Here is a 71,934-nt window from a genome sequence, read left to right as displayed (position 1 = left end):
CTATTTTCGGTGAACACAGAGGGTTGCCGGAGATGGTTTTCTTGCCCGTGACATCACATTCGCAAACATGGCAAGGGCATCGAACCTACACGCTGTGGCCATCCGCGTGAACACGGACTCCTCCGCCTTCTACCGCTGCAGCATGGTAGGCCACCAGAACACCCTCTACGTCCACTCCTTCTGCCACTTCTACAAAGATTGCTACATCTCCTGAACCGTTGACTTCATCTTCGGCAATGCCGCCGTCGGCCTCCAGAAATGCGACATCATAGCCAGCCCCAACCCAAAACAACAAAACACGGTCACCGCTCAGGGCCTACATAAGGAGGTGAGATAGAGGAGAGAAGGTGAGAGGAAGAGAGACAGAGGAGAGAAGGTGAGAAAGAGAGAATGTGTATTAATAGAGGAGAGAAGGTGAGAGAGATAAATATACAAGACACTCCCATTAATCAACTGACACCCATTAAAAAACTGACACCCTGAAAAGTTAAATTTTTGAAATGACCGAATTGCCTAAGCTCCTCAAAAGGGCATTTTCGTAACAAAAAAAGGCCAAAACGACCAATTTCGAGATAAGGGCTTAGTCCAGGATTATCTAGGGATATTCTTAAAGTACAGAGACTATGAGCGAGATAAATCCATAGTCCATGGACTGTTTTTGAAATTCACTCTTATTTTCTAAAAATATCACTAAAATCCTTAGATTTAAAACTAAATTAAAGCGATATAAAGAATAATACACCAAAACTTAATTAAAGGACAAAAAATATTCAAAATTATTAAAATTTGAGCCTACAATTAATTCAGTTACGTGAGCCTATTAAATATTTGTATTTTAGCACAATATCATTTATTTTTATATATAATACTTCCTCCGTCCTACAATAATTGTCACTCTTATTGTGGGCACGAGTTTTAAGAAATGTAAAAAAAAATTAGTTGGAAAAGTTAATGGAACGTGAGACTCACTTTTTTATATTGGTTTTATAATAAAATGTGAGTGAAGTGATTAGTGGAATGTGGGACCTACTTATTATTTATGGTAAAAATGAAGTGTAACAATTATTGTGGGACAGACCGAAATGAAAAAAAGTGATAATTATTGTGGGACGGAGAGAGTAATACGGAGTATTACTTTTTTTGTCAGATATTCCAAGGCATTTTGTCTTTAATATCTTTAAAATGTTTTGGTTTATACCAGTTTAGTATAATAAGACACATAGAAAAACACATGTAATATTTCTTAACAAAATGATTTATAATAGAGAAAAAATGATATTGTATCCAATTAGAAAATGACATTGTGTTTATATTGTTAATGAAACCATATTTCTTTAACTAACTAATAACTCCTTCCTTCTATAAAAACAAGAACTTTCTTTTTTTTATTCATTCCATAAAAATATCCCATTTGAATTTATGGAATCTTCTCCCAAACTCATTACCCACCGGATGGAACGTAGCTTTGACTATTATTATACGTATGTTTTTTGGAATTCCATGTAGGCAAAATTATGTCGGAAAGTTTTGTGTGGGAAATCTGCACAATTAAAAAAGTTGATGATTTTTTAGACCACTTTTAAAGGTTGTGGGAAATACTATATTTTCAGGGAAATTGGTCAGAATAATCATAAACTTTCAATGATAAGGCGATATACAATGATGGCTTTTCAGTGTTCATGTTGACGTTCACTAAGATAGTGGCGTCCTGGAATCCAGATGACGTTACATTCAAAGTGGAGTGTGCATGTCTGATCACCATCTTGGTCGACGACTGCATCGCCGTTGCGATATGCATTTTCGTCCTCCCCGTTTCGGCAAGCGAAGATCCCATCTACACACTGCGACAACATTGACAATTGCATGTTATTTAGAAGGTAATAGATTTTTAATGAAATTTAATGTTTTCTTGTTGGAGATTGTGCTGATTTGATAAGATTGGTTGATATGATTATTTGTTTCTCTTTGTATTAGCTTTTGGTCGTGTATTTCCAAGAATCACACGACAATAATATATCTAGAGGCACTCGAAAATTTCAAAAGTGTACTCACATCCAAATGCACGGATGACTCGTTGGTGAGTAGTCTATTTAGAGATAGTGCTAAAACTTTGATGTGTCCCCATGTGCCCGCGTGACAATATCGTCTGTGTTATTGTTGACTTGATTTTGGCTAAATTAATTGCCTGTGTAAGTCAATTTTGCTCTGTGGGAGCGTAGGCACAAGAAGTTCCAGTACTGTCACCCATGGAACCAATACCTCGAGATCGGGTAGGCTACCCGAGAATGCGAGTACAAGATTGACGCGCTCAACGTCTACCTCGTCTTGGACGTGCATAAGCCGTTGGAGTTTTGGACGAAAATCCAAGCCTTATGCAGTGAGATAAACTCCGACTGTGGCTTTGCCCTAGCGGATGTTGCGATCGGGCTTTTGATGATGAAGTCCTCCTTGTTCAGCGAGATACACATTTTGGACGCCAAGGCCATGGGCGAGACGCCCAAGGCACTACTGAAGATCGGGCTTTGGCACGACCCCGAGGTCTTCGACGTAATCCTGATGGTGACAGAGGTGTCACTGTTGATCGATATTATGGCGTGCACGGCGAAGATCACAAACTCCGTGGAGGTGCTGACGACAAAGGCCAAGTTCAAGAAACCCGACCCTAGGTTGACTGCAGTGATTGCACATTGAAATTGCTTGCTTTTTTGATGTGCTTGTTGTAATTTGTTTGATCTTGAGATCTTTTGTACTTATGCCATTTTCGTCCTTAGAATGGTTAACAATATAAGGAAGATGATTTAGTTCCAGACTTCCAGCAGTAAACGTCAGCGACGTCGAAAACGGGCTGAAAAGGTCTTATGTCAGAATGACTTGAAATTTGCACGATGCTTGAAATTCTCATGGTGCTTGAAATTAGCCACTTGACACTTTTAGGGGCGAAAAAGATAATTTACAATTTTTTTTGTTTTATTTTTAATTTCCTAAGTTTCATTTTATTTCCTACTCCCTCCGTCCCAAAGAATATGCACTTTGGGGTCGGCACAAGTTTTAATGTAGAATGAGTACAGTAAGAGAGAGGTAGAGACAAAAAGTAATTAAAGTATTGTTAGTGGAGATTGAGTATCACCTCATTAGAGAAAATGGACTTTCCAAAATTAGAAAGTGCATATTCTTGTGAGAGAGACTAAAAATGAAAGAGTGCATATTCTTGTGGAACGGAGGGAATATTAAATTTCTAGGGTTTTCCAGAGCTTATAACTAGCTGCGTCTTATTGTTGTGTCTGCACCTTTTGATCTATAATATTATTTTTACTTTCAAGAAACTAGGATTTCTTTCAATTTTTCTCAATTTAGTTATTCACCATATTATTGCATCAGAAGATTTATATCATGTAAATGGGTTATCCATTTACCCTCATTTTCATAGGGACGTGATAAAATGCAAACTCATATATTGTACAAATTTCAAACTTTTCAACACAGTGTCAATACAACGTCAACACAATCAATGTTAACACAGTGTAAAATTTCAAAATTTTGATGTCAACACAATGCCAACACAATGTCAACATGGTGTCAACCGTTGACACTGTGTTGATATTTTTTGTTGCTATTATTCTGTAATCTGCTGATGTTTTTTAATGGTTCAAATCATAGTTTGAAGTTTGTACAATATTTAGAGTTTACATTACATTCCTATTTTTATAATTATATTTTTTTAGAGTTTGTATTTGGCTTTCATATCAAGCTTATAATTTTATTCCTAATTTTTATTATTAGTGCAACACTTTATAGTAATGTGTAGAATAATTTGATTAAATAATATTGACGTATGAGTATAATAATAATGAGTCCTCTTATATTGCGTATAACATCATAATTCAAAATTAAGACTAAATTTACACCCTCAAATTTTGAAATGAGTGGATGAGATTAAACCTCACTAATTTTAATAAATAGAAGACAAAATATCAACAAAGAGGTAAGATCGTCATTCTTATCATATCATAATTTGTAATTTTTTTTATATCAACATAGTGCATTACAAATATCAACATGATGACATGAGTATTTTAACACAAATATATGAAAATATCAACATAGTTTTATTGAAATTTTACATGTATTATATTGAAATTTTTTTAATGCATTTGTTGATAAAAATAAAAATATTATCAAATTTCATCATCTGAACGTCGTTGGAACATATGCAATTGAGATCTCGTTAGTATCTTTATAAAGTTACCTTTAATTTGATATATTTTTGCCAAAAAAATTTAAATCGAGAGAGCTAGATAAATTTAAACTTTTAAGATTATTTAGAAGAGAGAGAAATTAGTTAGTTTTAAATATTATATATTAGAATTGACATTAATATCCTTTAAATTTATTTATTAATTATTTAAATTTAAAATATAATTTACTTGATAATATTTTAACCACAAGATATTCTAATCTAATGGCTAAGAATTGGTCTTAATTTAGAATGACTAATTTATTAGCAATTGATCATAACTCAACTTTAAATATCAACTAGTGTCACCCCGTGCGATGCACGGATAGATTTAATTTCACTATAGTAAATTCATATTTTGAATTAATTAAAATCAGATATAACTATATTATCAAATGATTAAAAAATCACAAACATATAAAATAATTTAAATATACTATTTAATACACGTGGGATGCACACATGTTAAATTTACTTAATATTAATCAAAATTTATAAAAATAAAGTAATCACCTAAATCCTAAACCTCGAAACCTAAATCCTAAACCCTTAACTTCAGTAGAAATTATAAATTATCGAGCTTCATTTCATTACAATATAGTGATCATATACACTAAAAACCCAAACCTCGAAACCTAAATCCTAAACCCTTAACTTTAAAATATACTTGTCATGACCAACAAATGAGCCAAATATGAGTGCGTTTAAATGCTACTTTTTTTTTAAAAAATGCCAATATGATCATATTAAAATTTCAACACATATTTGTGTTGACATTTTAATAAACTATCTTAACATTTAAATATCAGACTTAAAATTAAAAAAAGCATTTTAATTCTGTGAATATGAATTAACCGTTGAGTTATAACTGCAGGAGTAAGTTTACGTTGCAATAATTTAAGATTGCACTGGTGAGACATATTGAAAAAAAGGTAAGAACACGTGGATTGTAAACTACCAGAAGTCATATATTTATAGTAAAATGTAAACTACCAGATGTCATATATATTATTTATTACTAATTAACTATGAGTGATGACCATTAACTCGATCCACCATGTAATGTAACGTTAAAAACGTAAAAAAAAATTAAATCGCCAATAATTTGATAATCAAAATAGAGTGGAAAATTAATTTGATGTCATATATTTACAACTCACTGCCTATCTCTCTCAATCTACCACTAATTCAACCTCAGCCTTGTTTAATTATTTTCCTCCTTCATCTCCAAATGGATAATTTGTGCATGTACGCAAAAACAATGTGATATTTTATGTTCTTTGTCTTCTTTGCTTCCTTTTGACATTTCCTTGACTTTGGGTGTTTTTTTTGCATGACCAATATGAAAATGCCGAAGTTCGAGACGAATGTAAAAAACATTAGCTATGATTTCTTTATTTATAAAAAAAGAACTATTATAGATAAGACGAAAATAAACTCAAAAATAACACAAACTAACATTAATAAAAAGTTAAAATATAAACTAATATCATGCACTTCGGCATAGAATAAGCCTAAAAATAGGATTTAAAAGGGATCTTTTTCTTTCATATTCTCCCACACGACTCTTTGTCCATAATATCCGACTTGGATCTTTGGCTCTTTGCTTTTCACTCTCTCTCATAGGACTATAGCTCTACCGTCTCCATACGCCGTTCAAGGAGAACTCTCGTCGTCGGTTGTTGGAGTTGAGTCAAGGAAGCAGTAATAAAAAAGCATGTATTTATAGACATAAACTAAAAGTTAACAACATTTACAAAACCTTTCAAGTTTTACCTTACAGCATAGACACAAAAATACAATTATCTAAATAATCAATAACATTAAAATGAATAATAAAACCTTCCAAATTTATTGTGTCTCTTGTAGTTTATTATTCGCTCTTCGTCATAAAAATGCTTAAGAAAAGCATCTGAAACCCCCTCCCCCAATCATAAGATTCATAACATCAGGTACAACACTAAACAAATCTTACTAATTCATGTGTACATATTAAAATTCCTCTAAAATCTCAACTCTCAACTATTCCCTAAAGCATGGAATACAGAGGAACAAAAACAATTACAAAATGCAGGAAAATAAGAGGATTCACCTGTTTTGACGTTTGTACGAACATCATCGTTGCAAGAGAATTGCAGCGTGGAGACGGTAACTATCCTACTTTTTGCAATGTTTGTTTCTAGCTCGGATTTCAGTATGGAAAACCAATATATAAACGCCGAAATCTCTCTTTTCATTGAAGGGGTTCATTGCAATTTATATTCCAAAACTTATCACATTAAATTTGTTGAGTAATTGTGAGTACGTTTTGTAACTGCAACCCGCATTTAAATATATATTTATACTATGCGATTACATTAAACGCTGAAATGCTTCTTTGTATTGAAAGGGTGCATTTCAATTTATATTCCGAAACTTATCATTAGTATAAATCACATTAAATTTGTTGAGTGCTCGTGGGTGATGTTTTGAAACTGCCACCTACATTCAAATAGTATATATTTACATCGGTTACATAATTTCTAGTCATGGATTTGATTAGATACCTTAAAAATTGTGCTTACCGCAATTTAAGGAGTTTAAGTGAAAGATGTAATAGTTTTTCTAAATTGCATTTACCTCCCTTGCATAAAATTTTTATTCAAAAAGTCCCAAAACTCAACTTTTATATATGTATAGATACGTCCAAAGCCTTTGTCCTAGCGGCAAGAAGCTTAGACATTATTGTATAAGGTGCCGAGTTCGAGCCCTCTTGATATCAGTTGTATTTCCTCCTTTCTATACGAGTTTATTTAAAAAAAACTTTAAATATCAATAATACTTCAGAGAAATGAGAGAGAAATTATTTTTTCTATTGGAGTTTATTTGTAATAATTATTTTTTCTATAGGAGTTTATTTGTAATCTCTCCTTAATATAGGAGTTTATTTAAAAAAAAACTTTAAATATCAATACTACTTCAGAAAAATGAGAGAGAAATTATTTTGAGGGAAAATATTTAATGTGCAAAATTGCGCGTGAAGAAAATGATTCTTTAGTTTTGAATTGAACCCACGAAATAACAAAGCCAATAAGAGCATCCGCTACGTTGTTCTCCCACTATTCCTTAACCGTTCCTTAAACTACTATTTACGGGCCCTACTGTACTTTTTAACTCCATTCCTTAACTAAGGAACGAAACCTGCAACCCTCCGTTACTTATCCGTTTCTTAACCGTTCCTTAAATTACTATTCATTCAATTTCATTTTTTATTTTTATTTCCAACTCAATTCAATTAAAACAAACACACTTCATTAAAAACACACACAACATAAAAAATTACAACTTAAAATTCTAAAAAATAAAAAACACACAATTAAAATCCTAAAAAATTAAACATTGCATAATTTAAAATACAAATTTAAAGAAATAAAAAAACTACTCCGCCGGCGAATCATCCCTCGAAGGCGGTTGGGGTGGAGGGGGTGTCGGAAGGCCAAGTTGTGCTGCCATATGCACAATTCCGTTCCACCAGGCCGCGTATTGGGAGGGCGAGAAGCGGGAAGTGTCCGCCATTGTGGCGGTCATGTACACCGCCATAAGGGTGTTCGAGCCTCCCTCGAGCCCGCCTGGCTTGATGAGATGTTAGATGAAAATTGGAGAGGAAATGAAGTTGATTTTATGAAGAATAGATGTGTAGTTGTGTGTGAAATGAGGATGAATTAGGAGTATTTATAGAGTAAAAAAAAAGAAAAAAACGGATATAAAACGGTAATATTACCGTTTACACATTTTTAAATTTTTTTTTATAAATTTGAATTAAAAAAAGATTTATTGAGTCATAAATGACGACGCTCACTCGCGGGCCGGCGAGTGGGCGTCACGCATGACGCAGGGGCGCGCCACGTCGCAGATGCGTGTGGCGACGCAGGCCGTGCCGCGTCTCGCGACGACGGCACACGGCACGGCATGGGCACGGCCTGGACACGGAACGCATCTCCGCAACGCGTCGCGCGCCCGTTTCGTTCCTCCGGCACAAAAGGCGGAACGCGGGCGGCGCGCGCTGTGGATGCTCCAATGGAGTTGACTGTTTAGGCATCGCCAGTACCTCCCGCTTCAGTAGCCGTACCTCTTCAATAACACTCAACACCACGCTTTTCTACTCAATTTTTCCGATCCATCAAAATTCCCAAATTTTATCCACTGCTAATTCTGAAATCCCTAATTTCCCGATTTCAAGAACTCCTGCGAAATCAGCTCGTGCCTATTGTTGGCTACAATGGCGGAGGAGAAGGACGCCACGTCGGTGCCGCTGAGTCAAAGCGTTGGCGAAGATGAAGAGGGGCCAGATCCCGAAGATCCGTTAAAATCTTCTAATTCTTCCACTCGTAGTGTTAGTGTGTGTGTTAAAGCTCGTTTTACTCGCTATTTATAGAAATGTGCGTTTATTTATTGAAATGCGAGCTGAGATTCTATTTGTGACTTGAGTGACTACTGCAGCAGTGTTTTAGCTGGGCCCAACTGTCACGTCCCACTTTTTGTCTATAGCCTTAATTTTATTGTCCACAGACCCAAAATTCTATTTCCGTCACTATAGAAGACACCTCTAATAGCCCCTAAATTTTATAATCAATTTTCATTTTAAAATATTTTTAGTTTCAATCAAATGTAATTTAAATAATCGCAGTGTAAATAACTAGAAAACGAGGTAATTAGGGCCGAATATTCGTTGTATTGCAAACCGGTAAAATTATACAACGAATAATTAAAATAAAATACAACTACAAAACTCCGCCACCGTCTACTCGGTGTCGGAGTCGGCTTCCTCGTCTTCCTCTTCTTCTTCTCCTCCTCTTCTCTCGCTGCTGCCGGCCGAGGTATCCCCAGGCGTATTATCAACCAACCCAGTTGACTCTCAATCCGAGTGATGAGCCTCTTGTAGACGTTCCTGACGTACGGGTCAGTTTCCCCTGCGTATGACCTGCATACGTCTTGCAGTTGTTGCATCAACTGCACGTCTATGGTATTGGCCAATACCTCGTGGGGTTGCACCGTGGGCTGTGGGATTGGGGCGGGCTGGTGGATGCGCGATCCGGACGCGCCGGCCGATAGGCGGGAGGCACTTCTACCCCCTCTGGCGCTGCGGATAGAGGCCTGTTGTCCCATGGGCCGTTGTCGCCTAGTGCGAGTATCGGCTGGCTCTTCGACTTGTTCGTCGGACTGCTCGAACTCTTGCGAGCCGCTTCCACTGCTGTAGTCGCCGGCAAGGTTGTGCCTTGTGCGTTTTGGCCCAGGAGCTGTTCCCACCTCGTGCACCACGATCGACCTGAATTTCGGACAATCTGCGAGGACAAGATACTCTTCCCACAAGGTGAACTTCGGCCAGCCTTCCGTGTGGTATTGGCCCTCAGACAGGTTCTTAACATCTGCTGCGCTGCGGCCACTCTCAGCGTGGCGAAGGTTGTTCTCATATATGGACGCGAACCGCTTGGTCGCATGGAGAATCCTACCCCACTTTTTCCGGAGCTGTTCTGGGTCGCGCCTCTCGGCGCCGTCGGGTTTGAACTCCTCGTATGCAAACATGACGCGCCTCCAAAAGCTCCCCTCGACCTGATCTGTGCCCACCACGGGGTCCGAAGTGATAGCATCCAAGCCTTCGCCATGGCAATGCTCTCGTCTTTGGTGTATGGCTTGCCCCGGTTGGACCCAGAACTAAAGCCACCTCTACCGTCAGTGCCACTGCCCTCGCCACTCGGAATGACGGCCCCGCTGCCCGTGCGCCCACCGACGTGGCCGGTGCCACGACTGTCGCCTCCGCCCCGACTGCCACTACCTCCTCGGGTCGGAACGGGCGTTTCCACCCGTGCTGCCGGCTTATCTGGGATGCCAGAACTGAGCAGACCCATCATAGTATCAAATGCGTCTTGATCTGCTTCGGTGAACGGAGATTGGCTGGCATGGAAAGGGGAACCCGGACGCGGCTGGTGAAGCGCGTCTAGGTTGGGTCTGTAATCTCCAAATGCGGAACGACTCAGATTCCGCTGTAAAGGTGGCGGAGTTGGAGAAGACCTCCACGACTGAGATGGAGGAAGGGGTGGACTCGATGCCCACGGTGGGGGAGATTGATTCCAACTCCAATGCTGGGACGGAGGCGCATATCCGCCAAAGCCCGACGGCTGAGAAGCATATCCGCCAAAACCCGATGGCTGCGAAGGATAGGCCGAGGGGTTTGATGGATTGCTGCCATATCCCGATTCCTGAGAGTCGGGTGATTCGTCGTCTCCTCGGTGCATTTTTTAGAGAGTGGTTGTGTAGGTAGTGAGTGGATGGATTTTGTGAAAATGGTGAAAAATAGGTGGTGGGGAGTGGTATTTATAGAAGAAAAAAAAAATTATAAAATCACGACCGCATGCGCCGCGACAGATGTCCGCACTATAGTCGCCGCGCCTATAGGCGCGGCTATGTCCCCCGCCGCGTCCTCGCCCCGCACCCGGCGATCGCCCGTCCGCCCACCCTCGCCACGTCCGCCGCGTCCGCCCCTGGGGTGGACAACCTCGCCACCATAGTCCGCCCGCCGACCGCCCACCCTCGCGGCTATAGCCGCGTCCACTCCATAGTGGACACTCTCACACATTTGGGCTGATTTGAATAAGAATTTGATAATGAGGATGCCGATATGTGAACTAGTGATAGTTGTTAAAGATTTCCAAATTGAAGCGTTGGTTTCACATATAGTAACAGAATTTGTGTGATAATCTATTAATTTGATCATTTATATGAAATTCCGATTGAATCAATGATAGTTGGAATTGATTCAAACGCCATAATTTGTTTTAGGTGTTGTACCTCAGCAATCACGATTTGGATATCTTTTTGCCTTCCTGATGATATCAAGAACAATTGCTACTTTTACAATCATTTGCAGACTTTTTATTGATATACTCTTGAAGTTCCAGCACCAACTTTAATCAACATCGCTGTTAGTAATAATACTAGTAATACTATTAAACAAAAAGAGAATAACATGTTTTACGCCTAGTTATAGTCTGCATATTTTCAGCAACTCCTGTAGTAGAATGGGATTTTGAATATTTTTTTGTTTTCTCTGTGGTGAAATGTAGACTTCCCCTACCCTGTGAATGGCTTTACATTTCCAGCTCAGTTGTATTCAATAGTTTGTTTTGAAAGGTTTTTCTAGTGTAAGAGTTGTACCAAAAATGTTTCAGACTCATTGAATTGGCCATACAGGAGCTTAGTGTTGGATATGGGGATTGTCAGGTCAAGCTTAACGTTGTGATGAACTGTATTTGCAGCATAGTTCTATTCCCAGCTGCTGTTACATTTTTTGTGACTTGGTGGTTCCTTCAATTTGTTGACGGTTTCTTCAGTCCTCTATATGAACAGCTGGCCATTGAGATATTTGGTATGTGTACTCTTTTGGCTTGGAGGATACGATGATTTAGATGTTTTGTATTGCATTATCAAGCCAACTGAAAAGGCTAACCGTTTGATGGTATTTTTAGATGATTTTAGAATGATGAAGTATAAAAAAAGGGTAAAAATGATAATATTTGAGGAAGTGATTTTTTTTACAACTTTCGTCCCCAAAAAATAGACTAGCTTTCCCCCAAAATTAGACAAAGTCAAAATAAGGAAGTTTTGAACTACTAAGAGCATTCACAATAGCGGTCGTCCGTTCGGGACGTCTGCTATTGCATCGTCGAAGGCGGACGCAGACGTCCCTTGCTGACGAGAGGTCGTCCGCGGGTGTGCGCGGACGTCCGCTATTGCGGCGACACTACAGACGTCCCGGCGGAAGTCCCAAATTTTTGATTTTTTTTAAAAAAAACTTTATATATACGGCTCTTTGAACTTCATTTCATTCGCACCACTTGTATTAACGTGTTTCTCTTCTTTCTCTCTATGTTTCTATCGGTAGTTCCAAAATAGCTAGTGGTGCGGGTGGTAGTGGTGGGGATGCTGCTGACACAAGACGGAAAATTAATGAACGGTTGTGGCCTTATACGTCCGTCAAGATAAATCGTTGGGTACAAGAGCAGCTGCAGCGGCAGCTGCAGCCGGTGGTACCTCTCCCCATCCATCGTCGAGCTGGGACCACATCGCTGCACATCGTCGGTTGTTTGAGGACTACTTCGCGGAGGAGCAGCGGTTTGGGGAGAACTTTTTTCCGACGGCGTTTTAGGATGCACCGACCGCTATATATGAGTATCGTGAACGCTTTAGAGCGTCGGTACATGTATTTCAGGTTCAGGGAAGATGCGAGTGGTAGACCCGGTCACACGCCTATATAGAAGTGCACTGCCGCAATCAGGCAGCTGGCATACGGAGGCGCGACTGACATGTTCGACGAGTACTTCCACATCGGTGAGTCGACTGCCCGCGAGTGTCTGAAGTACTTTTTTCAGGGCGTTATTGAGATATACGGGGAAAGGTATCTTCGGAAGCCTACCCCCGAAGACTACCAGGCTCTGATGGATATGCACGGGAATTAGCACGGGTTTCCAGTAATGTTGGGCATCATAGATTGTATGCATTGGGAGTGGAAGAACTGCCCGCCGCCTGGAAAGGGGTGTACACGGCCGGCTTCAAAGGCAAGAATCCAACGATGATTGAAGTTCCCTAAATTTGTGGGGCCTGCCTCTCGACTCTAATGTCGAATGACTAGACTCAGGAGTAAGCAAGTGTGCACATATGAGAATTAATGCAAGGCTCGGTCCAGACACAACGCTCCTTAAATCCACTGGATCACTGGGTCCAGGAACTCAAGAGAACTACAGTGTTTTTGTCGTTGGACACACTCGACTCCCCTTCAAAAATAAATCCCTCAACCCGAATACTATGAATTAGTATAGGGAAGTGGGGTCGATCCCACAGAGATGGATTCGCAGGGTAGTGCTAAGAGACTATGGAAACAAACGGCTGCTGCCACGCAAAGGGGTTGAGATTTTAACTACCACTAGATCTAGACAAGAAATGTAAACGCTAGACCTAGGACACAGAAAACTTACTAGAATCAGACATCAAATCTGAAAGACACAATCACTTCCTTGACTGAGTAAATAACTAACTGATTGAGACTAGGCAGAAAGAATAAAACAGCGGGGAACATTATTCCAAATATAGCAAGTACGGTAAAAAGCTGCAGATAACAGATCAGCTCCAGCTAGCTTCGCATGCAAAGTTCCTAACAGATTCAGAAACGCAAATGCAGAAAACAGAGCATACTCCCAGATTCGATCAGAATATAGAAATTGAGATGCCGGAAACTTGTTACGAATCGGAAATAAACCAGATCTACGTAAACTAGGCGGAATGAAATGAAAACACGTAAGCTATGCATGAAATTTAAACACTCCTGCTCAGAATCACGTCGGACGCTTAATCCACTCCGGATCCAAGCAATCCAAACTCAACAATCAACTAAATCAACTCCATAACTCCGATTCTAACAGATCTGCTCCGATCACCGCCAAATTCAATCAATCTAGAACAATCTGCAAACAAATCACAAACTCTAGCAAAACCCAACCTCCGATTCATCCAAAAAACAGAACCATTCTTCAGATCCAAACGAAAAATATCAGCAAATAATCAGAAACCAACTGCAAGAAAATAAACAACTCCGACAATCCAACTCGAAATCAAGCGCACTCAGCCAACAAACCAGAAATGAACACAATAGACATAAGCGAAAGTAAAATCTGGAATAAAACAGAAAATATTGGTTAACAAAAGAAAACCGAGCTTCGAACAGCGAAGCTCGGCGGAATCAGTGTAAATAGCAACGGAAATGTAAATTGTTTCTTCGCCCTTGAACTAGGACGGTGTTACAACTCTCGAACCACTCTCGGAAAGCTAAAACGTGAACCCCAGCCAAGTGCTAACTGGAATCTCTCGCGAATTTGGAGTCAAGTGTGTGGAAAGGTGAATCGAGCAAGGGGCTGTTAATGAGGCCTCCACCCGAGAAGGTCCCTCCAGCCTGCATGCTTCTCCCTTTTATAGATGCGGACATAGCCTTCTAGAGTTTTCGTAGAAATCCCTATTCTACCCTTCAACTCCGAGGCTTCCTCCGTCTAGCAATTTTCTTCCAATTGTTCACCCTTTCGCCAGTTTCCTAGGACCATGCAAGCATCCTCTTCTTTTCCTGGATCTGGCGAAAAACTTCACATACCTGACTTAATTCAATGCGTTAGACCCAGTAACTTCATGAAATGAACCCCTAGACCGATGCATGAAATTAGCCTTATCAATGATCCTCGAAGTCGTAGCTGACTACTGGCTATGGATTTGACATGCATATTTTGGAGTATTCGAGCGAACAACGACATCAACGTCCTAAATTCGTCGCCCCTTTTCAACGAGCAGTGCATGGGCGTTTCATCGCCAACGGCAACCTGCACGATATGAGCTACTATTTGGCAGATGAGATATACCCTAGTTGGACCATCTTTGTGAAGACGATCAAATGTCCAATCGATGAAAAGAATGTATACTTTGCGGGCCGACAGGAGGCGGCGTGCAAGGATGTGGAGTGAGCATTTGGTGTGCTACAGGCTCGATGGGCGGCAGTGAAGGGTCCAACACGGTTGTGGTATCCTGAGTGCATTGCTGATGTCATGTACGCATGTATTATCATGCACAACATGATTGTCGAAAATGAAGGTCCAACGCTGACTGATTGGACCAATGATGATGTTGATGCTACCGGTCCAAGCCACATCGTGGCCACTGCCAATGTACGAATGGGGATACCTCATAGGAACGCCGATTGGGTCCGTGCATTTGCCGACGTGCGCCGACAAGAAGCCCATATTCGACTCCAGAATGATATAATTGAAGGGTTGTGGACGCGGAGGGGTGCACGTTGAACAATGTATTTACTTATGTATTTTTTATATTTAATTATGTATATTTTTTTATAAATAAAATGGTTGCATTTTCTCCGTATTCGTGTCGAAATTTAATTCTGTAAAATCGCATATTTGTGAATTTGTGAATTTTTATTATTGCGGATGTCCACCGGGATGTCCACTAATGTGGAGTGGGATGTCCCTATGACGTGGCAGTGCTGTGGGATGTCCTTATGACGTGACATGAGGTGTTTTTGGGATGTCCGCCGGGACATCCGTTGTTTTTGGGATGTTCGCCGGGACATCCGTTCTATTGTGGATGCTCTAATAACGTGGACCCCACAACTCACTAGCACTACTTTCCTTACTTCCCCCTCCTCTCTCTCTTACGTTTTCATATCACCCCCTTACTTTACCAATTACACATTAAAACCCGTGTCATATACAACTTTGTCAATTTTCGAGGACAAAGGGAGTATTAATTTTTAATTTTTTTTTTATTTTTTACCAATTTTTTTTAAAAACAATTAATTAAATAATTATAATGGCTATAATATGATGCTCACTCGCAGGCCGGCGAGTAAGCATCAATGCCAAACAACAGCATGCCATGTGGCGTGCTGGCTCGACAAAGGCCTCTACCCCGTGATACTTGACGTGATGAGCCACTTGCCCATGACTCGTCTCGCCGAGATGAGACCAAGCCATGCGCGAGACGTGTTGTGGATACCCAAGCATGAAGATATGTTGTCAAAAAGCCATGTTTGGTTTCTACAATTATTATCGCAGATACCTTTGTGACTGCGCCTCACAGCATTATTACATATTTACATGGCAAATTTACTCCCTAATTACAATGATAACTAAATTTAGTTTTACATGGCAAATTTACTCCCTAAATTTTCTCCATTAAATGTTGAAATAAAAAATCTTAGCTACTATTAATGATAGTACTTCTTTTACTTAGAAAGTCATAATGTCAACCTACCTGTTATTTATTTTTTAAAAATGTTGATAAACAATACTCCATCTATCTGCTATTAGGAGTCTTATTTCATGGCGGCACACGTTTTAAGAAATGTTAAGAAAAATGGATAGAAAAAAGTTAGTAGAATAGAGGTCTCACTTATATATATTAGTTTTAAATGAAATGTGTGTTAGGGTTTTACATTTCGAGTGATTGGATACTGTAAAACTCTACTTGTTATTTTCCAATGAATAAAACAGATTATTTTTGTCATAATGTTGTTATGTTTTACATTTAATGGTTGTTTATTGCATATTTAAATGTATAAGAACGTAACAAAGTGTAAGTCTTTGTTCTAGTAGACCGGTTGTGGGCGTCGTCCACTTTAAGGTAACACGGTCAGTTCTGAACAAAGAAAAAGAATAATTTCACAACCCTGATAGGCCTAGACTACCTATCGTGAAAGGTTGCAATGTCAGTCTGATTATTTCTAAGCCTTATTGAAATAAGATGACGTTGGTGTGGTATAGCACTGAATGGATCTAACAGCAAGACGAGTCTTTATGCTATCTACTGAAAGACGAGGTCTTGATAATAATTTCTTAATCAATGTACGTTAGCATTGAGCATACGATATTGGGTATCTACTACTTTGACTTACCAAAGGTGCGGGTTTTTCGTAACCCAACGATCCAGGTATATTGGGTAGTGGTGATCATTATCTAGCGGTGCTAGGATTGCTATTACGTTGAATCGTGCGCGAGGAGAGTCTCGTTTGATAACATCCACAAGAGGAGCTCGAAACAAGGTTTTATTATTCGGAACCTAGCTAGTTGGCGTTTGATTACTCTATGAATAATAAATTAAGAGTTTCTTGCTAAGTCCATTCTTGGAGATTAAATATGTTGATTAATTAAGTCCATAGCAGACATTAATTAATTAATTAATGGATGTTTCTATTTTAAGCGCGAGAAATGAATTGAACGCAAATAAAGGAAACCCGGAATACTTGTAATTGCGGATTTGGAAAGGCAATGAAATATTACTTCTGTAGTGGCTGCTTGTAATATTCCAATATAAGCTTATATTAAATTGTGGGTTCAATTTAATTAGTAAAAAGCTAATTGGGTGAGGCCTGATCCAATTCTTCCTTAGATCCCTGACTGGGCCCAATTTGTGACTTAATATAAATAGGAGAATAAAGTAGACAGAAAACACTTTTTTTCTACATAAAAATTTCGTCCCCCTCTAGAGAGAGAGAGTTCAAAATTTGTGCCTCATCCGTGAGCAGTTTCTGTCTTCCATTATTCGAGTCCTAGTACGTTGGTGAGATTTGCCCACACAAATATCAGCGTATAGTCCGGGACACCAGTCAGAAGATCCGAGGTCTTGTATTGAAGATCTTCATGTGGAGACGGAGCAAGCCATCATCGATTCTTGATTGAATCAACGAGGTAAATTAGCTAATTCCGTAGTAAGCATGTTTTAGGGATTTTATATGCTAAAGCATGATTTAATTCAAGTTATGAGCATCATACATGTGATAATTGCGCGAATAGAATTTGTCTGAATAATCTGCTAAATAGATCAAATTCATGTGATCGGATTTTTACGCACGCTTCCGCTGCCAACCCCTTCAATTGGTATCAGAGCCAGTCTTTGGCTCTGATTATTTGGATTTAAATTTCGCGAAATTCATGTATGCATATCCAATTTGATTGCGAAGAATGTTCTTGTGTTTTTGTTTAAATTTTTATGCATGTTGAACTCGAGAACTGTCGAAGAATGTACGAGACGTGCGATCCGTTAGCGCTCGCACCGAGACGGATCGCACCACGCGCGATCGAGGTAGAGTTGTCGATTTAGTGGGAGCCGAGGGATCGCGGTCATAAGGCGACGCGCAGACGAGCGTGGGCTCGTGCACATCGCCGGCCGAGACCGTAAACCCAGGCGGAACCCGCGTCGAGATCGAAACGGCGGATGGAGTGGCACGGCAGTTCGACCGAGAACGTGCCGAGGTGCCGAGACGCCAGGTCGAACCCTAGGCGGAAGGTCCGGCGCCACCCGACGGAACACCTGGCCGAGAGAGTCACGCCTGTTGGCGTGTCGCTGGTTGGGGCAGTGGGAAGAGCTGGAGTGAGATGGACCGAGATGGGCGGTCCGAGCTGGCCGAGAGCAGCCGCGCCACCGTGCGCACTGCTGGCCGAGAGCTTGAGCCACCCGACGGAACACGGAGCCAAGACGGGCGCTCGCCGCTGGCCGAGAGGAGTCGCGCCTCCGAGCGCGCTCTTGGCCGAGACGGAGGCGACACCCGACGAGCCGCTGGCCGAGATGCTGGCGCGCCACCTGCGTGCCGGTGGCCAAGACGCTGCATGCGTCGTTGTCCGACGAAGAACTGGTCGGATTTTCGTCGTTCATCGTTCGTGCGAACCTCGTACGATGAGATAACGATGAAGGATTATTTTAATGATTATTTAGTTATTTTATTAAAAGATATCATTAAAATATTATTATTTAATGGAAATAAAATCTTCATGGAAGATTTGCCTAGATTTTAGGAATATTTTTATTATTATCTATATCTATGGAAATAAATAATATTATTTTGATCCTAGATGATATGGATGAGAATAATTTAATAGTTTCCTAATATTAATCTAGATTTAAGGAATATTTTTATTATTTTCTATATCTATGGAAATAAATAATATTATTTTGATTCCTAGATGATATGGATAAGAATAATTTAATAGTTTCCTAATATTTATATATCTAAGATCCTAATAAGGATAGATATGTATGAATATATTAAATAATAAAATATCTCTTCCTAATCTTGAACAAGGAAATAATTTGAATTTATTTTTCATGTCTTATTAAGGATTAAATAATTTATTTATTTTAGATATACCTTATAGTAAACATGAATAAGAATTAAATTCTAGAACAACAATTTCCTAAAGGAAGATAACAACATTAATCTAAAGATTTAATTATCCAGCAAATTAAATACCAACAGAATTTAATCAAGCCTTTCTCTGCCCTAAGGCTAAGGATAATTAAAGAAAAACCATAACCCAAATATCTAAGCTATAATTACGAACTCAACGTTTGTATATGGTCTCCATCAATTGGTCTGCAATTTATGAAGCCTTTTTCTAATATTATCGTCACCTGCTCTGTGGGGACAATAATCCGAAGAAAATAGCAAGTTCATGAGGGCAGACTTCTCAAATATAAATAGTATGAACTAGAATGTAGTTTCCAATATTATCGCCACCTGCTCTGTGGGGACAATAATCCTAAGAAACTACGAGATTCAGAAGTTCACACAGGATTTATGAGATAGCTTGATCTTGTTAGCAGCACATGAACATTGTTATGGGAGTGTGTTGTAGAAATGAGACTCTGTAACGCTAAAGAGATGGTCTTGCTTAGGCAACATTAGGCGGCCATGCCACTCTGTGGTCTCTGGACTATTCATCGGTATTGTGACCAGTAAAATTGTAAGATTTTAATGCGTATTGACTTCCTCTGGAGGGTACAAAATTTTAATTTTACGGTTGTAAGATTTTGAAAAGTTTTATGGTTAATCTAATTAAACTTCTTACATAAGTTTATGACAATAGTAGAATACTTTGTTTTGCAGTGCAAATCAAATCGTTAATATGTCGTTCAATCCTCTTTCTGCAATACTCAAAGAAAACAAACTCGAGGACCAAAATTACATAGAATGGAAACATTATTTGGACATCGTTCTTACGGCTGAAGAGTACAACTTTGTACTCACAACCCCGCGACCTCCAATGCCAGCGGCTACCGCTGCGGCAGAAGTCAGAGATGCACACAGACGGTGGCATAAGGCAAATGAGATGGCTAAGTGCTACATGTTGGCATCTATGTCATCAGTACTCAAGCATCAACATTATGCTATGGAAACTGCCACCGAGATTACGCATAATCTCAAGAATCTTTTTGGTACTCAGAAGAACGACTAAGTCTCAAGCCTTTCGGAGTATCATGTCGAAGGCAATGAAGGAAGGCTCGTCTGTGAGGGACCATGTCCTCGAGATGATGGGCCACCTCAACCAGATTGAGGTGTTGGGAGGGACGATCGATCCCGAATCCCAGGTAACAATCATCCTTCAAAGTCTTCCCCCTAGCTTCCAGCAGTTCAAGCTCAACTTCGAGATGAACAAAAGGAATTACACCTTGGCAGAACTGTTGACTGAACTTCAGTCAGCAGAGGACCTTATGGTTCAGGCTAAGGCTGCCATGATGACTTCGGCACCTCGTTCCTCTGGCTTCAAGCCTAGCAAAGGAAAAAGGGAGGCACCGAACTCAGAATCGGGCAAAGTAGCTAAGGGAAAGAAGAAGAAGAGGGCAAACAAGAAGCCCACGGGGAAGTGTTTCAAGTGCGGAGAAAAGGGGCATTGGAAGCCAGACTGTCCTAAAAGGGGCAAGGCTACAGGTATGCACCAAGCTTTAGTAGTTGAGTCATGTTTGACTTTGACATCTACTTGCACGTGGGTTATTGACACAGAAGCCACTGATCATATTTGTTTTGATCCTGACTTAATGCAGGTGACAAGACGGTTACATGATAGTGAGATCGAAGTCCAGCTGGACGACGCTACAAAAGTGGCGGCCGTTGCAGTGGGAGACATTTATTTGCGTTTTAGTAGTGATAGTTTTTTATTTTTAAGAATGTTTTGTTGATACCTTCTTTTAGAAGAAATTTAATTTCAGTTTCTAAATTGGTTTTTGATGGATATTCGATTTCTTTTAATGACAATTCTGTTATTAAGAAAGATGGTTCTTATATCTGTCGTGGTATCATGGAAAACAATCTATACACAATCACATCTACACAGTTTAATAATCGCAAATCAGAACTCAATACAACATCGAAAATTTCAAAGAAGCGAAAGGAACCTTCAAGTTCAAAGAACGAAACGTACTTATGGCACCTTAGACTTGGTCATGCCAATGAAAGGAGGATCGATTCTTTTATTCAACAAGATCTTATTAAAGGTCTAGAGGAGGAAACTTTTTATAAGTGTGAGTCATGCTTAGAAGGCAAGATGACCAAGAGGCCTTTTAAGGCTAAGGGCAATAGGGCAAAGGAAGTACTTGAGCTCGTTTATTCCGATGTATGTGGACCAATGTCTACAGAGGCAAGGGGTGGTTTTCGATACTTCATCACTTTTATTGATGACTTCTCAAAAATTAGTTATGTCTATTTGATGCGTCACAAGTCAGAGTCTTTTAACAAGTTTAAAGACTTTAAGACTCTTGTGGAGAAGTATCATGGAAAGAATATCAAATGCCTACGATCTGATCGTGGAGGCGACCTCAGTGCCAAATTTTTGGACTACTTATCGGAGTCGGGAATTGAATCCCAACTGACTGCGCCGGACACGCCCCAGCAGAACGGCGTGGCTGAAAGAAGGAACATGACCTTATTAAACATTGTTCGATCGATGATGAGTTATACACGTCTGCCTATTTCGTTTTGGGGACATGCCTTGCTTTCTGCAAGCCATATTTTAGACAATTTACCATCGAAATCCGTACCTATTACTCCTTATGAGTTGTGGACTGGGCGTAAGCCCAATCTAGCACATCTCAAGATTTGGGGTTGCCCGACTCATGTATTGGAAAAGGATCCAACTAAGCTAGGATCAAGGACGGAGGTATGTTTGTTTATAGAATACCCCAAAGGCACGAAAGGTTATGAATTCTTTAGTCTCCGAGACAAGAAAGTCATTGTGAGTAACATTCTTAGAGGAGGACTATGTAATGAATCATAAACCCAGCAGTGAAGTGGCTCTCGATGAACTGACTTCTGTCACAAGTTCCATTAACCAAGAACAAGTACCAAGTGTACAATCAATTCCCAAAACTTCAACTTCTACTCAAAATATTGTAGTGCCGCGCCGCAGTGGGAGGGTCTCACATGAGCCCGATAGATACATTGGTTTGGGGGAATCTATGGATCACTCCTCGGACAGCAATGTATTAGATCCCAGGAACTTTGCGGAGGCGCTGGCAGATGTCGATCATTGCGAATGAGTGAAAGCAATAGATTCGGAACTACAATCTATGATAGACAAAGACGTCTACGATTTGTCCGTCCTACCCAAAGGCTGTACTGCTATTGGGAGCAAGTGGATATATAAATGTAAACGTGGACCCGATGGACGAGTTAAAGTCTTTAAGGCAAGACTAGTGGCCAAGGGGTATACCCAAAAGGAAGGCGTCGATTATGACGAGACCTTCTCCCCAGTGGCCATGCTCAAATCGATCTGGATACTATTGTCTATTGCAGCTTATATGGATTGGGATGTATGGCAGATGGACGTTAAGACTGCGTTTCTAAACGGCGGTCTTGAGGAGACCATCTACATGGAATAACCCGAAGGATATGCCATAAAAGGCAAAGAACACATGGTTTGGAAGCATAAGAAGGCCATTTATGGCCTCAAGCAAGCATCTAGATCGTGGAACCAATGTTTCGATCAAACTGTTCGCAAGTTTGGATTCGAAAAGTGCCCAAGTGAAAGCTGTGTGTATAAGAAAGTTGATAGGGGGAATGTGGTGTTCTTAGTTTTATATGTAGATGACATTCTTCTAATTGGAAACAATTAAAAGATGTTGTCATCAGTACGAACTTGGTTGTCGAACCAGTTCGAGATGAAGAATATGGGAGACGCGGGACACATCCTCGGGATCAAGGTTCTTCGGAATCGAGAAAAGAAGATGTTGTGCTTATCTCAAAAACCTTACATCGACACAGTACTTAGTCGTTTTAGCATACAGGATGCCAAGAAAGGTTTCTTACCTTTTAGACATGGCATCCATTTATCTCAAGAGATGTGCCCTAAAACGCTATCTGAGATACAGTAAATGAGAAGGATTTCATATGCTTCGGCAGTTGGAAGTCTCATGTATGCTATGCTTTGTACTAGACCTGATATTTGCTTTGCTGTTGGCGTGGTGGCAAGATATCAGTCGAATCCGGGCCAAGGACATTGGACTGCCGTAAAGAACATACTCAAGTACCTTAAACGGACTAAGGACTATGCTCTAGTTTACAATGCAGTCGAGCTCTGACCTTTGGGATATACTGACTCAGACTTTCAAGCTGATCAGGACTCGAGAAAATCTACTTCAGGATATGTGTTCACCTTATGAGGTGGAGCCGTAATTTGGAAGAGTGTGACTTCGGAGGCTGCAAAAGAGGCAGTATGGTTCAAGAACTTCCTTATGGATTTAGGTGTGGTTTCGAATCTGCCCAAGAGCATCACCATTTATTGTGACAATTCTGGTGCTGTGGAAAGAACCAAGAGCTCACAAAGCGAGCAAACACATAGAGCGGAAGTATCATATCATTAGAGATATAGTGCAGAGAGGTGACATACAAGCGGTCAAGATTGCGTCAGAGAACAACCTGGCAGATCCTTTTACAAAGGCTTTGGCGGTGAAACCGTTCGAATGCCACGTTGAAGGGATGCGAGTTCGACTCATTCAAGACCTCAACTCGCTTTCAGTATAAGTGGGAGAAATTTAGACGTGTGCACTATTTTTTTGTATACTCGAAAGCTGTTTTGAGTATAAGTGGGAGATTGTTAGGGTTTTGTATATTAGAAATCATCTTTCAAGTGATTGGATACTGTAAAACTCTACTTGTTATTTTCCAATGAATAAAACATATTATTTTTGTCATAATGTTGTTATGTTTTACATTTAATGGTTGTTTATTGCATACTTAAATGTATAAGAACGTAACAAAATCTAAGTCTTTGTTCTAGTAGACCGGTTGTGGGCGTCGTCCACTTTAAGGTAACACGGTCAGTTCTGAACAAAGAAAAAGAAGAATTTCACAACCCAGATAGGCCTAGACTACCTATCGTGAAAGGTTGCAATGTCAGTCCGATTATTTCTAAGCCTTATTGAAATAAGATGACGTTGGTGTGGTATAGCACTGAATGGATCTAACAGCAAGACGAGTCTTTATGCTATCTACTGAAAGACGAGGTCTTGATAATAATTTCTTAATCAATGTACGTTAGCATTGAGCATGCGATATTGAGTATCTACTACTTTGACTTACCAAAGGTGCGGGTTTTTCGTAACCCAACGATCCAGGTATATTGGGTAGTGGTGATCATTATCTAGCGGTGCTAGGATTGCTATTACGTTGAATCGTGCGCGAGGAGAGTCTCGTTTGATAACATCCACAAGAGGAGCTCGAAACAAGGTTTTATTATCTGAACCTAGCTAGTTGGAGTTTGATTACTCTATGAATAAAAAATAAGAGTTTCTTGCTAAGTCCACTCTTGGAGATTAAATATGTTGATTAATTAAGTCCATAGCAGACATTAATTAATTAATGGATGTTTCTATCTTAAGCGCGGGAAATGAATTGAGCGCAAATAAAGGAAACCCGGAATACTTGTAATTTTGGATTTGGAAAGGCAGTGCAATATTACTTCTGTAGTGGCTGCTTGTAATATTCCAATATAAGCTTATATTAAATTGTGGGTTCAATTTAATTAGTAAAAAGCTAATTGGGTGAGGCCTGATCCAATTTTTCCTTAGATCCCTGACTGGGCCCAATTTGTGACTTAATATAAATAGGAGAATAAAGTAGACAGAAAACACTTTTTTCTACATAAAAATTTCGTCCCCCTCTAGAGAGAGAGAGTTCAAAATTTGTGCCTCATCCGTGAGCAGTTTCTGTCTTCCATTATTCGAGTCCTAGTACGTTGGTGAGATTTGCCCACACAAATATCAGCGTATAGTCCGGGACACCAGTCAGAAGATCCGAGGTCTTGTATTGAAGATCTTCATGTGGAGACGGAGCAAGCCATCATCGATTCTTGATTGAATCAACGAGGTAAATTAGCTAATTCCGTAGTAAGCATGTTTTAGGGATTTTATATGCTAAAGCATGATTTAATTCAAGTTATGAGCATCATACATGTGATAATTGCGCGAATAGAATTTGTCTGAATAATCTGCTAAATAGATCAAATTCATGTGATCGGATTTTTACGCACGCTTCCGCTGCCAACCCCTTCAATGTGAGTAGAATGAGTTATTGGAATGTGGATCCCTATTACCATTTATGGTAAAAGTGAACCGGGATTACTATTCGAGGACGGAGTAAAATGAAAAAATGAAATTCCTATTCGCGGACGGAAGGAGTATTTGGTGCTCTGTCTTTTTTTTTTCTTTTATTTGGTGCTCTGTCTTGAGCATAATTACTATGCTGGTTGAAAACTTGAAATATATGAGTAACAATTTTAGTTTATGTACTATATTTTAAATTCTATAAATATGAAGAGTTTTTATTTTTTTTCTTTTATCTTTTATTAGTTGTTTGGGAGAGAACTAGGGATTAGGTCCATATAAAATGTACTCCCTCCATTTATGAAAAATAATCTCATTTTGTCATTTTGGGATGTCCATAAAAATATTTTCATTTATATAAATGAAAATTTTCTCGTTCATAATTTTCCCATATTTTATTTACTTTTTCTCCATATCTTTCTTTACATATTTTTTCTCCTTTTATCTTATTTACTAATTTCTTACTAAAACCCGTGTCGTCCAAATATAACTTTTTTCTGTGGATGGAGGGAGTATGAGATTGACAGATTTAATAAATCAAGTTGGGTAATTGATACACTATTTTTTAGCACTATAACTACGTGCGAGTATACAAGGTAGAGACAATATAGCTAAGGGTAAGCACAAGATATCGAACACATGGAATACTATTACAGATTGTCTATCTAATACTACTAGGCTTCTTCTACTATATGGAGACCCAGTTTTGGGATTGGTTTAAACTAAGAAAACATTAAATAAAACAAGTAAAGAAAGCAAGTAAAACAATTGCAGATTAAACATGAGAGTAAAACATATGGAGATAAGGGAATAACATGGATGTGCTTTCACAGTTATGGTTTATACAAACTCCAACTACAACACCCTAGCACAATTCATGCTTAACTAGAACAAGTTACATAAGTATTGTCCATGCGGCACAAAGTAGATTACACACTAAGGTCGTCAATCTTAGATTAACAACTCTAAATGGTTCAATTAGACTCTCAATAGCTCCTCACCCTCAATTAAAAGTAGCTTTTTTTAGGGGGACTTAATTATAGTGTTAACTAAGTCGTTCTAAAATGCAAATCCTCTCTCGATTACCTAGCATGCCAAGAAATCATCATAGAATATGTCACTCAAGCATGTAGCATTATTGCACAACTTAGAATAAAGCAAGTAGACAAGAACTCTAAGTATTTTATCTCTGGTGTAGAATGTAGCAAAAGATTTATTTGATAAAGCTTTTGGGGGTATTTATAGCCTTCAAATCGTGTATCATGATATGGAAGAAATTAAGTAAAATATTACGTCTCCCAATTCCCGCGGACCGCTCGGAACCTTTTGACTCTTTCGGTTCAACTTTCGGCGGTCGTTGTGCATAGTCCAGCGGTCGCTGGACGTGTTCCTCTTTCCAGGCATGATTTTCGAGACGAACCGCCGCAGTTCCAATGGTCAATGGGCTCCAGTGGCGGGTGACTAAGGTTCAACTGATCACTAGCTGGCTCGAATGCTTCAGACTTCGACTTTTTTGCTATTTTTAGGCTTTATTTTGCACATTTATCATAAAACATGTTAAAATATCAAATTAGACAAAATGTATAAATAATGGAAATGTTATACAATTTTGACACTCAAAACGGATCAAATAAAATCCTTAAAAGCTTAAAATAATGCAAAATCCAAGCGTATCACCGAAAGAGTTTGAGATTCTATTTAGATCGGTATAGGCAGGCGACTTGACAAATATAAAAGTGATTTTAAATTTTGAATTATAATTCAATCTAAACTAAAATTATTTGTTGTAGAAAATGTATAGTGATCATATTGAACTATAGTTATTTTTTAAGTATATTAAATACTTGTTCCCTTCCTTGCTGATTAAGTTATTTTTTCAATTTTAGAGTGAACGACATAAACTTATAAACAATCCTTGATGATTCATTCATGAAAATGTATTATCTTTAGAGAATTTTTATAGTCTTTTTCGTACAGTACTATTTTTTATATTTTTCGACTCAAAATATCACATGGAGGGCATTTTTAGACTTTTCATCCAAGTACTACTAATACTATTTTTTAGATTTTCCATCCAAGTACTAAATATGATATTTTCTTCATGTTTATTTGGATACTTGAAATAATATTTCAAATTTATGTTGTAAATTTATCCAAAATAGTTACAATAATTTCCACCTCTTATTTATTCAAAAATAATTAAAATATTTTTCTGGCTCATTGTGCAAGTGTAAATAAAAAATAAAGTATCGTTTTGATTAAAATAGAGTATTCCCACTTAGTTAAATTTAATATGTAAGTGAATTATCTTAGACATTACTATTAGTTTTTCTTCTTATTTTAATTTTACGGGGTACCAAAAGAAGAAATAAGGAAGGAGGAAAAGGAAGAAATGAAAAAGATAAAGGAAAAAGAAGGAAAAAAAATAAGGATATCTTATTTAATTAAGAAAGACGCAGATAAATGATTTGACATAAATTTTATTAATGTATTTTGGATAAATTTACAACATAAATTTGAAATAAAATTTCAAGTATCTAAACATGAGAAAAATATTGTGTTTAGTATTTGGATAGAAATTCTAAGAAAATATCATATTTAGTAATTAGATGGGAAGTCTAAAATGTGATTATTGGGTCGAAAAATTGAGGGGTACATTGGGTCGAAAAATTGACTTAGATACCATAAATGTGATTATTCGGTACTAAAAATGCTATAAAAGTTCTCTGGTACTATCCATGTTCAAGAGTGAAACATCATAGACATGTAGTTCACTCTTCATTTTAAGAAGTTTCAAGATAATTGAATACTTTTTATTTCTGGTAAAAAGTAATATTCCATCCATCCCACATTGCATGTGATTGATTTCTTTTAAATACGAGATTTAGTAAATTGGTACTCCGTATTTATTAGTAGAAATAATAAAGTATGAGAGATGGTAAAGTAGAAGAGATAATGTGAGAGTAAAATAAGAGAGATAAGATGTTTTGTTTTTAGCTACAAATAAAAATCAATCGCTTGTAATGGAACAACCAAAAAAGGAAAATCAATCACTTGTTGTGGAACTGATGGAGTACATTTTCTATTTCCTAACTTTATTCTCCTTTCATTGAATATACTAAACATTTATTTCTTTTTCTTCTATATAAAATAAAGGCTCAAACCAGTCAGAAGGTAAAAGTACCAAGCGAACTAAGGAAGAAAAAAATAACAAAAGCACAAAAAATAAAGACACCCAAACCAACAAGAACTGAACTAAAAGAACTAACAAGCGCAATACCACCAATTGAGTAGCACTCAAGCAGCAAAACAAAAGGCAAGAGTACAAGGAAAAGTCACCTTAGAAACAACCATTAAGAAATGAACGTTTGTCGATTTTTTCCTGGTCATTTTTTTTAACTTTGGGCAGCTCCTCACCCACTTGACTATGTAGGAATGGAAAATCTAGACATCAAGCTCTAATCTATGATTCCAATATCTAAATGATAAGTTCTTCTCAACATTTCAATTTGGCTCCGGCTTTTGAAAAATTACCTTGTTTCCCAGCCACCAAATGGACCAAGAAACAACATAGAACATAGAACAACAAAGTCCAAATCTTCTTATCAAAGCCGAGGTTGAAAAGCCTGTCTTTGGTACCCCCTCCACCAGTGAATAGGAGTTCTATTTTTTCATTTTAGTCCGTCCGTTAATAGGAGTCCCGGTTCACTTTACCATAAATGATAATAGGGTCACATATTCCACTCACTCATTCCACTCACATTTCATTTAAAACTTATATTCCATTCGTCCCTCAAGAATATGCACTATTTTCTTTTTAGTCTGTCCCACAAGAATATGCACTTTCTAATTTTGGAAAGTTTTTTTTCTTTAATGAGGTGAGACTCATTCTTCACTAAGAGCATCCACAGTGGGACGGATGTCCCGACGAGCATCCAGACGGACTTCCCAAAAACACCTCCTGCCACGTCATAAGGACATCCCACTGCACAATGGCAGACATCCCCAAGGACATCCCGACGGACTTCCCACAATAATAAAAATTCACAAATTCACCAAATTAAACAATTTACGGAATTAAAATTTCGACACAAATACGGAGAAAATGCAACCACTTTATTTAAAACAAAAAAAAATACATAATTATTTTAAAAAAAATACATAGTTAAAAAAATGAAAAATCGGGATGTCCGCCGCGACGTCCGTCGTGTCACCGAATGCCGCGGAACTCCAGTGTCTGCATCGCACGTCCGCGTCCGCCTCCCTGCTGCCTAATGGCGGACGTCCCGCGCGGACGTCCAGCACGCTGGTCGGACGTCCACCGGGACGGCCGCCGTTGTGGATGCTCTAACAATACTTTATTTACTTTTTCTCTTTAACTCTCTCCTAATTCACCAATTTTACATTAAAACCTGTGCCGACCTCAAAATGCATGTTCTTTGGGGACGGAGGGAGTATGTACAAGTGAGACTCATATTGCACTAACTTTTTTCCACCCCGTTTTAAAATCCATGCCATCAAAAAATAAAACTCCTAATGATGGAATGAAGGAGTATTAAGTTTGCCATTTAAGATAAACCAAACTAAAAATTATGCATGTGACAGATGACATTTCTCCAAGCAAGTCTTTCATGTTGAACCTGATTGCTATATTTGTCTAGAGCCTTTGTCCTAGCGGTAAGGAGCTTAGACATTATTGTATGAGATGCCGAGTTCGAGCCCTCTTGATATCAGTTGTAATTTCCTCCTTTCTATAGTATATACGTTTATTTGTAATTTCCTCCTTCGTATATGAGTTAATTTTTGAAAAAAAAATTGATACTCAAAAATCTAAATTTTAATTTTAATTTTATAAAATTAAATTTGATATTGAAATTAAGAAATGAAGTGAAGGATGATAAAGGGAAGAAGAAGATAATTTTGAAATAATATCAGATTGAAAAAAGTGAAAATTGTGTAAAGACGAAATTACCCAGCTCCGAAAAGGGTATTTTCGGGTGAAAAAAATGCAAAAGGGTCGTTTTTAAAATAAATCCTATAGATATTTTTAAAGTTCAGAAACTATTGGCGAGATAAACCCATAGTTCAAGGACCATTTTTGCAATTCAATCTAATTTATAATATAGTTTGTAAATTTTGATGACCACAATCATAATTGACGATGTAGTACAATACAAAAAAACAAAGAAAAAAATTGCTACTTTTGTACTCATATATAGTTTGGGGTAAATCACTCTATATAATTATAAAGCATAGGATGCCTATTATCTCCCGTAACGAATTATTTTTAGTATTCTTTTATACAAAATAATAGTACTATAAAAAGAGAAAAAGGAATCACTCTATACAACATATTCAATGCCAAACATAATTTAAATTTGCTTGGAAGTTGGAAGCAAGTGAGGCCAAAACATTCCGTAACGGTCCATTTTCTTAGGCAATTCAGTCAATACTGCATCATGTGACAAATTGACTAATCAACTAGTACTAAAATTTACTGCACATATATAAATATAAATTATAGTAATATTATAGCAATAAAATGTCCACATATTCGTTCCTATTGCGTTTGGATCGATTAATTGATTCAATCAATAACTTCGTAATCGAGGCATATATAAGTTCGAATTTATATATGTCGAAACTACTATAACAACAAAACATTATTTCTAGTTTCTAGAGATGAAAGAGCAAACATATTTGGGGTTAGGAAATATATGTCATTTAATGTCAATTTTATCAATATAATAAAGATTGGAGCAGGTGGTACAATAGTTTATTACACAACGTTTGTTGATTTTTTTGAATTTACCTTTCATACAATCAGTCTATAAAATTATAAATTGAGCTTCATTGTTACTATTTTAATTTCAATTAGTTTGAAGGCTATATCAGAAAAGGAAATCTTTCCAACTTCTTAACGAAGCCCATACACTGAAAGATGAAGCTATTTCAATTACTCCATAAATATGTAAAAACATAAATATTATTTCTAGTCACACATCCATAATTTCAATCATTCACCTCTTAATCACACAAACTAATGAGTTAAATAGCAAGATCACATATTCAATATGCAAGAACAGGAGGAGCAACTCACACTTCTTACAACATCGTTGCTTCCACCTTCACCTTCATTTTCAGACATGTTTCCTTCTCGTTCGGGCAAGCAACGGAATCCAAATGCTGATATGCAGTGGAAACTATTCAGTTAGGATAGGCCATGAATCTTGTTCAAGACTAAGCAACTAAGAAAGTAGTAGGAAACATTGTCTGGTTAACTGCCAACCATGTTATCGGTTAGACGCTTCTCACTGCCTTGAGTAAGAAACAGACGTCAATACAATAAGCAATGCAGTAGAGATAGCAAACCCGAAAGTAACAGCAGACACAACTGCAGCATGTTCCTTGTTGCCACATGGTATTTCCCACATAAGTGGACTGCCTTTCTTGTCAGGGATGAGGCTCGTGGGGATGGGTTGACAGAGCCTTTTAGTCACGTCTTGTTCAGTGCTGCTGCAGCACACGAATATATCCGGTGCCCCAAACTCAACCCTTGAGAAACCATGTCCTAGAGGCTGAAAAATTAGAGAAAAATACATCTTACATTTTTCTTTTCTTTTTCATAAAAGGCTTGCTGCTAAAAAACAAAGAAATTCTTTCTCTAGATCGTCCCCTGCCTCTAAATTATACTGAGAGTGTTAAATAAAGCGAATAGAACTGTATGGGATATCCAAATAACCTTCATTTAGCTAGCAATCGAGGAATATTTACAGATATAGACATCTAAGGGTGATTTTATGACTAGTTTTGATTCTTATGAAGTCAACATATCTCGCATTATATATATTTTTCTAGAATGTTAAAACAGCATGCTAAATACTGTGGTTATTTGTTTGAGACATCCACAATTACAATGATGGATTTTTATATCGAAAACACAGGTCTAGAATAAAAAACTGAGATCTAAACAAGAAGAAGTGAGTTTGCATCATTGCATGTTTTATACAAAACTATGAATCTATAAAAGGCAAACATGAACTATGAAAAACGACAGTTTTTATGCACAAAATTTTCTCCAGTGCACTAACCTGATATCGTGCATGTAATGGAACCTTAAGGATGATTTCTGACTCATCCTCATCCCTCAAAGGCACTTTAGAATCAATGCTCATATGTATCTCAACAACGGTTTGGTTTGAGCGGAAAGAAGGTAACTCTAAATTCGTGTCACCAAAGACAGATGCATCTGTGAACACTGCAGCAAGAAGACATTAACCAAATAAAATAATCCAAACCACATTCAAAAACTCGTATAAATGACTTTAGAATCACGGTGATCACCTACCACCGCGTTGCACAAAGTGCTGCAGCTCGAAAGGATCAGCGAAGACCCCAGAGGGCAGCCTTTCAATGACAACGACTTCACAAGAACGTGCAGTGAGCTCGTGTTTCAATTCACGTGGAAACTTAAGCCTCATAGAAGAAGAAAGCCAGCGATGAGAGCCTTCGCCAATCACATTTCGACTTAGACTCTTCACCATAAGTAGGTTTTCATCTTTGAGTAATTTGCACGAGCCTAGTGGGATTTTATTTGCTATGAAATTGTCAAATTCTCGTTCTATAAAGCTATGGTATTTCTTGAAATAGCTTTCTGCGATGTATTCATCGACAGAACATGTCTGCCCCGAGGTAAAATGCAAGATAAAACCACAGCTCAATCAACAATGTAGACATTCATAAACAGAAATCCCAAAACATAGCATAAAAATTTGAACAAATTAACAAGTTTCAGTATTAAATACTAAGTATATCACTTACATAAATCGAACCCAGTACGAACGATTTGATGCTTATGAGAAATATCACAGAAACACATTGCATGGAACGAGTTTTCATCCCCAAATCTGAGCTGAAGAACCCTAAAAAATTATGAGGTGAAACAATATCTGAGCAATGGATAAAATTGTGATGGATTTGGTAAATTAGAGTGAAATCCTTTACACATTGGGATTGGAATGCATAATTGACGATGAGAAATAGTAAGAAATTAAGATAAAATCGTTTTGTTGGAAATTGAAAACTTTTGATGCTAAATCATCGGCGGCAACAACTGACCTGTCATTTTGCTACTCCCGTGAAGATAGCCGGAGATCCGATAGAAATCTGGAGATGTCGTCTCGATTGTTGATGTTGAATTGTTTGCTGCCTGATAGATTTGCGCTGATGGCAAACATTATTGACAATGTAGCCCTGAATTGGAATGTATTTTGGCGTTAGGGTTCTTGTGAATTTTGAAGGCACACCATTGGCATTCTGTAACGAATTAATCGATCTTAAGAGCATCCCCAGTAGCTTTCGCCCAACCATAGCCCAGCAAATCTTCATGCCACATCATCAGGACAAGCAAATAATCAAGCAATAGCCTAGCAACATCACCCTAAGTGCCCGTTCGGATGCCGGTACTACACCCAGACTCAATCTCAGTCACCGGATTATCCGACGTTCGGTTACTGTGACAAAGTTATCTCTCGGCCCGTCGGCCCGCGTCGTGGCCCGTCTCTTCTGACTATTTTCACCCTAATCTCGCGACTATTCATCTGGGCCCAACCCCTACGACTAAAATTGTCGCATCTCTCTTCTCTCCCACTTCTGCTTCACTCCGCCGTGCACCACCAGCTATGCAGCCGATTATTTTGATCGATTTATTTATGTGGATGTGGATTGTTTCCTAGGATGAGAAGAAGGGTTGTGAAATTTTTTGGGGAAATGGGTAATGTTAATTAAATGAAATTAAATACTGTATGTTTGGGGAATGGTGTTGGAGGAGGTGGTGAAAATTATATAAAATTAAATAAGTAGTAATGCTTGTGGTATAATTATGCTTTATGTTCTGTATTTGTATTAATCCTTAATTTTCCATTCTATTTTTATGATTTTGAGTTTTTCCTCCAACAGTGATTATGTTATGTAGTTTCATGATCTTTCATAAATTAGTAATACTACTAATTTAGTCCAAGACATAGTCTCTCCAACCAAACATCAATATAAAATTTAGTAATACTAATTTAGTCCAAGACAAGGCCCATCTTATCTTATCCTATATTGAATCTCATTATTATTTTATCTTTCCAACCAAACGCCACCTAATTATATAAAACAAATCATTGACAATCACACAAAATACAGAATTAAATGTACGACACAGATACGAGAAAATTCAATAATATTATTTAAATTAAAAAAGTACAATAAAAAAATACATTAATTTTAAAAAAATCATTAATTTAAAAAAAATACATTATTAAAAAAACATGATATCCGCCTCACTCCTCGTCTCCGTTGCCCCCTCGCCACCGTCACCGTCGCCGTCGCCGCCGCCTTCGTATCCGCCGGAACCCCCTGGTGCCCCCCAGCCTTCAAATCGTCACGCATGCTCACGAGCATTGCGTGAAGAAAACTCTTCTCCTCGGGGTCCGTCGCCGTCCGCCATTCGGCTAACGTCTTGACCATCTAAGCGCGCGTTTGTTGACGCGCGAATAATTTGAGATCCTCCGACGACTGGCCTAGGGGGGATGCCGACTGTACCTCCTGGGACCCCCCGGTGCCCCCCCCCCTCGCCTCCCGTTGCGCCCGCCTTTGACCAACCGGGCGAGTTCAGCTAGCGAACGATGGAGGGGATGGGAGCTCCTGAGCATCCTCGGGGAGGTCGTGGGAACCGCCACTGCTGCCGCTGTAATCACCGGTATAGTTCAGTCGTTGCTTCTTCGGCCAGCAAGCGTCGACACCTGCCCGGAACTTCTCGGAGTCCATCAGCACCTCGTAGCAGTTCCAGTAGGTGAACTCCTTATACAACCCGGGCTGGGGGAAGGCTTTCTCCGCTATCCTCCTGCAGTCATCCTCCGTTTGGCCACTGCTCTGCATGCAGAGGGCGTTGGCGTACAAGCCCGAAAATCGCGAGACCCCAGCCATGATTCGGTCTCACCCCTTCCGGCACTCCTCCCCAGGCAAAATCTCATGTAGGCTGCAACAATTTTGGCCCACATGTTGACGATCCTATGATTGTTCGAAGCCAGAGGATCATCACAGACACTCACCCACGCCTTGGAAAGCGCAACGTTCTCCGCCTCCGTCCACTTCCTCCACACCGAGGGCTTGTCCTCAACTGGCTGCGACGACTGGCCGACCCTCTTGTCCTTCCTCTTGCCTATCTTCTTTGCGGGGCCCTGACCCCGCCCTACTCCCCCCGTTTGAATGGGAGTTTCCGGAACACCGAAAAGATCAAATCCCAACTCCTCTAAGGAGAAAGTCTCATATTGCGTGAACTGCGCCTCCGTTGGGGTCGATGTGTGCGAAGAATCAGTCGAAAAATCAAAACTGGGGCGATAGACGCCCCCCCCCCCTGACGTCCCCTGCGTCGCCGGTACCCCCCGCGGCATCCCCTGCGTCGCCGGTACCCCTCCCGGCATCATCTGCATCCCGGGACCCCATCCCGGGCATCATCTGCTGCCACGGGTACATGTTGTAGTACTCGGGCATCGGACCCCATCCACCTCCCATAGGTACCGGGGGAGTTTGAGACCCGCTCGTCACTTGAGTACCTTCGTTGTTGTTCTCCATTTCGCGTTATTGATCTTGTACAGAAATTAAGATAGAGAGAGTACTCGTTAAAACAAGTGGTGTGAATGAAAATGACGTGCAAATCGCGTATATATAGTGTTTCAAAAATAAAAAAATTTTAAAATTCGCTCGCCGGTCCGCCCCCTGCAATGGCGGCGAGCGCTCGCGGATCAGCCAGCGCTAGCCGATTTTTCACCGAAATGGCGCTCGCCGGTTCCAATGGTTCGGCGAGCGGACCGGCGAGCGTCGGAAATCGGCTAGCTGGCCCGCTCGCCGCCATTTGAGATGCTCTAAGAGCACCTACAACCGTGCTCTTGCCAGCGAGCACGGTTGTGGGTCCGACCCCACTTTTTCTGCCTGCTCTCTGGCAAGAGCACAACACCCACAGTCGTGCTCTTCCGCAAGGACGAGCACAATTCAATTAAACAAAACATTTCCATAAAATTAAAATTCATTAAAAAGCCACAATAAATATTACAAATTACAAATAAAATAAAAAAGACATAATTAAAATCCTAAAAATTAAAAATTACATAATTAAAATACTAAAAATACCTAAAATAAAAAAATTACATAATTAAACTCCTAAAAATTAAAAATTACATAATTAAAAGCTAAAAATACCCCCGTTGACGACTACTCCTCCGGCGGCACTACCCTCAATTGTCTTTGGAGGCCCAATATCATGGCCTCGTGCGATCGAAGTTGCGAGGGGGTCATAGTGGACCTATCAGCCATATTGGGTTGGGCCAAAAGCTGCCACAACGAGTTTGTGGGGGGGTGGAGGTGGCGCATATGGAACGGGAACGGGAGTGGGAACTGGAGCATCGGCGGTTGCAGCCGCGGCTCGACGGCGGTTGGCCGCCTTCTTCCTTCCTTCCTTGCGGTCGGCGTTGGGAACCGCTCGGGCCAGCGTCGGGGCTACCCAAGTTAGCTCCGGCGAGTTGGCTAGCCACTTCTTCGGAGCCGGCGTCGGATAGGGATACCGACCTTGACCGTTTGGAGGAGCCGCTAGAGGAGGATGTTACGCCTCCCCTATACTTCGGGTGCGTCCGCGTCTCCTGCCAAACGTTGAGGTACTTGAACGACTTGTAGTTCATGGATTAGTAGGTGCTCAACGAGGCAGTGATGATGTCGACCTCGCTCCGGCCGCTCCCCGCATTCCACTCTTCCTAGAGAAAATAGCCATTGAACTTGCCAATTTCATCGTTGGCTCAGTAGATGGCGTTGCGCACCATGCGTTCGATTGTTCCCGGTGGCAGGTTTTCATTGTACCGGCGAGCGATGCGCCACCAAAAGTGATGGCCGGATTGGTTCGTGCCAACCACCCGATCTTCGGAGATTTCCAAGTAAGCCGTGAACAATTTATCCATCTCCGCCGGAGTGTACGGTGTGCGGACACCGCGAGTAGGAGGAGTCGGAGTTTGGGAGGGGGCGGTCGGCCAAGGCTCCTGTGTCCACCCGTATCCCCCTTCGGGGGCACCTTGGTCGTCGATTGGGTATGGCAGGTAGCCACCCGGAACGTCCGAACTTTGGGTTTGAGGAGGGGCCGAATATTCCGTTTCCGAACTAGGAAACGGTTGTGAACCGAACCATTCGAGGTTCCAACCGTGGGAGGGCGAGGGGTCATCTCCTTGGCCGGATATTGTTATGTTGTAGGAGTGGAAGAAAGATTGAGAATGTATATGAGAGAATGAAGGTAAGAATGAGAATGAGAATGGAAATTAGAGAGTGTAGACGAGAATTGTGTAGTGTGAGGTGAATTTTTAGGTGTGAAAGTGGGGTATTTATAGATGAAAATGTGTATTTTTGGGGGGAAAAAATAAAATTTTTTAAAAAATGATGGAAAACGGTGAAAAACGGATAGATTTTTTTTGGGAAGTGGATTTTTTTTTATTGTTAATCGGTTTTTTAAATTAAAAATTGATTTTTAATTAAAAAAAATTTCAAAGGAAACGGCTATGTCGTTGCCCAATCGCGTGCCGCCACGTCAGCTGCTCGATGCATCGAGCACGTCCATGCCAGCTGCGCGAGCGCAGCGGCGGTGGAGCTCGTCCTTGCCAGCGGCACGGACGGACGGACGTCGTCCGTCCACCATTGCAGATGCTCTAAGTTGCTGCTTCTTCCCCTCTCTCTGTGTTAACTCTCACAAATTTTGACGTAACTACGCTATATAAATAAAATAGCACGAGAAATAAGATAAAATTTGTAAAGTAAGAGAAATGAGGATAATTGTATGGTAAGAGATCCATAACGGTGGCCGTCTTGGCGGACGTCCGCCATTAGGCAGCAGGGAGGCGGACGCGGACGTGCGTTGCGGACACCGGAGTTCCGGGACATTCCGGGGACGTCCATTGTGACGTCCGCCATTGCGGTGACACGATGGACGTCCCGATTTTTATTTTTTTAAAACTCTATATATACGGCTCGTTGAACTTCATTTCATTCACACCACTTGTTTTAACGAGTTTCTCTCTCTCTCTCTATTTTCATTTCTTTTGAAAATAAATGGAGCACTTCGATAGTGATTCCCCCGCCATGAGCGAGTCACAAACGCCGACTTTTCCCGTTAGAGTTGGGGGAAATGGCGGCGGAAGTGCACCGATGTCCGGGATGATGCCCGGAATGGCGCCAATGATTCCCCAACCCCAAATGGCGGGGATGATGCCCGGGTACTACAATATGTACCCCCTTGGTGTGGGATGATGTCCCAAATGCCCGGGATGAGTGCCGCAATGACGAGTATGATGCCCCAAATGCCCAGGATAAGTGCCGCGATGACGGGGATGATGCCCCAAATGCCCGGGATGATGATGCTCGGGATGATGATGATGCCCCGATCACCTGGGGACAATGTCTATTGCCCCTACATGGATTTATTGTCTAGTGATTCCCCCCAGAGTACTCCTCTGGAGACTCAGTTCACCGGCATTGATACTTTCTCGTTTGAGGAGTTGGGGCTATCTCCGGTCAGGGTGTCTCCAACTGAGATGTCATCGGCGGCAGGGAGGACGCGGAGGCAAGGGAGAGGGAAGGGCAAGAGCAAGGGCACTACCTCGTCCGCGCGTGCGGGGACTGATGGGGAGCGGGAGGAAGCCGTCGGGAGAAAGAGGACCATCTGGAGCATAGGGGAGTGCGTCGCGCTGGCGAAGGCCTGGATCAGTGTAGTCGAGAATCCCTACGTCGGGGCTAACCAGCATATCGACAGAATGTGGTGGCGCATTAGCTGAAGCTACCTCCAATTCAAACCGCCAGGTGGGAAGCCTCACGATTGAGAGCAATGCCGAAAACAGTAGGAGCGGTTGAGGATACAACTCGGTCGATTTGCCGGCATCTACCAAAACAACCTTCGCACGGCAACCAGCGGCATGTCCGCCGATGATGTGAAGCTTCTGTCTCACCAGCAGTTCCCGACAGTGAATTGGGTTTTGGGGAATTCAAATATTGGGAGGTCTATCTTGTGGTGTAGACTTCCGCCAAGTTTAGTTCGGGTGTTGAAGCTGGCTGGCCGAAGTGGACGAAGATCAACGCCTCCGGGGAGTACAGCAGCAGTTCCGGTTCCACGGACTCCCTGGCGCCGAGGCAAAGTTCCCGACCCCTCAATCGTCTTCCCGCCGCCGTCGCCCGGTTGGGCAAAAGAGTGCGATGCGGATGGCTAGGGGAAGCGCTAGCGGGTCCGGACCCGAGGTCCAATCGGCAGCTTCTTCCCAGATCGATCCCGAGCTCCCCTCACTCGCCCGCATACATCAGCATGATTCACTTTTAATCACCATGGAGAAGTGGGTTGCAGCGACTGACCCCTTATACAAGTTGATGCTGAAGGATGTCATCGACAGTATGCGGCGCGATTTGGGGATGCCACCTCTGCCCGTGAGTGACGACGGGACTGGCGGCGGGACGACGAGGAGTGAGACGGTGGCCGCATATGTCGAAGCTTTAGGTTGTTTTTTTAACTATTTTTTTATAATTATGTATTTTTTTATTTTAAATAAAGTGGTTGCATTTTCTCCGTTTTCGTGTCTAAATTTTAATTTCGTAAATTGTTTAATTCCATAAATTGTTTAATTTGGTGAATTTGTGAATTTTTATTATTGTGGATGTCCGTCAGGATGTCCTTGGGGATGTCCGCCATTGTGTAGTGAGATGTCTTTATGACGTGACAGAATGTGTTTTTGGAAAGTCTGTCGGGGATGTCCGCCGGGACATCCGTCCCACTGTGGATACTCTAACAAATTAGAGTTCCCTAATTCCAATTGAGGTATACTATTATAGAAACACTAATTATAGCTCAGAGCATGGTAACGCCATCTCTCAAAAAAGGATACTTTGTAACGTTTCAAAGGACTAAGACTTAATCTCATGAAAAACTATAAACCTCAACTCCTATATGTATAGATATATAAAGTATCTGTTTCTACTCTTGCTGCTTCTTTGTCTCACATCTCTGGACCTCTGGAAATTAGTATGTCACCATACGGCATCTTTTGCTCAACTTTTACGTAGTCTCGTGTCGCAAGAACTGTCAAGTAAACCACAAGCATTAATATGATCATAGGCTTTATAATGCGATGCAACATTGTACGAATGGAAGCTGAATTACCACAAGTCTGGTAGAAAAGACATGCTGCTCTCTTTCTGTTCATCCCGAAAGCTAATTGGTCTAGAGATTCGACTTTGGCGTTTCCGGGTGTGTCGAAATGATTCTTCAAGTGCCTGTATACACCAAGATAATATGATCATGTTGGAGTTAGCTAGTTCGTATGGATTTGTTGTACAAAGTTGAAGGAGAAAATTACACTCGGATGGAATCAGTTATCTGATCTAGTGGCTGATTGATGACAGGATGCTTCTGTGTGTGTGTTGGTCCAGTTTCTACCAAAAGATCTGAAAAATAGCCATGTTTATAAGCAGAGATTAATTGCTGGAAACAGCCGAGTACCAAATCAAGGAAACAAGAGTTTACCGAAATCTGGTGTTAAGTCATTTTTTGATAGATTAGTTAACTTAAAGTTGGGATCAGGATGCTCCCATGAAAGATCCTCTGCTACAGGTTCAAGTCCATTGCCACTGTTTTTAGAAGCCGAGAAGGGTCTTTTTTTGCTTGACCTGAACCATAGACAAACATACATACTCTATGACTTATGACTTAGATTTATGGATTGACGAGTACTGATGTGTTAAAACCAATAGATTATGCTATGGCCTTGCACTGACAAACTCACCTTCCTGATGTGGTGTCTGCGTTGTGTGAGAAGAAACCATGCCCCGATCCTGAACTGGGGATTGACCTTATTCCATCACCTGTAGCACATTATACACGGATATATGTAGCCATTTCGAAGACAGTAAATCTAGAAATCAATACATGGTTGAGCATGTAGCATACCGGAATTTCCTGGGGTAGCCATCAGGTTGAGCTTGGATGCGCTCACTCCATTAGTGTCTACAACTCCAAACACGTTGTTCCTAAGGTTGTTCCTAAGCTCATCGATTAACACCTCAGGGGGCATCTCATTGTTTGCTCTTTGCTTCTCGACGGAAATTCTTGTTGGAGGTGAGCCAACTCCACTGTGGAAGTCTTCAAAAGGCTTCAAAATCATAGTTGTAATCAGAAAAGGATGATGCCTTGACCTCCCCAAAGAATCACAAACAAAGAAAGTAGGGGTGCTTTACATCTCTAGCTGGTTCTGGAAAATGCATTCTATCTGATGGCGATGATGATGACGGTTCTGGTGGCTGAGGGCGAGAAGCTCCTCCTGTACCATGATGTAGTTATATATCATTGTTTCAGAAGGAAATTTTGTGCATATAGGAGCCAAAAGAAAATCTAACCAGAAGGTGAATCGTGTGGAGGTTGAATACTACTTCTCCACATTTCAAAAAGAGGATCTGGATAGTGAACTCGTCCAAGTTCACGTGTGAATAACCTATCAACCAGTACAACAGAAGGCAACTCCATGACATTGCCTATCTTCATCAAGGACAAGGCATCCCTGGGTCTCTGCAAATTTAGTCAGTGAAATTCATCTTAGAATATTTGAGCTAGCTAAAAAGCAAGCACATAATGAGCCGAAGATGCATTCTTTTGTATGTTGATCTGCCTTGAAGATCAGAGTTTACTATGATAATGTGAATTATTGAAGTATATTATAATTGACACTTTAACACACTAGTATCACCTTTCTTTTCCTTTCCCTTACAATATCAGTGGAATTCTGAAGCCAGTTTTGATATATGTGACCAGTAATGATAGTTTGATCATAGTCCATTACACGACCTGTCGGTTTCCTTGCCCTTCTTTGAACAACTTTCTTCCTCTTTTGATCCTGATTGAGTATATTAATGAGAAACTTTAATGTGAACACATATCGGATACCTAAATCTTTTCTGAGGAAAACATTAGACTACCAAATCAGCTTTCATGCTTTCAGCAGATTGCTGATTGACTTGCTCCTCATGATGTCGTTCCAGGACTTCATCAGCTGCATATTCCAAACCATTAAAATAATGAGAAGAGAGATGGCTTCAGATGGTGTAATCCGAAAGGTAGAAAAATGGTTCGCATCATATGCCATCACAGGGGTCTCAAAGATCTAGAGCTGAGACACAGCTAAGTCAGCAAGTAAACAGGAGCAACTAGATAAACACTGCCCTATTTCTCACTTTTCTGAACTCAGAAAATTCCTAAACTTCTGCAAACACAATCTATCTTTTGCGAATTATATCCTGATTTTCTTTATCTAATCAATGTTCTGCACACTGCACACAGTAAAACATCCTAAGGGTTAAAGGCTAGGCTAATTTTCTGCTCTCGTTCTGCTTATAACAGTCATTTAGGTACTTGAACAGCAACATAAGGGATTATCTTACAAGTTTTGCATATTTTCCTCAACATGTGGAGTAATACATACCTGAACATAAAAATCATCTAAATCAATTTTAATTATTGAAGCAACCTCAGCAAAAATGCAAAACTATGTTGATAACACTTGGTCAAATGAAGATAAACATTAATGCTGTGTAAATCCCCCATATAGTCCAACTATTCACTATATCTGGTTACTGAAAATACTCATTATTTCCTTACACTTAGGGAGCTCCTCTTGATGAGGTGGTGATGGTATGATATTAGGGATTTCCACATGTTCTGGTGGAGTGAAGTTCAATTGTGTCTCCTCGTCCCCTTCAACATCAAACCTATTTAAAGGCTCTAGAGTCAGTGAATATTTCCTTATGAATGTAGCATCAAAATATTCATAAGAACAAAGGAAAACTGTTGGACACGAAACTTGTTTTCTATACAGAGACATTTTAGTTAGAGTTCCAGTTTTCACCTTTCGAAGTGGATGAATGTTGTGGTGTCTGCCTGATATGAATCATAATTATCATTTAATGTAATCTCAGCAGCCTCAGCTTCAATAAAAATCAGACAGCCTTGAAGTTATAGTCTGAGTTTTATCAACTAGGAAACACTGAACGAAAGGAAAATTACATCAAATCCAGTATTCAGTATCACAGATACCTTGATGGTGGTTCTGGTCTTGATCACCCTGAGGGTTTTGGTTTAGATAGGAATCATCCAAGCTATCCAGTCTCTGCAGTAAAAATAGTGTGGATCATTGTAAATTCTGAAAAAGCTGACTCGTGGAAAATTTGTCATAGAGGAAGACTAACATGAACAATAAATTTGCATGTTTGCCATCAATATACAAATATTGGTTCAGATGAGCAAAAAGAAAATACCATAGCAAAATAGGAGGTCTGATGAAAATCCGTAAATGTTTCTGTATTAAAATGTGGAAGTGACTCCTCGGCCTCCCCCAGGTCCTCATTACGATTTGGTGGCAGTGTAACAGATTCAAATCTGCAGAGCCAGTATAAGTAAAAAGAACAAGGGACCAAAGCAAAAAGCTCCTTGCACCTAACTAATTGCACTACCTTTGCAAGCATCTAATATGCTGTCAACAGCTATGTTTATGATAGCAATTCGTAAAATATCCAGAATCAGATTTCCATCAAAATTTGGCTTAATCAGTATTCTAAGATTCTGTACAACTCATCTAGTAGAATGTCAAAAAAGAGAAGGATGAGACTCACTTAGCTTGAGCTTTGCCCTTGGGAAGTCTTGTTGTATCTGATGGAACACTTTTAACTTTCCAAGCTTCATTGATTTCCACCTGACCAAAACAAAGACGGTAGCAATTCAAGTTTCAGGTACAGCACACTCCCCATTTCCACTCTGAACTTGGTTCAGAAAACTTCATAACTAAAAATGGGAGTGAGGGAAGACATATTGATTGCATCAACGAGAGAATCAATGTTCTTACCAGCAGACGGGTTACATCATCTGGTAAAACGACACCACGGCATAAACCAAAAAAGTAAAAGAAAAGTTATGATCTAAGTCATTCTGCTCAGAAAGTGGACAAAAACCAGGAAATTTGCAGTGAATGAAGCCTACCGTAGAGTAATTTAACTTTTCTCTCATAAACAATTACAACTCCACCTGCAAAAAATAAATTCAAAATGGATGTTAATATTGTACTCCATCAACAATCTCTAACAAGAGTAACTGAAAGAACAGAATACCCATGAGAATCCCAGAAAGTCTGAGAGCCATTGGAACAGAGGGGTTCAAAATCTCTTCGCTGTATCAAAATTAGCCGGAATTAGCTGCTCAGACTAGACTAGGAGACGAATTTTCATAAGAGTTGTGGCGGTGAGTTTTACCAGATTTTGATAATATTAAGCTTGTCAAGCTTTCGGCGGTGGATCTTTGCATGCAGCGTTGCCGCCATCCTTGATAACGAATTCACACAAACAACCGAATTCTCAATCATGAATACAAAAACAACAAATGTATAACAACTCACAAAATCGTAACACAAAATTCGAAATCAAATCCCCAAAATGTCGCGGATCATTTGAATTTCATAATTCACCCTTAAGCCAAAGGTATTTCAACACATTCTCCAATACCAAAACGTCGGAATTACTGATAAACAAACAACAACACACGCCAAAACACCAAATAGAAAAAACACAGCAACGAGTAATCTGAGGCTCAATTAGAAAATCACAGATGCAATAAAAAATCGACGATCCGAATTCCTGGCGGAAAGCAACCCAAAGCTGAACAGTGGAGAAACAATTACCGCGAGAATGAAAACAGAGCACAAATAGCAGAATTCGACGATATAAATATCTGTGTGTTCATCGTTGATAGAAAATCATTCGGTAACAAAAATGTACAGCAAGTAGAGTGCAAAATTGGAGGAAAAGGAGTTGAAGGAGGTCACCATATCTGTCCGAGCGGAGCCTTGCGAGCTAGAAGCTGATGAGAGTAAAACATCGTGAATCACTTCGGTGAATTCGCAGAGATGCCTCCGAAAGCAGCTATAAACTTAGAATTATGGAGGAGAGAGAGATGATATACATATATACATCACCATTTCAATGCAACAAACTATTTGAGCGCGAAAGTGTGTGTGTGTGTGAGAGAGATGATCACGCTGAGCGCACTGCATTGCGGAGAGAGTGTTTCTCTGCGATACAGGCTACAGTGAGAATGTTTTTGCTAATCTTTAATTAACTTTGAGCTAACTACTTGATTACTACTACAACTATGTTGTTCCTCTCCTCTTGAAGAGAAATATTGTAATTAAATTACGATCGTTATTTCTTTTATTTAAGTGTTTGGAATTTATTTGCAGATAAACAAAAAGTTAAGCTTATCTTTTTTAAATGTGTGTTATGGTAGATAGGCCTGTCAAAACTGGTAGCAGGTATCGGGTATTTCCCAACCCGACCCGATACCTGTTACCCACAAAAATCGGGATCGGGGTCGGGTAGCAAAAATTTTAAAATATCAGGTATACCCGACCAGGTATCGGTAAACCTGAATACCCGAATAAATACCCGATTAGAATTGTAGAATAGAATATATCCTATATTTATACTGCACAAGTCCTCTATCATTTATCTCACTTTCAATGTGGGACAACTTGGTTAGCCACCACCTGTAGCTACTATCTCAAATATCATTCAAATTCAAATAGTAACATATAAATTTGAATCAAGCAAATGTATAATTTGGGACGACTTGATCAAACAAACATAAATTTTTATTATTAATTTCGAATATTTGAAATGAAATAACTATCAAAAGAGTTTACAAAAATAATTGGACTTAAAGACTAAAAAATAATGTATCTAAAGGCATAAACAAACATTAAAATTGTAAGATAAAGTCAAAGAACATTTTTCCAAAATATTTATTAAATATAATTGTAAACTGAGAAACTAGATTAATATTCTACATACAACTACATATTTTACCAACTTAGTATCTAACTTTTATTAATTACTGTATATAGAAGGTGTGTCGTCTTATTTATTTTCTACTCCATTTCATATTTAAAATTTTGTTAAAATATTAATCATTGTTACACTTGATTCTCTTTAATTTATGTCGAGTGTCTCTTCGCATGCTGCCAATCTCAGAAAATATAAATAAAAACATGAGTTGTGTATAGATAGATATAAGATATTAATGAGCTTATTCACAAGGTTTAAAAGTTATCCCACATCGCCTAAGTACATAATAGTAGTCCCTTAACCAAATCTATACAAATATTAACATATGCACACTAATTAAATTAACTATATCTGCGGGTGCGGGATACCCGATGCGGGTATCGGGATACCCGCAATGCCTTGCGGGTCGTGTATCGGGTAGTATAAAATGTATTTTTCAGGTTTGGGTACCCGTGAAATCGGATGCGGGTACCCGTTTCGACTCCCCTAATGGTAGACTCAAATCCAAGATTACTATTTTAGACATTAACCATTCTACCTTTTAGCTTGGCACTGATTTCTCTCTTTAATGTGATACACGAATTTAATTGTTGGCGTCGGTACTCATTATATTATAATCTCTGGACAATTTTTATGCTTTTATAATCAAATGAAATATTGGGATACATGAAATATATTCATAATTTGAATTTCATGGATCAACAAAGTTATAGTAGCTTCAAATTTTAGAGAAGTTAATCGGAACAATTTATATAAATTGGCCCTAGTTCTATTGTCTTTGGCCTCTATGATTTGTCTCAATCAAGATACCTCAATCTTGTATTTCAACATTAATATACCAATCTAATTGAACACCTCAAATGATTTTCTATAAAAAATCACCACATAAACTTTTCACTGTGAAATGATAGTAAAACTTCCCAATAGACAATCGAAACACATCTAATACAAAAATTTATCAAATTTAGGGTGAAACTAATAAAATTAGAGAATTAAGTAGTAAGAAAACTATTGGATGCGTGCTGTTTTCAATTCGGACTAATTGAACTGTGAATAATCTGTAGACATAAACTTTATTTGGAAATAAAACACTACCTTAATGGATAGACAATGTTAATATTCATACGTAATACATCAACTAAAATGAAAAACTTGAAATAATTTATTTTTAATAATAACATCACTTTAGTCGCAAATTTGCGTTCCAATTTCACTTATCTTTCATCACTTATTTATCTTGTCATTTTATTTATCACATATTAATACATGGCCCATATCACCCCTATTATATTCTCCAAATCATTTGAATAGTTAAGTCTAGTCCAGCTAGGGTGTCTTTAGTGCAAGCAAACATTTATCATCTCATCTCATGATTCAGTTAGCTAAGACAAGAATACCATTAAACAAATATTGCAGCTTTTCACGGTAGATAAATTTATTTGGCTCGAGCAATTGCTTAATAAAGAACTAACTGCGTCATTTTTTTTTTCAATTTGCCATGTAGTCTACGATGCTGAATCCTAAACTTCTTTGCATATACTAATAAACAAAAAAGCAAATGAAAAAAATCATGAGATAAACAATTTATTTTTATTAAATAAAGGAAATAAAATTATAGTATGTTACAAATCAACTTAAAATAAGGTTTTTCAATATGCGGACTCTAAAAATAGATTCCATAGAGCTTTGTTTGTAAAACATGACTTAAATTGAATTTATACTAATACAACTTTATGACATGTTGAATTTGTTAGAGGTGTAATTCTTTTTAAAATTGAGAAGGTATATTTCTTGATTACCCTCTTGAAAAAAATAACTTGATGTATAGTGTTATATGACCTAATTTGATTTAGTCTTTTGCGTATTATATTTTTGTACTTTAGAGCATCTCCAATAGCAATAGTTCAGCCATAACCCAGTCATAGCCCAGCCACAAACTCCTCCTGTCACATCATCAGCACTAAAACTCCTCCTGTCACATCATCAGGACAAGCAATAGCTCAGTCATAGCCCAACCATAATAAACAAGATTATAAAAATAACAATCACACAAAATACGGAATTCAACTTACGACACAGATACGGAAAAATGCAATAATTTCATTTAAATTAAAAAATGGTACATTAAAAAATTGCAAAATTACAAAAAAAAACTAATGTCGTGCAGTCCTCCGCGCTCACAACTCTTCAATTAAATTACGTGCAAATGAAAATGACGTGCAGATCGCGAATATACAGTGTTTCGAAAATTAAAAAAAAAAAAAATCCCGCTCGCCGATCTGGAGCCTGCAATGGCGGTCAGGAGATCGGCGAGCGCATCGCCGAGCGCTCGGGAATCGGCGTGCGCTCGCCGGCTGCAATGGTTCGGCAAGCGGACCGGCGAGCGCCAAGAATCGGCTAGCCGGTGCACTCGCCGCTATTGGAGATGCTCTTATGAAATAATGAAATATACTTGCTACTTCTCTCTAATATGTCAACATACTTTTCGACATACGTCTATATTATTATTCTATAATTGCAAAAGTTAAACCTACAAAGGTTAAAACTTGCATAACATTCACTTGATTAATCACAAAACCAAAATCTTCTAAGACATACATGTTCGACTATATTAATCTCCAAAATCACCAGTTCATATATAACTCTTGTTTGTTTGTAATAAACACGAAATGTTAACCGAGAGGCGACCAACTGCTTCTTTGGAGGCCCTCGGATAATTTGCATCCCATTTTATGGTACAATGCGGAAAGGAAAGAAGAAGAACACGACAAAAATAGCATATCATCGATGGTGCCTCCCCTGAAAACCGCCCTTGTTCTTGGCAAAAAAGGTGTTTTTCGGTTTAGGGATCTCATGAATATCCATCATCTGGATCGTTCGTTGCTTCTTGGCTTCATGAGTATAAAAATGCATCAGAATCGGATTTAGCATAAGCATTACTACTACTACTACTACTATAGTTTCCAAGTTACGAAACAGAAATCAGACCATTCTGAGCTTCTTGGTAGTTCTCTTGAAGCCGTCTTCTTGCTGAATTCAGCTTCTCGTCGTCTACAATAGTTTCCCTTTGCGCTCTCTGCAAAATCGCATTACATCAGTTAGAACAAATCATCACATTGGGCAAAACCTTTCAAGCCTATTTTAACATTTAAATGGGTAGAGTGAATTTAAAGCGTGTGAAATCCAAAATATAAAGAATTGAAAAGTATTGGAATTTCTGCTTCCCAATCCAAACAAAAATCACATATGAATCACTAAATAAGATCAGAAAGCATCAAAAGACATAGCAAAAGATCCAAGTTGGTACGTTAGGAGGAGGAGCAGAGGAAGATTTAGAAACTGATTGTGGAGGCCTTGATGGAGCTTCTCTCCGAGCTGCTGCAGATGGAGATGGCTTAGGTTTAGGCTCATATTCCACATAATTCCTTTCTGGAGTCGGACCCCCATCTAACAAAAACAAAATAATGTTAAGATTAGTCTGAAAAACAACTCAACCCGAAAAAGGAAAACACTGGTTTAAGAAGCTCAGTACTCACTCCTGGGATTTGGGGAGTACCCAAAATCGGGGACCTGCGACAAACAAACCAAGAAACTTTAGGAGCACACAGACATGATACAAAGGCGGTTTTTTCCCTTTCTGCATTCTTTTCTCATTTCTGTTTCCTCTTTCTTTTATTTTCCGATTTTCTCCAAAAACTTAAGAGAGTGGAACGATTATCAATTCACCTGGTGATGGCCATTTTGTTGATTTTTGGGTATGTTCTGCTGAGGTGAGTCCACATCAGCTGCCACGACCACCACCACCAATATATCAACATAATGAATCTCTTCTTTACTTTCATATTCATTCATTCACACAAACTATTCTTATTAACTAACATAGCTTATCCACAGTCACTACTATACATAGAAACAAGTTTCTAATTTTGAAACATAGAATGTATTTTACCAATGAGATTCGCAGTAGTTGATTGTGGCTGGTTCACCTTAACCCATTCATCCACAGTTTCCTTCCATTTTCTGCATTCAAATAGGCAAAAAGACCAAATTTCCAAAACAAGGAACACAAGTTTAAACTCAACCAAGCTCCAAAAATCCCATTTCTTCCCCAAAAAGGGCTTTTTTTGTTTATTGGGGGAAAGTGAGAACCTAACAAGCTGCTTCACCAATCTACGAACTTCACTCGAAGAATGCTTCCTCAGTCGATTCACATGTCTTCCTATATCAGTATCCTACAATTAAAATCAAGCACAATTTGTTTTTATTCTTGAACACTATTAAATGGATAAGTTTATCCAATTTTAAAATTTCCTCAGCTAGAAATAAACATTGATTTCCACCTTGAGAGCTTGGAATGTGATATCCATATCTGCAAGAGTCTGCAGCAACTCCACCACAGCTTCTTCACTCTACACAACAAAACCTCGAATAAAAAACCACAGAAAGCTAAGAATTTAACCGATCAAAGCTAAAGTGAAAAATCACATAAAACTAAAAATTAACCAGCTGCGGATCCTCGAGCTGCTCTTTAATGCTGAAAATTGTGGTCTGCTCATCGTCATCAAACAATCCAGCATACGGATCGACCTCGCCTTCTTCGTCGTTAAGATTCAGATGGTCAGAATCCGGAGTCAGCGCAGTCTTACCAAAATCCCCATTCATATTCCTATCATCATCAACAGCAACGTTATTCTTCTTATTGCTATCGTTATCCTTGTGGTCAACGTCGTCGCTGCTGTAATCGACTTTGCTGCTCCGATTGCAAAATCGGTGATCCTGATCGGCTTCTCCGCCGCCGCCGCAGCTGCGGCACAGCTGCCCCGCGGATGCGTAGAGCGATTCGACGATTCCGTCTCTCCGGCTGCGCAGCTCCTCGCCGTAGTCGGAGCTGGCGACTCCGATAGCCGCGTCAATCAGCGCCCAGATTCCGACTCCCGATCTCGACAAAATCGATCGGAATTCATCCGAATCCATAGATTTTCTCTGCCAATCGAAAAAAGCACGAATCGCAACAAATTGGGTAAATTGGAAGGGTTATTACATCAGCAGATCTGAAGAGAGGATTTTGGATGTGCACGTGGGAAACGACGTCGTAACTGCGAGATTGAATGTGGAATCAAATCTGGTAATTTCTCTCGGAAGAAGAGGTAAGAGAAGAACAAATTTTTTTTAATACATATTTTTCAGTTTTAATTATTTTAAACAAATTCGTGATTTTATCTTTCTGTGATATGACTGAAATGGGTATCGAATTCGAGATATCGATTAGGGATGTCAATCGGGCCGGCCCTACTCGGGTTGCGGGTCAATCGAGTGCGGACTAATCGAGTCGTGAATTCTTTCGGGTTGTAAAAGTTCAACCCTAACCCTAAAAGCTCAGGTTTCGGGCTAGCCCAGCGGTTAATCGGGTTGCTAACATGCGATCAATCCAATAAATAATGATGAAAATTAGTTATATTCATAAAATGTAAAATATTTAATTATAATAAATTTGAGATATATGGTCAAACTCAATCATAAACATGATCAAATACTAATATTTGAGATATTTCGTGAAATTTTAATGCATGTTTTAGAAATTTAAATATTTTTTAAGTGAATTTGAAGTTTTTTATTTATTTATCAATTATTATATTAATAAAAATTTAATATATAATTTGTATATTTAATATATAATCAATGAAGTGTCAAATTAGGAGTAAAAAATAGAATAATAGAAATTTTATCGGGTTTTCTGGTCTAGCCCTAACGGGTCTTGAGTTAATCAGGTGCGGGCTAATCGGATTTTAATTTTATCGTGCCAGAAATTTCCGACCCCAACCCTATAAATTTGGCGGGCTATTTGGGACAACCCACGGGTTGCGGGCAACAACCGGCCCTGACTCCTGAGCATAATATGAGAGGGTATTTTATGGAGTTTGAGTTTTATTTCTCTCTCCCATATAATTATAATAATTTTCATCTGATTTAATTTTTGGTTTCGGCTGATTTTCGGTTGAACTGTAAACATTACTAGTACTATAATTATTGAGTTTCGTTGTTGTTGGTCTCTAATCTCAATTAGACGCTATGTAGTGCTTTAATCTTAAAATATGGTTGAATTACATGTATAAATTCAATACCGTTTTTATTTAAATAGATCACAGGGTTGTAGATTGCATTTAGTTGTAGGTTAAATAATCAAAATAATAGGCATTTAGGCTATCACCAATCATTTACACCAAACTCAAACTCATTTTTGAGTACTCCCTCCGTCCACGAAAAATATGGCATTTTCATTTTCTGCACTCGTTTTGAAAATATGATAATAAATAGTTAAAGTGGAGAGAAAGTAAAGTACGAGATAGAATAATATAGAGAAGTCTCTTGTCTAAATTATTCTCTCTCCTACTTTTCTTTTTTTTCCACTTTAACTATTTATTATCATTTTTTCTAAACGAGTGTAGAAAATAAAAATGCCCTATTTTTTGTGGACGGATGGAGTGTATGTCACACAAAAAAATAATTTTACTCCAACCATTATGCCAAATTTAAAATTTACACCATTTTTGAATTTTTGACTCACAACACTTTTGCAGTAACACTAAATATGATGTTGTTATATAAAAAACCCCAAAAATGAATTTGAGTTTGGTGTATGATTAAAGAAGATTTCTACACTAAAACTCATTTTTGGTATATAGTTGAAGATGGTCATATGCATTATTAATATCTACGTATTGAAATGAAGTGGGTGTTTGTTGTCAAAGAATTTGTTGAAGCTACCTAATATGCCATTAATTGGCTTGTACTCCCTCCATCCGCAAAGAAGTTTTAATCCGAAAGATTTTAAAAAATACAGTAGAAAATTGGTTGAAAATATTAGTGGAATGTGAGTCCTATTTCAATACTACATTAGTTTATATTCCTTTTATTTTATAGTAGTAGAGTCATTTGTCATTTTTGTACGTTCTATAGTAGTGGGGTCATTTCCCCTTTTTAGTAAAAGTCAACATATTTTTTCTCACTTACTTTTTCATTTCTACTTTATTATCATTTTATTTACTATATTACACCTTTTTCTTAATCTCTGTGCCAAAAAGAAATGTCTCAACTACTATGGAACAGATGGACTAATAAAATGTGAGTGAGATAAAGTTAGTGGAATGTGAGTTCTATTACCAAAAATAGTAAAAATTGAATGGAAATTTATTGGTGGAAAAATGAAAATGCCAAAATGTGAAGTTTATTAGTTTGACATTTAATACAATCCATTTTTGTATGTCGAACTAATTTTAAAGACCGAACTAGAGACTAATCTCAGCTATCCATTTTTCTAATCTAGTGGATAAAATAAATCAAGCAAATGATATACTTCACTTTATACGAACTTCATTATTTTATCGTTTTACTTCATTGCAGAAAGACTAAACTAAAATGATCTTAAAATGAACTACTACCTCCGTCCCACATTAAGTGTCAAATTTAGTGTGGGCACGGATTTTAAGAAATGTAAAGAAAAGTGGGTTGAATAAGTTAGTGGACTATGAGTCCCACTTATATATATTGGTTTTATAGTAAAGAGTGAACTACGCAAATGGTCCTTGAACTATGCCTTTTGCACACCAATGGTCCCTAAACTTTAAAAATATCGTGGGTAGTCCCTGAACTAAGGTGTAATCACATTTATGGTACTTTTAAACTATTCATCACAATTTTACACCAAAAATACCCCCAAGGCATGAAGGACATTTTGGGACTTTCATATCTAGGTATTGAATTTGATATTTTCTTTATCTAGTACTAAATATGATATTTTCTTATAGTTTGACTACCTAAAATGATACTCATTCACTTCAAGTACCTAAAATGATATTATTCGCTTCACTTTTTCAACATTTCTTCTTTCTCTCTTTCTCTAAAAATAAAAAATAAAATTAAAAATAAAATAAAAATAATATAATGGCACGGCTATCAAGATAATATATCATCAAAATTAAGAAAATAGGGAGATGAACTAAAAGAGAAAATTACCTACTGGTGCAATCCTATTTAGCACTCCATGTCACGTCAATAAATTTTTGACATATAGAAATATATATTGCCTCAATTCCAACCGGAATATAAAGGGACAATCCTATTTAGTAGGTTACACCAATAAATTTTTAACATATAAAAATATATATTGTCTCAATTCCAACTAGATAAATAAATTATAAAAACACTCTAAATATAACATCACACTATTTATTATAGGAAAAGTTTTTGCATATTCCATATATAAACACTACAAATGCACACATAATATAAGTGTGTTATTGGAAGGGAAATGGGAGATGAACTAAATTTCGAGAAAAAATTCCCTATTCACAAATACTGACAATTCTATTTAATATGTCATATCAATAATTTTTTGACATATAGAAAATATATTGCCCCAATTAGGCGACAAATTATTCTCTCTTCTCGGTGAAGAAACATACAATTTTTTTCTTTTTTTTTCGATTTTCAGACTTTAGTTTAGGAAATCGGGAAAAACACGGTTTCTTTTATATTATTTTTTATTTTTAAATTAGTGTATACATAAATACTTATTCAAATGAAGCGATAATATGATATATATACCTTTGTCAATTCTTATTATTTGTACGATTATTAATTTTTATCTTAATTATACACGAACAAAATCGATCCAGTAAATTTAAGTAGTAAAAGTTTTGATATAAGTGGTCCTAACTCCTAATCGTAAAGGCGAAGTTTTAATTTAGAGATAACTCTTAAATTATTCTCACCATTATTCTTAAAATAATTAAAGAGCAAGTTTTGCAAAGGTGATGGAATAATTAGGGTGTGAAGGCATAATTGCTACGCTCTACATGTCTCTAAAATTAACTGGCATACAGCTAATTTATGTTTAGTGTGCCTAATAAGATTAATTTAAATTAATGCATAGATTTTCATTGCATATTGTAAACAAGGATTCAAAGAATTTGATAGCTGCAAGTTGTAGTGGGAGCGTGATAATTATTTTGTAGTATCAATGCTATAATGTAACGTTTGTAAAACAGAAAAGAAAAAAACATTATTTGAGGAGGAGAGAAAGAGAGAAAGAAGAAATGTTGAAAAACGAAGTGAATAATATCATTTTAGGTACTTGAAGTGAATAATATTATTTTAGGTACTTAAACTATAAGAAAATATCATATTTAGTACTAGATAAAGAAAATATCAAATTCAATACCTAGATATGAAATTTCCAAAATGCCCTTCATGCCTTGGGGGTATTTTGGGTGTAAAATTGTGATGAATAGTGAAAAAGTACCATAAATATGATTACACCTTAGTTCAGGGACTACCTACGATATTTTTAAAGTTCAGGGACCATTGGTGTGCAAAAGACATAGTTCAGGGACCATTTGCGTAGTTCACTCTATAGTAAAATGTGAGTAGACTTGGTTGGTGGAATGTGGGGTCTACTTACAATTTATGGTAAAAGTGAAATGTGACTCTTATTGTGGGACGAACCGAAATGACAAAATGTGACACTTAATGTGAGACGGAGGTAAGAGCATCCACTATAGGCAAAAGGGGGCGGATGCCCCAGAGGGGGCGACGACGGGGCGGTCTATAGTGGCCGGGACGTTCGCCCCAGGGCGGACAGAAAAAAGGGGGCGAGGGTGGGGGGTAGAGGCTTCGGCGACTAGGGGGCGAGGACGGGGTGATGGTGGTGGCGGCGGGGCGATGGCCGGGCGATCTATAGTGGGGCGACGGGGCGATAGGCGTCCGCCCCGTTTGATTTTTTATTTATTTTTTAATTTTTTCGAAAAATACCCCTATAAATACCACTCCTCCACCTCTCATTATTTTCACACCATTCCACCTCTTCACACACGTATTTTCCCGGTACGAGTTTGACACAAAGATGATGTCGCAAATATTATGTTAGCATGTATCATATTGCATAATATGATAATAGAAGATGAAGGATTTGAGGCAGAGCGCTGTGCACCGGAAGAGGGAGCAAGTACAAGTAACAGATTCACCTCCGCGCCGATCCAGATGGGCGTACCACGGAGCAATGAATATTTGATCCAACGTTTCAGTGATATGCGCATGAGCACAACACATACCACACTCCAGGCCGATTTGGTTGAAGAAGTTTGGGCACGTAGGGGAGGTGTCGGTGCAGTGTGAACACTATTATGATGTTTAATAGATTAATATTTCGTTGTATAATTTTACCCCCACTTTAATACAATGAAAATGTAGTGTTTAATTTTAATTTCTTCACTTATAGCCGTTTTTTATAATTACGTATAGTCCGATAATTTAATTACTTATAATTGAATTAAAATTAAAATTAAAATTGGTTATTAAAATTTCGGGGCTATTGGAAGTGTCCGCCTATAGTGGGGGCAGTGGAGGAAAAAATTGGGGCTATGGACAAAAAATTGGGGCTGTGGACAAAAAAAGGGGGGCGGGGCTATTGGGGAAGGCCGCCTATAGTGGATGCTCTAACATGTGTTATCTAATAATGAACTACCGACAATTCAATATTAAGAATTAGTTTTGTCTATATCACAATCCGCTTGATCCGCACAAGGTGGAAGTCATTTCCCATTCCATTCACTTGGATTTATGTGTTTCATTTAAGATTTACTAACAAAAAGCACATAGCTTCGATTGTACTAGTGTTATAAAGATTGTATGATTAACCAGGTCGTCCACAAGAATCCTCCACATGACTTCCCCTCTTGAAATGTATACGAGTATAGTTTCTGTTTGATGTAAATTAAAATTATTTGGCCAAGGACTTTGTCCTAAAGATGCCTTGAAGCTTCGATTAGACTATTTTATTCACTTGTTGCCCAAGCTTACAATCAATATAACCCAAGAAACTGTACAAGAATGTTTCTATCGATCCCACATCACAAACTTAACTCAGAATGACATAACAAATTCCTCTCAATCACACTCCTAACCACTCCATTTTTATTTAAGCTCTCAATGATTGATTCACCGTTCATCAACCAACTCTAATAATTGTGCAATATATGTGTAGTAGCAAATTTGCAACCATTTTAGATACTACTATTCCAATATGAGGTTTTTACTTAGCTAAAGTAGTAAAATTATAAAAATGAATGTTTTACCTAAGCATCGAAATATACTCTACTGAAACTGTACCAAATATTTGGGCCTATATTATTGTTTATCTTTCAAATAATTTTATTCAAATCAAATGGATTTGCAATTGTATCGTAATCGAAGTTTTATATTAATAAATTGTAAATTATAATATTTTGGTTCTGTTCCAAAACCTTTTGTTTAATAAAATTAAGAATTGATAGTATAAAATTGTAATTCTAAACTTGAAAACAAAGGAAATATGTCATTTGAATTATTTTAAAGAGAATGAAAAATTACAAAAACTGTACTACATAACTTTAATAGTATAAAAGTGAAAAATATGAATTATTTCAAAAAATTAAAACAAAAGTAGCTAGAAAAATGGAGTACGTAGTAGGGTTTCGAACGGGTAGCAAAATAGAGAGACACCTCTACCGCTAGGTGAATGCCACTTTTATACCATACTCCTATGTTAATTCAATATATTATTGATTCAGGGTCATGTTAATGCATTTACTAGTATTCTAATACTTCCCCATTCGCACAAGAATATGCATTATTTCCTTTTTTAGTCCATGATACAATAATATGCATTTTCTAAATTTAAAATTTTTTTCTTTCTAATTAATGAGGTGAATACCATTCTCTACCGACATCACTTTAATTACTTTTTCTTTCTATTTCTCTCTTACTTTATTATTTGTACATTAAAACTCATGCCCAACAAAAAATATATATTCCTATGTGACGAAAGGAGTACATGACTAAAAACCAATTCTATACAATAGATCTTAACATGAGTAATTAAGATTAGTTAAAACTTACCGATTCCAATAAATAGTAGACAAAATATCAACAAATGATAAAGTTATCAATTTGTTAAAAACTACTCCATTTTAGTAGCTTTTGTGATTTCAACATAGTGTACTAAAAAGATCTATACAATGACATATGAGTATATCAACACAAGTACACGAAATATCAGCACAATCATATTAATATTGTACATGCATTATGTTGATATATCATACTCCCTTCGTCCCACAATAATTGTCACTCTTATTTTGAGCACGAGTTTTAAGAAATGTAAAGAAAAGTTGGTTGAAAAAGTTAGTGGAATGTGGGACCCACTTTTTATATTGGTTTTATAATAAAATGTGAGTGAAGTGAGATAGTGGAATGTGAGACCTACTTACCATTTATGGTAAAAATGAAGTGTGACAATTATTATGGGACGGATCGAAATAGAAAAGAGTGACAATTATTGTGGGACGGAGAAAGTAATACATTTATCAACATATGCGAAAAATAGAAATAAAATTATCTAATTTCATTATCCGATCATCGTCCGAATGTATGCAATTGAGATTTTATTAGATATCTAATAAATTACCTTTAATTTGATATGTTATTTTGAAAAAAAATAATTAGATTGAGAGACTTATATAAATTTAACTAGAATAATTAAATTGAGAGACTTAAATAATTAAAGTTCTGAGATGATTTTCAGAAAGAGAGAAATGATTAGTTTTAACTAGAATCATATATAAAAATTGACATTATTATCCTTTTCAATTTATTTAATAATTTTTTAAAAATTAAAATAAAATCAACTTGATATTATTTCAACCCCTGTATCTCCAAATTTAATGGTTAACAATTGGTCTTAATATAGGATCTAATGGTTCATAATTTGTCATGTAAAATTTCAAAATTAATTTTTCAATATATAAATAATACATGCCATTTTATAATCTTTCATAATCTACCTATATATTTGGATGTTCCGCTATCATTTCATTTTTGTTTGGAATATATTTCCTCACCAAGTGAAAACAACATAGTTACTAATATGTAAAATTTGACCCAATCATTTTGTTTTTTTATTAAATAGTTATAGGCCAAAAATGCCATTATATGTAAAGCATATCAGAAAGAGCAAACAATGATCAAATTCGTATTACTAATAGAACAAATGTTTGTTGTATTGATTATTTTCCACTAGTTTTCATATATTGTATGCCTTCAAACACAAATTACAAATTTATATTAAAACATATACTCCATAATTACTATAATATCACTTGTACCAAGATAGTTGAACCAACAATTTTGCAAATCTTAATTTATTAATCTAATTAATATGCGTCCATAGACTACTTTAATAGCAAATTAAGACGTCTCAAATAATTAATGCAAGTCAATTCCATCAAGAGATGTTGGTCATGCATACATGATGAACCTAGGCCTTGTGGTCGAAAAGGTTTTGTAACATCAAACAAAAACGACGTGCTTGTTTAAAAAAAAATACAAGACGTATATTTAGTGGGGTAGAATATATATGTGATACTACTAATTGTTCGATTTAATATCCAATATTTCAAAACAATTATTGTATGCCACTTACCCATACATAGCAACACACACCACATATATTAGGTGCCACTTACCCATACATTGACTCAGACCGTGTATAAAAGATGTCGTCTACCCAAACATAAAACCGGTCTCTAACTATTATAATATTAAATTAATAAGCATAAATCAAATAACATGCTTATCACATAGGCAAACAAATAATATTCAACAAATAATTTATTTATCACGGTAAAATTTTTATTATAGATATTGTGCATTGAGCAATTGAACACAACCAAAAGAAATATTTACTAATTAAGTTGCATTATTTGCTTCCAACATTTCAGTATCTATATACTCCCCCGTCCACGAAAAACAGGGCACTTTTATTTTCTGCACTCGTTTTGAAAAAATGATAATAAATAGTTAAAGTGAAGAGAAAGTAAAGTACGAGAGAGAATAACGTAGAGAAGTCTATTGTCTATATAATTCTCTCTCTTACTTTTCTTTCTCTCCACTTTAATTATTTATTATCATTTTTTCAAAACGAGTGCAGGAAATGAAAGTATCCTATTTATCATGGACGGAGGGAGTATATGCTAGGAACAATCTAGCTAGTTAGATCCTATGTAAAATCTCTAATCGAACATACATATTAGTATTTTTTAGACAAAAGAATGATTCTACGTATATAATCATATTCCAAACATTTTGAAACCTCTACCTATCATATATTGATCGCACCATAAACGTTGGACTCATAAACTTGTACTAAGTTGTAAAGTTTTGTCTGCAATATTTACATTAAACCTCAACTAAATTAATGCACAATGTCCTAATATGTTATCATCTTTACTTCGATTAGATCACGTGAGATATATATGTTTTGTTCTCGTATACTAAACATTAATGCACTCACATTTCAAAAACTACACACGTCTAACATCACAAAAGAAAAGTAACATCCAAACGAAAATCTATTAGCCCTTCTCACTCGCTCTCCTTTTCATCGGGCGTCGCTTAGTTGAACCGACGGGCGACCGACCTTAAAGAAGCGCCCACGCTCGAGAAAAGCAAGAAGCCGGTTCACGAAATCAAAATTTGTTTTTTTTTCCTCTCTCTTTTTCTCTTTTATTTTCCCCCTCATGTAGCTAAGATCCTTGCGTGTAACTTTAAAATTTTCATGGAAAACAACACGAGATGCTATTTGATTGGGCGGGGAAATGGAGCCCCAAATGAGGGATAGTGTTATCAACATCTCTTTACATATGATAATGACTCAAAAAAGATGAAGTGTAGCTATCTTGTTCTTGGAACATACTAGTGATTGATTGATGAGTTGCTACTTCTTTGAACATGCTAAGGAAATTAGAAAGAAAGGAAATAAAGAAAATGGCATTAATTTCACATTGGTATATTTTGTGATAAGTATTAATGGTTTTTATAGGCATGTTCTAAATGTAGATCCTCTCCGACCCCCACACACTTTCTTTTTGAATATGTGGGAGGAAATTATTGGAGAATTATGTATGAATTAAGTATATTATATATGTGTGTTGCATATTATTTAAAGACTATGGGAGGGGGAATTTGGTCGGTGAAGAAAGACGTTATTATGCTAAATATGTCAAAATCGATAAAATTATTCTAACATGATTACGTTCCTTAATATACCTATAGATATGGGCTAGGTATAATTCACGTGCACCAATTCGTGTGAGGATGACATACAATCCAACACTCTCTCCGTGCCATTAAATATGCAACATTTGGAAATCGGCACGAGATTTTATGTAATGTTGTTTTGTTTGTTAACGAAAATAGAGTAAAGTAAGAAAGATGAAAAAGTAGAGATATAGTTGTTTCCATTTTAGGAAATGTTTCATTTTTAATGGGACAATTCAAAAAGGAAAACCTTTAATATTTAATGGGACAGAGGGAGTATATTATATAATATTTTTATTCGCACCAAAATTAAAGGATAATGTGCTTAGGTAGCTAGATCAAAATCGATACGTAAGTACTAGAATTAGTATCAAATTGATTGATTCCTAACATCTAAGAAGCAATTATTTTGAAATTAATAAGGCCGGAATTTTATGAGAGGAACTATTATTTTTTCTTAAGAAAAGAAAATAAAATGAAGCACTTTATAATCAATTCATGATAATATTAATAAATCTCACAAACGTTCAAAATTGACGACCAATTAAGCTATTGGCTTTAACTTTTTTTCACAATGCTAAAAGAAGAAACTTGATGTGTATTGGTCAAACTAAGCATTCAATTAGAATAGTTGTTGATTCACTAATACAACAAATTAGCCTAAAATGTACATATATTTTACAGTTCTCATATTTGATTTTTTATTGATAGTTATAAATTATACTAATTAAACTAAGAGATATTTGAATAGTTGGTCAAAAGTATACTTGAGTAACGAGGGAGGAACATGCAGAACATTTCTTTATCCTCCAACTCTTTGAATTTGTGCCAACACATGCAAGTGTGGTTACTTTGTTGTGACATGGAATTTCTTTGTTGAATTGTCACTTCTTATATTATATTATTTAAATCCAACAATTTCCTCATTTGGAGAATCAACCTTTCTAATCTTATCCCACTTTAACAAAGCATGGGGATTTTTTAACCCACCAAAAAATATCAGGAAAGGAGAAATCCCATAAAAAGTACCGTAAAAATCAAGGAAATGACAAGAGAGGGCACACTTTTTTTAATTTTTAATCGGCGTCTAAAATAATTATTTAAAAAAAACAGGAAAGGTGAAAATTCGACAACAAGTAAGAAATAACAAGAAATACCTTTTTTATTTGGAATTTATGAATTATTTAGTGAAAATGTGAGTTTAATCCACTACTTTCAAATTTACCAACTCTATTTATGATTTTTTTATCTAATAAAAAGTGGTAATGAATTGTAAAAAATTAATTACATATCCTAAGTCGGGGCACAATTTTAGTAAAGATAAGAAGTAAACAATTCTACCAAAGATGCAAATTTAAATTAAAAAAAAATATATGTTAAAAAAGATAATGGTATATATAATGAGATACAAAATTAAAGTGGGACATTAATTCGATCATCCGGCCATTTGGAATCCCATTTGCTAGATTGTTTGGTAGTGTTATGACCTAACTTAAAATTTAGTTATAATTTCCTCCTTGTTATAGGAGTTGATTTGTAATTTCCTCCTTCATATATATGATATAAATATATGAAGTAAATTTTTTTTAAAAAAAAAAAAAAAAAAAACTCACTTATGAAAATGAGTTTTGTTTTCTTTCCTTTATAATTTCATGAACACATAAAATAATTAAAAATGAAGTGTCCCAACCCATCACCTTTTTCTCGGTGGCTTTCGTTTAATTCATCACATGCTTCTTTATTCAAATCCCTATATATACACAGAATTAAGAGCCCTATATTCACACACTTATTCCAACCAAAATTGTGCATCAAATACCTTGAATTTAATTCTACATTTTAGAGAAAGAATGGAGGAAAAGAAGCCCCTTTTGGCAGTGCTTGCAATACAACTAGTTTATGCAGGATATTTCTTGGTAACAAAGCTTGCATTTGATGTTGGAATGAACACTTTTGTGTTTGTTTTCTACAGACAAGCTGCTGCTACTCTCTTCCTTCTCCCCATTGCCATCTCTCTCGAATGGTACGTATGCACACTGCAACAAAAAGACTGGCTAAGAACATTTTTTAATCCAAAATTCAGGAATGTTTTCTTTTGCGTCCTAAATTATAGTTAGTTTTTAAAAAATTTCGAACGTTGGTAATTGCGTCTCAATTTTTGTGTCCTTCAGTTTGTTGTGTAGTGGTATGCATACCAATTAAATAATAGGGTTTCTTAACCTAATTTCTCACTCTAAAAAATACTCCATTTGATTGCAGGAAAACTTCTCCACCATTGCCACTCTCACTCTCCATCAAGATCTTCATGCTCAGTCTAATTGGGTAATTAATTAGTGTGTAGATTTTCTCTCTCTCTCTAACTAACTGATTAATAGGGTTTCTTGTGTGTGTGAGTTCGTCAAGCAGTAGAGAGACTAATGCCTGGGGCCAAAGGTCTCAGGTTCGAGTCCTCTGTGGCGCGACCTTTAATTTTAACTTCATTTACCCATCCTGAAAAATAAATAAATAAAAATAAGGTTTCTTAACTTTCTCTCTATATTGCAGGATTACAATGAGTTTGGACATAGTGGGTGTGGGATTGAAGTACACGTCAGCATCTCTGGGGGCTGCTACTTCGAATACACTACCTGTCATCACTTTCTTCCTTGCTGTTGTTTTAGGGTAATTCAATCTCATTTCTAAATTTTATTATGTTGTATAATAGTATATATAGTTTTTGGTGCTAATTAAAACTCAACTTTTCAATGATAAAAGGTGCTAACATTAATTGAATAATTTGATTACATATATGGTTAATTTTTTGGTTTAGGGTGCTTTCTATTAATTGTTTAATTAATTTGCAAAATATAAGCTTTTCTTATGTAATTAACTTATTTTGAAATACTTTGATAAACCTGAAACTTGATGAAACTCAATTAACTAAGGAATTAAATTCATGAAGTGGAGGAATCAATAAAAAGGTGCATGATTCCTTCTATTTATAGGCTTTTACATAGGAAAGAACCCTAATAGGAAAGAACTAAATAAGGGTGACATCGATGATACAATTATTCTTCTAATATGTTCTCCTTACGTAGCTAAATATTCTATACATTTTGGTTAATTAAATTAATAAACATGTGTAAATAATATTGCACTATTATATAGTGATTCGAGCTCTTCTCCAATCGTCATCCTCACTTTGATCTCATGAGTATTTTTCTATTCTATAGTCATAAAAGTTGGAATAAAGCCAATATCTTTTTATACACATAAAATGGGCCTAACTGAATTTCTTTCCATTCAATATATATACTCACTAACCCCACAAATAATTAAATAAAAAACAAAAGGCATTAAAGCAAACAACATAATTTTCATGCATATTTCTAGGAAATTCAAAATATAACTACTAGTTTAAGAATGATATGCATATATATACGTGACGTGCATTGATGAAGTGAAAATAACGCTGGTATCGATAAATTGCAGGATGGAGAAGCTGAAGCTAAGAACTAGCCCCGGATTGATGAAGGTTTGTGGAGTCACACTTTGCATAGGAGGAGTAGTGACCATTGCCTTCTATAGAGGCTCGTTCTTGAAATTATTGCTTCACCACCACTTGATTCACAACCATCTTCAACAAATCCAACCACATTTGCCCCCGGCAAACACTTGGATTAAGGGTGTATTTCTCATGCTACTAGCCAACTTATGTTGGGCCTTCTGGCTCGTGTTACAGGTCCGATCATCTCTTAGTGCACGTCATATGTATGTGTATTAATAAACGAAATCATATAGTACTATTTGATAATTTTGATTCACTATTGATTAATAATGTGACAACATTATTTGGAATATATGGTAGGACAATTTTTCCTGTTAACCATTGTTATCATGTCACTTATACTAATCCTATTTTTATTGTAACAGGGGAGAGTACTAAAAAGTTATCCATCAAAGTTGTTGTTGACAACCCTACAATGTGTTTTTAGCACAATACAATCATTTATAGTTGCTATTACTGTTACAAGAGACCCTAGTGATTGGCAACTTGGATGGAACATTAGACTTCTTTCGGTAGCATACTGCGTAAGCTCTTTTTTCCGAAACAATATACAAAATTGAATTATGAATGTACGTGCCCATCGACTGATTAAATGTTGTGCCGGTTCGTTTAGCAGGGAATAGTAGTGACCGGCTTCACATTCTACCTTCAAACATGGGTTGTCGAGAAGAAAGGTCCGGTTTACCTATCCATGACCACTCCTTGGATCATGGTTTTCACAATCATTATATCAGCATTTGTTTTGGGAGAGATCATCACTTTGGGAAGGTACTATTTTCTAATCAATTTTTCTACTATTCAATCTACTATATAGACACAAACATGAACTTTGTTTCAATTTTATCCTTTTTGTGCTTGTAAAATGAAATATGCTTGAGATTGAAATGAGTAATTGTTTGGAATGTGCAGTGTTATTGGGGCAATTCTCCTAGTTGGAGGGCTTTATTTTGTGCTATGGGGAAAGGCTAAGGAAGAAGAGAGGGAGAAGGGGGAATGCAAGCAAATTGGAGATGTTGAGAAAGCATGTGGAGTTTCAAAGGGAGAAACAACAACAACAACTACTAACTAGCTAGGGTTCAAGTATTGTCCATGTTATATTAAATCTAGTACTTTCATGTATGAATTGATTATTCCAAGATCTCACAATGCATTTTAGTAGTATTACATTTCATGTATGGTTGCATATATGTATTTATTTGGTGATGTGCAACCAATTGGTTATAATAAAATATATTTATAATTAGTATACTAGTTTATATGTGGATGAAATTTCAAAGATGAGTGGTTGACGTAACGGTCAAACATGAATTTCTCCGAACCATAAAAATAGTAGAATTGTCTGAACAAAACTAAACCATTTCTCCTATAAATACCCTATATCCATTTTCTCTCATTTCCTGTCTCAGATCTGCGATTTCACAACCGAGCCCACTCTCTCCATTTACCTCTGTCTCTCTCTCTCTCTCTCCGAAAAACTAATTTTACAGAGAGAGAGTGAGACCCTAGTGTGAAAAAATGGGAGGGTGTTCATCCAAGTCAATGCTAAGAAATGTGGAGGAGGACGTCGACGACGACGTTCCTCTTCCGATGCCGGAAAATGAAGTGACTTTGACCAACGCGGAAGAGGCCGTTGCCCCGGCCGAAAAGGTAAAACGCATTTTACTATTTTATTTGATCATGCAAGCATGAATATATCAGATGATCCAAACAAGAATGCATCTAAATCCAGAAATGCAGCCCAAATCTTGACCCTAGGATTAAGTGATCTAATAATCAGTAATTAACTAAAAACACAGAGGATCATTATTAGGTAGTTTTAGGTCATATTATAAAATTTGAGTTTGATGTCATGTTAAGATCATTTTAGGTCATCATTTGTTAGAATGACCTAAAAATAAATTAACAATGACCTAAAAATGTCATACATATGATTCTGTTTTGCGTTTCTATATTTAAATCTAGTTTTGCACAGATCAAAATCATATATATATATATATATATAGGGTCTTGTTAGGTTGAGATTTTTTAGCTTAATTGTGAATTGAGATGCATTTTCAGCCACTCATTTTGAAATGTCAACTGCAAGTAGATTATGTCAACTAAGGGGTATTATCGTCATTTCATTTCAATAGCCAGAATATCAAATGTCAACAACTCGTATTAAAATGTCAACAACTAAAAAAAATTTAATTTTTTTTAATTTTTTTAATTTTTTTTTAATTTTTTTTAAATTTTTTTTAAATTTTCGCGCGATGTCAACTACTGAGACATTATGTCAACTACGATGTGTAGTCTGCACATCAAATGTCAATAGCTCTGCACATCAAATGTCAACAGCTTATAATTGACATTATATATGTGTAGTTGACATGAATTGTATATGTAGTTGACATTATATGTGTGTAGTTGACATGAATTGTATATGTAGTTGATATTACATGTGTGTAGTTGACATGAATTGTATATGTAGTTGACAAAAAAAAATAAAAAAAAAAATAAAAAAAAAATCGAAAAAAAAATAATTTTTAAAAAAAATAAAAAAAATATTTATTAAATAAAATATATGATGAAATTACAAATATGCCCTTTCACAATTAATTAATGTAAAAATATTTTTCATGTGCCAAATTCTGGACCACTCATTTAATAAAAATGAGTGGCTTATAATGCATCTCAATTCTCAATTAGGCTAAAAAATCTCAATTGATCACAACCCTATATATATATATATATATATATATATATATATATATATATATATATATTCCCTTTCCATGTGGGATATATAAATGTGTATATAGACATTTTTTCCATGTCTATATATTATACTCACTCCGTCCCAGTTTAAGAGTCTTGTTTTGCCATTTCCGTCCGTCTTAGTTTAAGAGTCTCATTTAGAATTTACCATATTTGGACATAAAATTTAACCTCATTTTTTATGAAATTTACACTCAAATGCCATTATTTTCATAAAAATAAAATAAAAGAAACATCTTTATATACAAAAAGTCAAAAGGGTCCCACTTTCCATTACATCACTTCAATTATTACACACTCCAACAACCACTACCCCACTTCAAATATTACACACTCCAACAATTTCTTAAAACCCGTGCCCTAACTAAATTGCACTCCTAAACTGGGACGAAGGGAGTATCATTTTAGGGATGTAATCAGTTGCTAACTATTTATTAATTGCTAATTATGTCAGTAGCATATGTTATAGATGTCAACACAAAGACATCTGTATATCAACAAAATTTGGTTGACATAGGCATGTCTTCGTATTAACAACTAATATGTGTCAGTAGTTAGCAACCTAACATGACCATATCAGTTTATTAGTATTAGTATCATTTTCATTTGATTATGTAGGCCGAAGAGGAGACATGCGCGGTCGAGCATGAGCACAGTGTCGAACTAGAACTCGAGGAACTAGAACTCAAGCAAATGAAGCAAGAAGACACCCTCGAGGCAGAGAAGGAAGAAATTGCTACTGGGAGCCTGATAACCGAAACCACGAGTGACGAAAATATAACAGGGATATCACCTTCTGAAGAGAATAATACAGAAGAAGAAGTCCAAGAACTCGTTGAGACACCCGAACCATCCGCTTCTGACGAGAAAGAAGCAGAAGCCTTGCCCGAAACTCCAGAGAAGATCGAGCCAGAAGCAGAAGCAGAAGCCTCGCCCGAAACTCCAGAGGAGATTGAGCTAGAAGCAGAAGCCTCGCCCGAAACCCCAGAGGAGATCGAGCCAGAAGCCGAAGCTTGTGTTGAAGAGGAGGAAGGCGTCGTCAGCCCTGTAGAGGAGGCCGAAAAACAAATTGAGATTGAAGTCTCTGAGAAAGAAACTGAGACATCACAAGTAGCTGAAGCGGCTGAGGAAAGTAATGAAACGACAACTCATGAGGAGGCAGTGGAGGAGGCGAAGAAGGTCGAGGAGGAGCAACCCACTCCTCTGAGGTCGAGGTTTAGGCTGTGGTTCTAGACCTCCACCATCGTTTTCCATTTTCCTCTTTGCCATTCACATCATATCCTCTAAAAAAATTTTCCACTGTTTTATTACCATGTTTTTGAAGATTCATAGCTGAAAATTGCTTCTTCTAGAATAAAATTTCTGATCCTTGGTTTGGATTCATTTTTCTGCGTGTGTCCTATTTTCATAATAATTCTAAATGAGAATCACAACTTAAATACGAATTAATGACTCTATTATAGTACTCCCTCCGTCCCGGGCTACTCGCTCCTTTCCTTTTCGGCACGGAGATTAAGGAATGAGTGTATAGGAAAGTCAAAAATGACGGCTGTAGGTGAAATTTTTTACTAAAAATGGAAAGAGTGCAAGTAACTTGGGACGCCCAAAAAGGAAATAAGTGCGAGTAGTGCGGGACGGAGGGAGTATATGGTAGGCTATCTCCAACTATTTACATTAAACTTAAATCTATTTTTGGGTATATGTCTAAACAAAATGTAATTTTATTACAATCTTTTATGTCAAACTCAAACCTAAAAGAATATTTCATATCCACCTACTTTTTATAATTTTTCAATTGCCAGCATACTTATTTAAATTACACATTAATCACACGAGTAGTGATCAATGTATAACTAATCTTAAGTGTATAACTAGAGAACAAATCTCAGCCACACATCTTAATGGAACAAATATTATTTATTTTAATTATAGAAAATATGCTGAGGGTAATTTTGGAAATTGCTTTCTTAATTTAAATCTGCGATCAAACATGCAAATCTGCGATCAAATTACTCCATAATCTGCGATCTTTTCTTTCCTTCCAAACTTGCGATCCGATTTTTTTCCAAATTTCGTTCCAAATCTTATTACTTCATTCAAATCGCGATTGAATTCAATTCGACGCGATTCAATTCGTTATTCAATCCGTTCATCGCGATTCAAATCAATCATCGTGATTCAAATCAATGGATTCAATTATGAGGTCGGACGAAGATTATTTCGATTCCGATTCATCAGCTTCGGGCGAGGAAGCTGAGACTTCTAAAGGTAATCATTATTCGTTCAATTCTATAACAATTACTTCACTCTTGTTCAATTCTATAACAATTCCTACTATTTATTAATATACAATATTTTCGTGTATTGTGATTATGAAAACCGTAGTTTTTGTGATTAGATTTATAGTTGTTTCACTGATGTTAAGTGATTATGAAAATCGTATGGTCTTTGTATTATGTTTACATGGTTAGATTTACAGTTGTTTTGCAAATAAGAGTGAAGTGAAATCAGAATAAGAGTGATGTGTTTTGTGAACAAGAGTGATGTGTTTTGTGAACAAGAGTGATGTGTTTTGTTAACATGAGTGATGTGTTTTGTGAACAAGAGTGATGTGTTTTGTGAACAAGAGTGATGTGTTTTGTTAACATGAGTGATGTGTTTTGTGAACAAGAGTGATGCCCTCAGAATAAGAGTGATGTGTTTACATCACTCTTATTCTGATTTTACTTCACTATTGTTCACAAAACACTTCACTCTTGTTCAGAAAACACTTCACTCTTGTTCACAAAACACATCACTCTTATTCTGATTTTACTTCACTCTTGTTCACAAAACACATCACTCTTATTCTGATTTTACTTCACTCTTGTTCACAAAACACATCACTCTTATTCTGATTTTACTTCACTCTTGTTCACAAACCACTTCACTCTTATTCTCATTTTACTTCACTCTTGTTCACAAAACACTTCACTCTTGTTCACAAAACACTTCACTCTTGTCAGTAACATCAAAGCATTATGAAGAATATGGGAAAACTAATAACATAGATGTGGAAAAAATGATTGTAAACTTCAAGCGTTCATGAACTATTGTAGAAAACTTCATCAGTGAATTAACAAGTACTTATTTTACATTAATATCTTGTTTACTATTTAATTCACTGTTGTGTTTTGTAAACCACTAAATGATGTGTTTCGTGAAGAAGAGTGAAGTAAAATCAGAATAAGAGTGAAGTGTTTTCTGAACAAGAGTGAAGTAAAATCAGAATAAGAGTGATGTGTTTTGCAAATAAGAGTGAAGTAAAATCAGAATAAGAGTGATGTGTTTTGTGAACAAGAGTGAAGTGTTTTGTGAACAAGAGTGAAGTGTTTTGTGAACAAGAGTGAAGTAAAATGAGAATAAGAGTGATGTGTTTTGTAAACAAGAGTGAAGTAAAATCAGAATAAGAGTGATGTGTATTGTGAACAAGAGTGAAGTCTTTTTCTGAACAAGAGTGCAGTAATCTCATTATTAGAGTGCTGTGTTTTTTACAGTGGTTTGCGTACCAAAATGCCCAGATGAATTAACCAAAAATTGGACAAAGTTTCATGACCCTTGATCGTGCATTGGACTTCTACAATAATTATGCTCGATATGTTGGATTTGACACCCGTAAAAAGGGATCGAAAAAGGAAAAAGATGTCACTACTTTGATTTACGTGGTGTGTAGCCGAGAAGGTACAAAGCAAAGAAACAGTAAACAATCTGAGGTGAAACGAAAGCGTTCTTCTATTAAGTGCTATTGTAATGCTAAAGTGTCTTGGAAGTATATTATGGGTGTTGGTTATGTTATACAAAGTTTCGTTGAAGACCATAATCATGAGATGGTTGAGGAACGCCATAAGCGTTTTATGAATTTGAACCGTAATTTGGATTTAGTCCATCAGAAATTCATCCTCGATTGTGCTAATGCAAATATTGGTCCAACTTTAAGTTTTAGCTTACTTAAAGAAGTGCTTGGTGGATTAGATTATGTAGGGTGTACTGTTTTAGAAGTGCGCAACTATAGACGTGACCTTAGAGCTTATGTAGAAGGAGCTGATGCACAAATGTTATTGAATGAGTTGCGAAGGAAGAATGAGTTGTGTAGTGCATTTACATATGAGTATGAGGTCAACTCAAAGGATAGGATGACACGATTGTTTTGGTGTGATCCTACTGCCAGAAGAAACTACCATTTGTATGGAGATATTGTTTCGTTTGATACGACATACTCCACAAACAGGTATGTGCACACTAATTACTCTTTTGTTAAATTGTTTTCTGAAATCATAACATGAGTGATGTGTTTCTGAAAAAGAGTGAAGTGTTTTGTGAACAAGAGTGAAGT

The 71,934-nt window shown here is 37.4% G+C and overlaps 5 protein-coding genes across 9 annotated transcripts; 2 read left to right on the top strand and 3 right to left on the bottom strand.

Annotated features, from left to right (window-relative positions):
* Positions 1-31,124: 31,124 nt before the first annotated feature.
* LOC121770018 (phosphatidylinositol-glycan biosynthesis class X protein-like) lies at positions 31,125-34,007 on the bottom strand. Of its 3 annotated transcripts, none has more exons than XM_042166812.1 (5): positions 33,308-34,007; positions 33,011-33,101; positions 32,538-32,768; positions 32,281-32,447; positions 31,125-31,767 (listed from the first exon to the last, which is right to left on the bottom strand). In XM_042166812.1, exons 2-5 carry the CDS (start codon positions 33,066-33,068, stop codon positions 31,501-31,503), a joined length of 723 nt encoding a protein of 240 aa, XP_042022746.1. In that variant the 5' UTR covers positions 33,069-33,101; positions 33,308-34,007; the 3' UTR covers positions 31,125-31,500. The 3 variants fall into 3 exon arrangements, with proteins under 3 accessions (XP_042022746.1, XP_042022744.1, XP_042022745.1); XM_042166810.1 differs by having other exon boundaries at positions 32,538-32,871; positions 33,011-33,111; positions 33,308-34,006; XM_042166811.1 differs by having other exon boundaries at positions 33,011-33,111; positions 33,308-34,006.
* Positions 34,008-40,233: 6,226 nt separating this feature from the next.
* LOC121771298 (sister chromatid cohesion 1 protein 1-like) lies at positions 40,234-45,195 on the bottom strand. The gene is made up of 20 exons (XM_042168080.1): positions 45,109-45,195; positions 44,540-44,608; positions 44,399-44,457; positions 44,271-44,315; positions 44,137-44,156; positions 43,907-43,986; positions 43,553-43,673; positions 43,332-43,404; positions 43,144-43,222; positions 42,897-43,006; positions 42,218-42,291; positions 41,989-42,135; positions 41,642-41,810; positions 41,483-41,565; positions 41,196-41,397; positions 41,032-41,110; positions 40,773-40,915; positions 40,606-40,693; positions 40,410-40,522; positions 40,234-40,328 (listed from the first exon to the last, which is right to left on the bottom strand). Exons 1-20 carry the CDS (start codon positions 45,159-45,161, stop codon positions 40,246-40,248), a joined length of 1,890 nt encoding a protein of 629 aa, XP_042024014.1. The 5' UTR covers positions 45,162-45,195; the 3' UTR covers positions 40,234-40,245.
* Positions 45,196-48,737: 3,542 nt separating this feature from the next.
* LOC121772635 (probable mediator of RNA polymerase II transcription subunit 26c) lies at positions 48,738-51,314 on the bottom strand. 2 transcript variants are annotated; one of them, XM_042169817.1, is made up of 9 exons: positions 50,630-51,314; positions 50,467-50,535; positions 50,276-50,358; positions 50,076-50,146; positions 49,853-49,911; positions 49,663-49,696; positions 49,434-49,573; positions 49,115-49,202; positions 48,738-49,017 (listed from the first exon to the last, which is right to left on the bottom strand). In XM_042169817.1, the coding sequence occupies exons 1-9, from the start codon at positions 51,098-51,100 to the stop codon at positions 48,908-48,910; spliced, it is 1,125 nt and encodes a 374-aa protein (XP_042025751.1). In that variant the 5' UTR covers positions 51,101-51,314; the 3' UTR covers positions 48,738-48,907. The 2 variants fall into 2 exon arrangements, with proteins under 2 accessions (XP_042025751.1, XP_042025750.1); XM_042169816.1 differs by having other exon boundaries at positions 50,076-50,358.
* Positions 51,315-63,062: 11,748 nt separating this feature from the next.
* On the top strand, positions 63,063-66,048 carry LOC121771004 (WAT1-related protein At5g64700-like). 2 transcript variants are annotated; one of them, XM_042167801.1, is made up of 7 exons: positions 63,063-63,281; positions 63,518-63,580; positions 63,803-63,919; positions 64,730-64,979; positions 65,171-65,329; positions 65,422-65,573; positions 65,715-66,048. In XM_042167801.1, the coding sequence occupies exons 1-7, from the start codon at positions 63,109-63,111 to the stop codon at positions 65,872-65,874; spliced, it is 1,074 nt and encodes a 357-aa protein (XP_042023735.1). In that variant the 5' UTR covers positions 63,063-63,108; the 3' UTR covers positions 65,875-66,048. The 2 variants fall into 2 exon arrangements, with proteins under 2 accessions (XP_042023735.1, XP_042023733.1); XM_042167799.1 differs by having other exon boundaries at positions 65,419-65,573.
* Positions 66,049-66,219: 171 nt separating this feature from the next.
* Positions 66,220-68,949, top strand: LOC121771310 (retinitis pigmentosa 1-like 1 protein). Its single transcript, XM_042168093.1, has 2 exons — positions 66,220-66,452; positions 68,181-68,949. Exons 1-2 carry the CDS (start codon positions 66,321-66,323, stop codon positions 68,793-68,795), a joined length of 747 nt encoding a protein of 248 aa, XP_042024027.1. The 5' UTR covers positions 66,220-66,320; the 3' UTR covers positions 68,796-68,949.
* Positions 68,950-71,934: the final 2,985 nt, after the last annotated feature.

The sequence above is a fragment of the Salvia splendens genome, chromosome 16 (genome assembly GCF_004379255.2).
Source record: "Salvia splendens isolate huo1 chromosome 16, SspV2, whole genome shotgun sequence".
In the NCBI taxonomy this organism is placed as follows: Eukaryota; Viridiplantae; Streptophyta; class Magnoliopsida; order Lamiales; family Lamiaceae; genus Salvia; species Salvia splendens.
The sequence above is the reverse complement of the archived record's forward strand: the minus strand, read 5'-3'. Positions and strand labels throughout refer to the sequence as shown.

Coding starts and splice junctions, on each gene's coding strand:
- LOC121770018 (XM_042166810.1), bottom strand. Junction 32,872..33,010: donor TCGTACTGGGTTCGATTTAT/GTAAGTGATATA, acceptor ACCTCGGGGCAG/ACATGTTCTGTCGATGAATA. Junction 32,448..32,537: donor GCACTTTGTGCAACGCGGTG/GTAGGTGATCAC, acceptor TTCTTGCTGCAG/TGTTCACAGATGCATCTGTC.
- LOC121771298 (XM_042168080.1), bottom strand. CDS start 45,161: ATGTTTTACTCTCATCAGCTTCTAGCTCGCAAGGCTCCGCTCGGACAG. Junction 43,987..44,136: donor ATGATGTAACCCGTCTGCTG/GTAAGAACATTG, acceptor TGTTTTGGTCAG/GTGGAAATCAATGAAGCTTG. Junction 43,007..43,143: donor ACATTCATCCACTTCGAAAG/GTGAAAACTGGA, acceptor GCCTTTAAATAG/GTTTGATGTTGAAGGGGACG.
- LOC121772635 (XM_042169816.1), bottom strand. CDS start 51,100: ATGGATTCGGATGAATTCCGATCGATTTTGTCGAGATCGGGAGTCGGA. Junction 50,536..50,629: donor AGCTCGAGGATCCGCAGCTG/GTTAATTTTTAG, acceptor TTTGTTGTGTAG/AGTGAAGAAGCTGTGGTGGA. Junction 49,697..49,852: donor AACAAAATGGCCATCACCAG/GTGAATTGATAA, acceptor TGTTTGTCGCAG/GTCCCCGATTTTGGGTACTC.
- LOC121771004 (XM_042167799.1), top strand. CDS start 63,109: ATGGAGGAAAAGAAGCCCCTTTTGGCAGTGCTTGCAATACAACTAGTT. Junction 63,581..63,802: donor TTCATGCTCAGTCTAATTGG/GTAATTAATTAG, acceptor TCTATATTGCAG/GATTACAATGAGTTTGGACA. Junction 63,920..64,729: donor TTCCTTGCTGTTGTTTTAGG/GTAATTCAATCT, acceptor GATAAATTGCAG/GATGGAGAAGCTGAAGCTAA.
- LOC121771310 (XM_042168093.1), top strand. CDS start 66,321: ATGGGAGGGTGTTCATCCAAGTCAATGCTAAGAAATGTGGAGGAGGAC. Junction 66,453..68,180: donor CCGTTGCCCCGGCCGAAAAG/GTAAAACGCATT, acceptor TTGATTATGTAG/GCCGAAGAGGAGACATGCGC.